Source organism: Salvia hispanica, chromosome 5, assembly GCF_029641045.1.
Source record: "Salvia hispanica isolate PSC_SH4W2 chromosome 5, Shi_PSC_v1, whole genome shotgun sequence".
Taxonomy (NCBI): Eukaryota; Viridiplantae; Streptophyta; class Magnoliopsida; order Lamiales; family Lamiaceae; genus Salvia; species Salvia hispanica.
Genome location: NC_142696.1, coordinates 8,091,909 through 8,163,997, shown reverse-complemented (window position 1 = coordinate 8,163,997; position 72,089 = coordinate 8,091,909). Strand labels below are relative to the sequence as shown.

At 34.8% G+C, this 72,089-nt stretch overlaps 6 protein-coding genes across 8 annotated transcripts; 5 read left to right on the top strand and 1 right to left on the bottom strand.

Annotated features, from left to right (window-relative positions):
• Positions 1-15,213: 15,213 nt before the first annotated feature.
• LOC125188888 (uncharacterized) lies at positions 15,214-19,443 on the top strand. 2 transcript variants are annotated; one of them, XM_048085974.2, is made up of 12 exons: positions 15,214-15,389; positions 15,608-15,771; positions 16,490-16,662; positions 16,733-16,853; positions 16,926-17,000; positions 17,100-17,194; positions 17,954-18,029; positions 18,152-18,259; positions 18,392-18,523; positions 18,644-18,712; positions 18,934-18,993; positions 19,115-19,443. In XM_048085974.2, the coding sequence occupies exons 1-12, from the start codon at positions 15,227-15,229 to the stop codon at positions 19,130-19,132; spliced, it is 1,254 nt and encodes a 417-aa protein (XP_047941931.1). In that variant the 5' UTR covers positions 15,214-15,226; the 3' UTR covers positions 19,133-19,443. The 2 variants fall into 2 exon arrangements, with proteins under 2 accessions (XP_047941931.1, XP_047941932.1); XM_048085975.2 differs by lacking the exon at positions 18,644-18,712.
• A 6,763-nt stretch (positions 19,444-26,206) lies between these two features.
• On the top strand, positions 26,207-33,685 carry LOC125188887 (ARM REPEAT PROTEIN INTERACTING WITH ABF2-like). Of its 2 annotated transcripts, none has more exons than XM_048085973.2 (19): positions 26,207-26,501; positions 26,778-26,941; positions 27,663-27,835; positions 27,910-28,030; positions 28,111-28,185; positions 28,286-28,380; positions 29,434-29,509; positions 29,632-29,739; positions 29,896-30,024; positions 30,146-30,214; positions 30,329-30,388; positions 30,621-30,744; positions 30,878-31,017; positions 31,309-31,372; positions 31,464-31,543; positions 32,881-32,945; positions 33,046-33,163; positions 33,244-33,368; positions 33,454-33,685. In XM_048085973.2, exons 1-19 carry the CDS (start codon positions 26,240-26,242, stop codon positions 33,548-33,550), a joined length of 2,145 nt encoding a protein of 714 aa, XP_047941930.1. In that variant the 5' UTR covers positions 26,207-26,239; the 3' UTR covers positions 33,551-33,685. The 2 variants fall into 2 exon arrangements, with proteins under 2 accessions (XP_047941930.1, XP_047941929.1); XM_048085972.2 differs by having other exon boundaries at positions 28,286-28,388; positions 29,434-29,504.
• Positions 33,686-36,411: 2,726 nt separating this feature from the next.
• Positions 36,412-36,765, top strand: LOC125189914 (antifungal protein ginkbilobin-2-like). Its single transcript, XM_048087133.1, has one exon. It carries the CDS (start codon positions 36,412-36,414, stop codon positions 36,763-36,765), a length of 354 nt encoding a protein of 117 aa, XP_047943090.1.
• A 576-nt stretch (positions 36,766-37,341) lies between these two features.
• On the top strand, positions 37,342-38,229 carry LOC148924307 (uncharacterized). Its single transcript, XM_089059048.1, has one exon. It carries the CDS (start codon positions 37,405-37,407, stop codon positions 38,227-38,229), a length of 825 nt encoding a protein of 274 aa, XP_088915174.1. The 5' UTR covers positions 37,342-37,404.
• Positions 38,230-47,918: 9,689 nt separating this feature from the next.
• LOC125189915 (antifungal protein ginkbilobin-like protein) lies at positions 47,919-48,257 on the top strand. Its single transcript, XM_048087134.1, has one exon. It carries the CDS (start codon positions 47,919-47,921, stop codon positions 48,255-48,257), a length of 339 nt encoding a protein of 112 aa, XP_047943091.1.
• Positions 48,258-50,928: 2,671 nt separating this feature from the next.
• Positions 50,929-52,438, bottom strand: LOC125190710 (putative aspartic proteinase GIP2). The gene has a single exon (XM_048088080.2). The coding sequence runs from the start codon at positions 52,404-52,406 to the stop codon at positions 51,096-51,098; it is 1,311 nt and encodes a 436-aa protein (XP_047944037.1). The 5' UTR covers positions 52,407-52,438; the 3' UTR covers positions 50,929-51,095.
• Between the last annotated feature and the right edge of the window lie 19,651 nt (positions 52,439-72,089).

Here is a 72,089-nt window from a genome sequence, read left to right as displayed (position 1 = left end):
ACTACTAGTATTTTGTGAATGCCTACAAAACAGAGCCGTTACATTATTTATTGGATGTATAAAATTGTAATAAAATCTTAGAATATAAAAGAAAACTTATACTCCCTCCGTCCCAGATAATTCGTCCCAGTTCATTTTTCACACTCGTTTTGCAAAAATATTAATAAATAGGTAAAGTTGAGAGAAAGTAAAATAAGAGAAACAATAATGTAGATAAGACTATTCTCTACATTATTCTCTCTTTTACTTTACTTTTTCTCCACTTTAACTATTTATTATTATTTTTGCAAAATGAGTGTAAAAAAGGAATTGGGACGAATTATCTGGGACGGAGGGAGTAATTGAGACGCTTCTTTTGGATTAAAGTATAAGAAAAAATAAATAATGAAAGAAGGAGTAAAATAAATTTGACAATAAATTAAACTTTGTGGTATAAAAAAAATAGCCGCTAAAACCACTAACTTAGGACTCTTTTTGTATACATTAGATCATGTCATGAACTTTTCAAATTTCCATTGTCATGACTTGAATCTGACGTGTTTCTTTTATCATGTGTCTATTGAGATCAACTTCTTCATTAGGTAGAGTTTCTTTTGGTTGGGAATTCTTAATTGGAAATTATTAATGTATCTCTCATATGGGGAAATGTGTGGGAAACCAATCGAATGTCTAGCGGTGCTAGGATTGCTATTATGTAGAAACGCACGCGAGGTAAGTCTCGTTTGATAATATCCTTAAGAGGAGCGTGAAACAAGATTTTATTATTCGGAACCTAGCTAGTTGGAGTTTGATTACTTTATGAATAATAAATAAGTGTTTCGTGCTAAGTCCCTTGGAATTAATAAGAAGTTAATTAATTTCTTCCATAGTAGACAATAATTAATTAATGGACATTTCTATCTTAATTTAAAATGGAAACCCGGATCGCTCATAATTTCGGATTTGGATGGGCGGATCCAGAACTTTTGATTTGAGGGTGCGATAATTTTTTACATGAAATAATACCGTTACTCAGAAATCATTTGTTACATTATGTTAGGAAAGTTTCGGTGAAAACGTAAACAATATTGGTCATCATATAGATTACCTTAACATTCCATTTTATTTTTCTAAACTTTACTAATATTTATTAAAAAAATTCTCATTTTCATATAATAATTATTAAATATAATAAAAAAAATTAACAATTGTTACTGTAGAAGTATAAAATTATAAAATATTATTGAAAATATTTCCAATAGTTACATTTATACACACCAATTTGTTTTAACAAAAGAGTGAATTACATAAATGGTACCCGATCTCTCACTTTCGCACGTAAATGGTACCGGATATTTATTTTATATCGTTTTTGGTACTTATAAATCACATTTTTGGTACCTGATGCAATTTTTTTCCCAAAATGCCCTTTAAACAAATATATTTTCTCATTTATGTCATAGAAGGTATTTTGGGCAAACATAAAATTAGTACCAAAAGTGATATTATAATATCTTCTCTCATTCTCCTAATTCTTTATACTATTATAATTAATCAATATTAATATTAATTTTCATTTTTAATATCATTCAAATATACTTAAATATAACTATAGTTATAATTATATTTAATTATTATTGTTATAATACTAAAAATTGATAGTAATTAATAAGTAATTGTAGTATAATTATATAAATTATGAATCACATAATATTATGTAATACTACCTCCATCCCCCAAAATTTGCTACACTTTGACCCGACACGGGTTTTAAGAAATGTAATGGAAAGTGAGTTGAAAAGGTTGGTGGAATGTGGGTCCTACTTTTAAAGTATTAGTTTTATAATAAAATGTGAGTATGAATGAGTTAGTGGAATATGGGGTCCACTACCAAAAATGGTAAAAGTGAAGTGTATCAAATTTTCAGGGACGGATCAAAATAGTAATATGTATCAAATTTTCAGGGACAGAGGTAGTAATTATTATTATTATTATTTTACATTAAATTAGTAACTAATCAATATAGATTATTATTGTTATAATACTAAAAACTGATAGTAATTAATAAATAACTGTAGTATATATATATAAATTATGAATCACATAATATTATGTAATAATAATTATTATTATTTTACATTAAATTAGTAACTAATCAATATAGATTATTATTGTTATAATACTAAAAACTGATAGTGATTAATAAATAATTGTAGTATAATTATATAAATTATGAATCACATAATATTATGTAATAATAATTATTATTATTTTACATTAAATTAGTAACTAATCAATATAGCCTTAATAAAAATATAACATTGTGAATTGTATTTTTAGTTAGGCGTTTCAACCTTAAAATGAGTATAAAATAATTTAATAAAAAATATTCAATTGATTTAATTACTTTAAATAATTAATTTAATTAGGTATTTTGTTTTTTGTTTATATTATGAATGCAATTAGATGTATTTATAAACCACTAAAAAGAAAGAAGAAAAAAGAAGGAAGAAGAAACATTTTACTAAGGAGAAAAAAAATAAAAGAAAGGAAGATAAAATACTAAAAAGAAAGAAGAAAATGAAGAAAAAAGAAAGAATGAGAAACTAATGAAGAAAAAGAGAAATAAGAAAGGAAGAAAAAATAATCACATATTTGGTACTATTTAATGGAAATTTCCAAAAATATCCTCCATGAAAAAAAATCACATATATGGTACCTAGGGTTATTTTTGTCATTGGGTACCAAAAACGATATAAAATAAAAATCAGGTGCCATTTATGTGCGAAAGTGAAAGATCAGGTACCATTTATGTAATTCACTCTTAACAAAATAAGAAAATTAAATTGGTGTCCAAATAGAATCAAACACATGATCTAAGCAATGAGAAAGGAGTGCAATACCATTGGACCATTGTGACAACTTTGATATTGGTTACTCTCAAATACTAAATATACAGAATTTTGGAGGTACCACCACCATACCCCCTTGTCCTTAATTGGCTCCGCCCGTGGTTGTAGTTCCGGCCAGTGGAGATCTACAACAACTTGGGTGTACGCGACAAAGAGCGGGGGACTGAAGTTTTTCTCGAAATAGACAAATATAAGGGACACCGGTGGTGGACCTAGGATTTTGACTTTGAGAGTGCCAAATTACTATTAACAGTTGTATGGTATTTTTTATATTTGCTTCGTCAGAAATAGTTGTTGCATGGGTTATATAGGAAGATGCGAGATATATAGATGGATAATGATCGACAAATAATAAAAGAGTTGTAACAATAACTAGAGATACATATCATTATCGTCTAAAGTAGCGTCGACTTTGAAAAAGTCGACAACTATGCAACTATTTGTTTTTCAAAATAATAAAAATTTAAAAATTATTTATCATAAATAATGACTAATACCGAAAACAAGTTAATTTATTGTTTGTGTAAAATATTACTTAGAATTTAATAAATAATAACTTTAAAAAGAGTTGTTTTATTGTAAAGTATATAGAAACAAAAAATAAAATGCGTTTAAATTAAAATTAAAAGCTTGTGTATTTGAAAAAAATGAGATGTGTTGAATAAAAATAAATTGACAAACTAAAACTTTTGTGGAAAAGTTATGGATAATAGAAATTAAGCATGAAAAATGACTGGAGTGGCCTGGTCTTGGTCCTTGATGGTTTCGCATGTGAAATTGGAGTGTATCCAACTGATCAGGAAGAGATTCTCGACCCAGCTGAGTCGTTGATACGACGACCGAGACCTGACTTCAAACAAATTTCCTCAACCCACTTCTACTGATTAGTATAGCGGAGGTAAGGGTCGAATCCCACGAGGATGGACACGTTTAGATAACTGTGGTGACTTTCCTGGGTGTTTGGTTAGCTACCACGCTTGGGTTGAGATTTTACCTAGACAGGAAATAAGGTAGTACTCTACTGACTAGTAGGCGGGAAAAGAACAGACATGTGGGAGTGTTCGTGAAAATAGGGGACAAGTCGTATCAGAGACATATGAAAAGTAGACAGTTACTAAAAAAGGAAAATTAGGTAACAAGGTGTATCTGATGGCTGGGGCTTTCTGACAGATTTGGGCAGTACATCTGAAAAGTAGGGAACAAAAGTAAAAAGTAACTTAAAAGTAAAAGTGGCTCAAACTAAAGTTGATTTTGACGTTTTCTTCTTCACCAAGCATTAACAGAATTCAAATAAACACAAACACCATGACTGAACTTCAGATTCACAAATTCGAACTTAAGATCCATCGATTAAAATGCTTAAACTTAAATTAAACGGTAACTGCAACTTTTGCTTCTACTGACTGACATGCAAGGTGGTAATCACTACGCAGAAAATAAACTCATGCACGAGAACTTCACAAAACATAGCTACACTTCGAATCAACAACTTCCGATGAGAAAACACTTAGAAATTGAAAGCAATAACTAAATCTAACTTCCCTAGGCAGAATGAAGCAAACTCAAACCAAAGTGACACGCGAAATAGAAACTTCATAACGTAAAAGCTGGAATTTAACAAAGTACTTCAAAGGAGCACCAACGATGAGTGTTTGCAGAATAACTAGCGATGAAAACAAGTAAACTTTAACTAAGAAAGCGATTAAGATTGTTTGTGCCACTCCGGGCGATGATACTACTATACTACTGCGATAACTGGCTGGAAAGGCGAACTGATGACTTCTCCGGCAGACTCTTGGACGTCAAGTGACCATGGCTGTGGCGAGGAACGAGAGGTAAGATAATGCTGAAGGATGGATCTTCTAGAGAAAATTCTACTAAGTGTGATTGTCAAACTCCGAACCGAACTCCTTCTCTCTCTCCAAATGGCTCCTTTTATAGGGAGGCTTGCCCTTGCTTTTAGGGTAGACTTCTCCCGCATTTTGACCTTTTTGCCCTTGTAAAATAATCATCCCAGCTATCCTCCTTCTCCATCTCGAGCCTTTTCTCTGGCGTGCATTCTGGTCAGTGTCGCACCCTTCTAGTGCCCTTTTCACTTGCGTCACACGAATCGTCACCTACTGACTTGGATCCTTCAATCCTGCACACTTAAGCAACTGTTTTGCAGATAATACATGTATTTCACGACATACTGACCAGTAACCAAGGCTTAGAATACGACTTATCAATGACCCAGGGGAATTCAATCTCTACTGAATTTAAATATTGTGGGAAAGTAATAGAGATATATATTAAAAGTATTGATGGAGGTTCTATGAGACTCCGGGCCCAGTGTAGGTCCGCCACTTGGGAACACATTCTGCGTTTGAGTGACTATATTACTTCCAACAAAGAAATTCGACCTCTAACCAATACACTAAACACATCTTATCACACGGCCAACACTATGTTGGAGCATTTTCCGAAGTGGATATCATAAAACCAAGTGGGTATATTTTGCGTTGTAAACTTGTATTAGTGCAAAAACGGCAACTTTTATGTTCAAGAAGTAAAATATTGTACACATACCACTAATTAAAAACACACTGCACCAACGTCGTTCCACACCCATTTTGGTTAGAGTGATGCGGAAACTTAGCTCATCTAACCCATCATCAACATTTGTGGGCACATTTTGCACTTCATCTTCGGGTGTGGTGGAAGCTCCATCGGCGCCCTAGCCACACTACATGTTAAATTTTGTCACGTCCGACAGAGTAGTACTCCATTGCATTTTTGTCGATAACTATACACAATACGACTTCTTAGAATATGAATTTGATAAAAAAAAAATTATTTTGTCTTTAGTAAGCACGTTAACATATCACCTTGAAAGTCACAAAGACGAATGAATGAGCAGTAGAGACAGGGGAATGAACAAACTCAAATGAGTACATAGGCACTGGGATGTACGAGCACACTCCTAAAATTTAACATTTCAAAGCAATGCAACTAATAACTACAATGATGTCAAGTTATGGTAATCCGTAGGGGGGTGAGATCCCCTACTGTGTTTAGAAACACAGCACCAAATGTTGTGCTGTAAAACGCACAAGTTTAGGAACAAAACGACAGCTTTTCTCCACTTTCTCAATCTTTCAATATTTTATTCTCATTTTCATATTTTTAAATAATAAAGACAATGCATGAGTTGAAATTATATCACCAAGTACTGCTTACTATCTTAATTTTTTCTTTCGTTCAATTATTGAAATATTTATAAAATCTGAAAATATTAATTGAAGGTATCCTTTTTGAAATTAAATATTTTAAAATAATAACTACAACTAATAATTTTAAAATTGAATGTCCCAATTAATTTTTAATCAAATTATCAAATACTATAAAATAATTAACCGCGAAAGGAAATATGAAAGATAGAAAATGATATGCTACGTACCTTACGTGAACAATTTATGTGAGTACCACCTCTGTTCGACGCATTTTTGTAGGCCTTCTCATTCTTTCCATCACCCTCGTTCGACGCATTTTTAGTGTTGTTCAATTTGATTTATAAAATTCATTAAAATTAAAGTTCGATTCGTAGTTTTATTCGGTTATTTGAAGTTACAGAGAAAACGAAAAACTCGAACTTTGAATTTTATAAGATAAAAAATGCAGATAACATTTTTACAAATGTATTAGAATCAAACTATAAAACAAAACAAACGCTAAAAATGCGTCGAACGGAGGTGGTGCTCACATAAGTTGTTCACGTAAGGTATATAGCATATCATTTTCTATCTTTCATATTTCCTTTCGCGGTTAATTATTTTATAGTATTTGATCATTTGATTAACAATTAATTAGGACATTCAATTTTAAAAATTATTAATTGTAGTTATTATATTTAAATATTTTATTTCAAAAAGGATACCTTCAATTAATATTTTTAGATTTTATAAATATTTCAGTAATTGAACAAATAAAAAAATTAAGATAGTAAGCACTAAGAAGTACTTAACATTTTTTGGCTAAATTATATTCCCGCATGGTGATATAATTTCAACTCATGCATTGTCTTCATTATTTAAAAATATAAAAATGAGAATAAAATATTGAAAGATTGAGAAAGTGGAGAGAAGTTGTCGTTTTATTCCTAAACTTGTGTGTTTTACAGCAGAACATTTGGTGTTGTGTTTCTAAACACAGTAGGGGATCTCACCCCAATGTGTAGACTACATGATGATTCGATTGTGTCAGATATAGTCAAGCATTGAAGAAATGTGCTACTAATGGCTACAAACAATTGATTATTAAGAGATATTGGTCCATAAAATCATAAACTTTACCAATTTTTAGCTGTCACACTCCAACCCTTATGACTTATGCACTTACTATAAATAAATTCAAATTTTCAAAATCACACATATATTATATAATTTCAAAAATCAACATTTATCAAGTACATATATCACAACATTCTAAATGGTAGTGACCCTCTCACCACTCTGTATACTATACATTTATCTACATGCAAAAATGATGAGGAGGAGAAGGTTGTCAAAACGCGTCCCTGATAACATTGCAATTCCTACGACCCATGTCAATGAAAAACTTCACTGATATCTTATTCCTGAAAAATATTAGGGGTTTATATGAGCCACAACTCAGTGTATATAAATCTTACCTTTAATTCCACAGCCCAACAATCAATTATATTATTTAACCAATATATATAACAATTATCAACAAATATTAAAATAATTCCATATAAATATGCATATGTCACTCTATTCAGTTTATTATTCTGTGACAGTTCAAGCCTGACATCCGCCCGGGATTCCATTGTATCTGACCTGAAGGTCTCATTGCCATTGTATATATATATGACCCGAAGGTCCATTGCCATTGTATATATGACTCGTAGGTCTCATTGTCATTGTATACATATATATGACCCGAACGTCCATTGCCATTGTATATATGACCCGTAGGTCCATTGTCATTGTACATATGACCCGTAGGTCCATTGCCATTGCCATTGATATCAGACCCAGGGCATGACTGTCACATATTCTCTTTAATCCAATGATTCAAATAATTCCACACCATGTGCAAACGTATCAATTGCATCAATTACATATTTCTATCATATTTCATCCAATAATACCGTTATAATATATAACATATATACATTGCACAAATTATATATTCATATCATCTTTCACAGTCAATATCAAATAACACGTAACTATATCATGTTCATATCATGTAGTCCAAATATTCACTCTAAGTCAACACATAGCAATTAACAACATAATGCATGTAAAATTAAAAGTGTGATTTATATACACCTGATTACGATAGATAATCAAGTCAAACTCCTGATTTCTTAAATTACCTCAGATCCATGAATTTATGTCTTTTCGGATTCCATATTTTCTTCTCTCCGTCAACTTTCTTTTTCTTTGATAAACACTCGTATTTTCTCAATTATAATATCTTATGTATGGAGCTACTGTCCGCTTAGCTTAGTCATGGTTCCAAATTTAGTCCACCTAATCAAAACACATGTATGCATTGCTTCTTTTGATCCCACGTGTGTTATCACATTACAAATATGAGTACTTATCAAAATACTATGGCGGCTAAAGTTTGGTCAATTTAAAAAGTCTAATAAAGGACATCCACTATATGTAATAAAACAATTCCACATATAAAAAGTTAACTAACACCATTACACATAAATACACGTAAATCCAAACTTATACAAATATATACGCGTACTTATATATTTCTCATAATTAATTATAGTGTCATTTTGGTAACTGCTAATTTATTATTTATAATCCCAATGATATCATAATATGCAATGACAAATAATATTTGTTTCGAATTAGGGATGTCACATTAGCATTTCTCTATAAATTTTAAAATAGATCTAAAATATCACAACCTTTATATCTACTAGTATCAATCCACGTGCGTTGTACGACTTGAATTTTCTTTACACAAAAGTAAAAATGTCAATTATGTAAACAATGACAAAAGATAAATATAAAATTTATAAATACAAATAAAATTATACTCCCTTCGTCCCCAAAGAATATGCACTTTGGGGTGAGCACGAGTTTTAATGTAAAATTGGTAAAGTAAAAGAGAGGTACAGAGAAAAAGTAATTAAAGTATTTTTAGTGGAGAATGAGTCTCACCTTATTAGAGAGAAAAGACTCTGCAAAATTAGAAAGTGCATATTCTTGTGGGACCGAAGGAGTATAGAGTTTATCGATCACAATGTAAACCAATTACATTAGTTAAGAAACAATCTTAATAATGTTATTAATAACTAGTATCACACCTGTGCGATGCATAGATTATAATATTTTAATAACATTGATTTAGATTGTAAATTAATTAATAAAATTAGAAACAATATCATTATATAAAAATTGTAAATAAAATAACTATGAATTATACAACTAAAACATACCATAAACTTGAAATAAATAATAATAAATTATAAAAATTTGGAGAGCTCTAATTTACAATATATGAATGGAGATATTTGAAACATCATTTGATTAAGCTCTGAGAAGAAAAAAATAAATCCACTTACATCTCCTATAACAAAAGATCCTAGTTATAATAGTTACAACATTAATTTAATGCTCAAATAAATATAACATAATAATAAAAAATATATATATTAGAATCAGTCGAAACAATAACATCTCACGAACTACTTTTTATATAAAAATTGTATAATGTAAATAAATAGGTTTTAAATCAATATTAGACCACTTTAACTTATGACTATTTTGTTATATACAACACACTTAATAACAACAAATTTAAAAAATAGGCATGCAATATATAGTAATAAAATATAATTAAACGATTTAGATAATACTCCGATGGAGATCATCATATAGAAAACTAACTTCATATTAAAACAATATCGATGTAGATCCAAGAGAATACCTAAAATCGGATTAAATCTGTGCAAAAAAATCAACAAAGAATGTAATGAGTAAAAATAGAGAAATGTGTGGATTATAAGCTATCAAATACCATATATTTATAGTAGAAAAATAGAAGTTCCTTTCACTTCCTCCACTTATAATTAAAAGAAACGGAATTAACTTCCTACAATCAAAACCTATAAATATGAAAAAAAATGTTTAAAAAACTGAATAATTAATTTCATTGATTGGTGGAATCAAGACGTTATAGGGGACACAAATTATTTCTTATAATAAGATATAACTTAATATTTGTACTTTCTTTTCTTCTTGGAAATATTAATTTTTGTTTAATTATAAGCTAGCTGCAATAGTGATGCACATTAAAAAATAGTATATTTGCTTCTATGATCGATATGTTTATTTTTTAAAGTACGAATTGTATAGTTCCATGTCATAATCAATACAGAGAAGAGAATGAAAGGTTAAATTGAGGAATGAATTTGAATATATATATATATATATATATATATATATATATATATATATATATATATATATATATATAGGATTGTGATCAATTGAGATTTTTTATGTTAATTGAGAAATGAGATGCAATATCAACCACTCATTTTTATTAAATGAGTGGTCCAGATTTTCCACATGGAAAATATCTTTAGATTAATTAATTATGAAAGGGCAGAATGGAAATATCATAGTAAATTTTATTCAATAAATATTTTTTTAAAATTTTTAATTTAAATTTTTTATTAATTTTTTTTTAAAAAATTTAAATTATTTTTTATTTTTTTAAAATTTTTTTAATTTTTTTTTTCATTTTTTTTTATTTTTTTATCTTTTAAAATTTTTATTTTTCAACTACATATACAATTCATGTCAACTACACACATATAATGTCAACTATGTGTACAATCCATGTCAACCACAGACACAATTCATGTCAACTACACACATATAATGTCAATTATGTGTACAATCCATGTCAACTACATATACAATTCATGTTAACTACACAATAATGTCAACTACATGTACAATTCATGTCAAATAGTATTTATTGAATAAAGTTGTTGACATTTGATGTGTAGTTGACATGAATTGTAAATATAGTTGAAAAAAAAATTTAAAAAAAATAATAAAAAAAAAATTTAAAAAAAATTTAAAAAAAATATAAAAAATTAAAAAAAAATAAAAAATTTAAAAAATTTAAAAAAATTACAATTATGCCCCTCTGTTGACATAAACTGTTGACATTTCACAAATATTCTGGATGAGTGGCCTATATTGCATCTCATTTCTCAATTTAGCTAAATAATCTCAATCTAACAAGACCCTATATATATATATATAAACTTTTAGATAAGGATTACTAATCTTTTACAAAATTATGACATTATTGAAATCGATATACTATATATAATAATGGGCATTTGTTATATATTGTTTGCGGATTGAATGCCTAGTTAATTAAAAAAAAAGTAACGGTCAAATTAAAATGAGTTTTTAACGCTCATCACTCTTACATTGTAACTGAAATCACGTAGCTATATTCATATTTTGCATCTATTATATTGGCCGCAGTATAATTTCATTCATTTCTACATTGATTATAAAATATTCTATATATATTGAAATTCATCTCATAGCTTATAAACATTCCAAAATAAGGCTAAAACTTGCCTTTTATGTCATTTATTTAGATTTTTGAGGGGACATTTTTTTAGTTTGTGAACTTTCCCAAATATCATTTTTGGTCCTTAACACTTGGAAATATTTTTTTGAGGTGGAATTTTGGACGTTTTTGAAAAATAATGCACAAATTGTTCTCTTTGGTGTGGTGACAATATAATGTAAATACATATATACAATATGGTGATAACTATATGTTTCTGCATGTAATAGCCATTGGAAGGAATTAGTTATTCCATGAATATTCACATTGATCCCATAACTTATTAATATTTCCAAATGAGGATAAAACTTATAAATATTTCAAAAGAAGGCCAAAACTCGCCTTTTATACATGTATAGATTTTTGGTAATGTTGAAAAATCAAAACAGCTTCCTATATTGTCTTATATATTACTTTTAATAACATTGAAAATTAAATATAATAATTATGTTTGAATTAATTACACAATCCATTAATCTCTTTAATTGGTAATCAATTAATATTGAATAATTCCATTAATTCAGAATCGATGAACAATAGCAATAAAGAAATTTTAAAAAATACAGTAATAGATTAGAATGCAATTATGAAATTAAAAATTCAATAAGAAATGGAATCCAGAATCGCATATCCTCATGTAGCCTTGCCTCACCGTCTACCGGCCTCCATCTCCACCTCCATCTATCTCCAATAACACTCATCTTATCTGCTCATCGTCCTGCCATCTTTTCCATCAGACCAGTGTGCCCCCAGTTGTAGGTAAGAACTTCAAACAAAAATCAACTACAGATCTTATATTGCAATTTCGAGATATATTTGCATTCGTGAACAGTGCAAACACAACTTTGCGTTTACACTGTTAAAAATTGTAATCCGCAAGAGTTCATGACTATAAAATTTCACAAAATACTCACCAGTTCCAAAACCAAAATTGGTAAAGGGAATGCTTCCATAGTTTCAATAGTTGACTAATGGTTGTAAGATCACTAAGGAGGTGAATTTCATTTCATATGGTTTCAATTTTCTTCCTCTGGTAAGAACACAAACAACAATATTAGTAATATAATAATCACACAAAAAGAGTGCGTAAAGTAGATGAATATAAAAGGATATAGCAAGAATCATACTAAATTAAAATTTTCTTATTGCAAAAGTTCAGTGATAGCAATGGAAGAAGTTAGTGAGTGAGTGAATTAGAAGTTAGCAATTGATATATATTTATAGCCATAGATTTGAATCGTATCCATTAATTCACCATTTGTAATGGCGCTAATGTTAAGTGCTGTAACGAACAAATCCATTATTAAGAGAATAAAAATAATTAATCATTAAATAATATTATAAAATCTTAGAAGTTTTGAAACATCATATTTATAGCAATGATTTTACATTACTCTTTATCATCATATTTTTGTGTTCGTTAAACCTCATAAACTATGTTACATGTTTTAATATTCTATTCTATGCTTGCAATCATTCAAAATTAATGGTAAAAATTGTTAATTGATTGGTCCAAAGTGGCCATGGAATAGGCGGTTCCATGATTTCTCAATAGTCATGAAAAAATTTATAATGTAAAACGCCTAAACTTTATTTGCTTAAGTAAAAACTTTAATAAAATCAATGACAACTTCTCCTAATTTTCAGCTCTATTCTTGATTAAATCAAGAGTGAATTTCAAAAATGATCCCTGGATTATGGGTTTATCTTGAAAATGGTCCCTGGATTTTAAAAATATCACCAGTAGTACCTGGACTAAGGGTTAATATAAAAAACGGTCATTTTGCACTGTTTCGATACGAAAATGCCCTTTTGAGGGGTTTTTGGAGGTTTGGGCAATTTGGTCTTTTTATACTTTTAACATTTTAAATCTGATATTATTTAAGTTATGTACTAAATCTGATATTATTACAAAATTATCATTCTTCTTCCCTTTTGTCATCCTTCACTTTGTTTCTTTATTTCAATATTAGATTTAATTTTACAAAATTAAATTTTAAATTTCAGTTTTTAAATATCAATAAATTTTTAAATAACAAAAATTAATAGTCATAATCAATATTTGATAGTGTTTAATATTTAATCAATAAGATATTTTAACGCCTTAGTTTTAATCAATATTTAATAGCTTTAATCATAAATAGATCATATAACACGATTTATTCTGAAATAAATATGCATCTAATGTAAGACTAATTTAATTTTCGTTTATTAATTTGAAAACAATCAAAATGACTAGAAAATTTCAACAAAATTACTCCTATATAAAATTTTTAGTCAACTTCATAATATTCAATCACAAGCAATTATAACAACCGAACGAAGGCTAAATAAAATAGCTCTTATTTTTCCATCATGATTAATATTATTTTTCTGTACTTCTTCAATTCAGCTGAATATTATATTAAATAATAAAAATTAATTCTTTTAATCAATATTTATAGTGTCCATGAATTAATAGTTTTAATTGAAAAAATTTATTGATATTTAAAAACTGAAATTTAAACTTTAATTTTATAAAATTAAATCTAATATTGAAATAAAGAAACAAAGTGAAGGATGACAAAAGGGAAGAAGAATGATAATTTTGAAATAATATCAGATTTAGTACATAACTGAAATAATATCAGATTTAAAATGTTAAAAGTATAAAAAGACCAAATTGGCCAAACTCCCAAAAACTCCTTAAAAGGGCATTTTCGTCTCAAAACAGTGCAAAATGATCGTTTTTTTATATTAGCCTTTAGTCCAGGGACAACTGGTGATATTTATAAAGTCTAGAGACTATTTTCGAGATAAACTCATAGTCTAAGAATCATTTTTTAAGTTCACTCTTAAATCAATGACCGTTTCCCTCCTGTATTCTTGGATTTCTTTCATTGGCTAACTTCAATTTACACGTTTTTAGGAATACAAATATTCATGACTGAATTATAAAGTCCTATTAAATATGTATGGCAGTTACTTTACATTTATGCATAGTTATTATTAGTGATCATTGTATACATACTCATGTAACCGAAGACAATTGTAGGAACAATTTATAGTATACTAATATTTCTAAACCAAAAACGTATGGTGCAAAGTTTTTTGAAACGTAACGCCGAAATTTATAAATTTTCTAGAATAAGACTAATACTTTAATATACTAATATTTCTAAACCAAAAACGTATGGTGCAAAGTTTTTGAAAAGTAACGCCGAAATTTATAAATTTTCTAGAATAAGACTAATACTTTAAAAGTATGACCTATATCCCACCAACTTTTTCAATTCACTTTCTATTATATTTTTTAAAATTCGTGTCGAATCAAAGTGTGTGAATATTTGGGAGACGAAGGTAGTAAATATTTTTAAAAAAAGCCAAAACTCACCTTTTATGTATAGACCTATAGATTTCGTTTGTTATTTTTCAAATAAAATATTTTCACCAAAACTTATTCGTATATTGTTATTGTTGGTAGAAAGTAAAAACACCTTTGATCCTATATTATACTCTATCTGTCCTATTTAAAATGAAATATTTAGGAATCGGCACGAGATTTTATGTGGTGTTATTTTGTGAGTTAATGAAGAGAGAATAAAATAAGAGAGATGAATAAAAAAAAATGTTTCATTTTTAATGGGACAGATGGAGTATATATATATTGAGTTTATAAGAAAACCCCCTTATTCCCATGCACCGAACGAACCCTTAACATGGAGAGGACACTCGACGAGGAGCGCGGATGCGTCGGCGGCGAATCGCCCGTACAAGATCTCATGCGCGATGTACAGGCGCAAGTTGAGATCCTCGATTCCGAGCATGATCGCGCATCTGCTGTAAACGCCATCCACGTACTGTCAGAGCTCGCGAAGAACGGTACTGGAACGATGAAATCAATCATAAAAAACCTCTAATTTTGTCTAATTGAGAGTGCCCTAGGGTTTCGATAATTCAATTGTAGATGATAGAAATCAGTGGGGGTTATATATGAATATGTGTTCCATTTAATGTTTTAATCCGTTCGACCAAGTTTTCATGTGCTGGATTGAGTTTAATTCTATGATCTCTGATGAAATTATGTGTTATGGTTGCAGAGGATATGGTGAATTTAATAGTTGATTGTAAGGCGGTTCCTGTACTGGTAAAGCATCTTCAGACTCCCCCTCTGCTGTTGAGGGACGGGGAAGGTGGTTCTAGGTCATATGAGTATGAAGTGGAGAAAAGAAGTGCTTTCACTCTGGGACTCCTAGCCATTAAAGTAAAGAGTTCTGATTCTATGTGTTTTTGTTTTCCCCTCTGAATCAAGCAAAATTAATTGGTTTCTAAATTGTAATTTGCTAGATATTAAGATTTTGGGCTGAAATTGGCACATTTTTTATTAGGTAGTATGCCTAATTAGTTCAATTTCTTTGATGCCAAACTATCATGTCCTTATTTTTTGCATTAAAAGGATAAATGACAAACGATCATGGAACTATCCCTGAAAATGGCCTGCAAATAGATGAAAAATAGAGGAATGCTTGACTCTTTATATGGGAAATACAATAGTCTTTTGTCATTTCTGTTTTTGGCTTATTTCCGTGCACAACCATGGCAAGTATTTGTTGTTATTTGACTGAATGGTGTGATGTTACTGCCATGCTTTATATATCTTAACTTTACAACACTATGCTTTCATTTGCATAGAAAGGTGTATGGAATGACTTGAGAAAGATATATCTTAAACATGATAAATTTTCATTTTTATAAAAAAGACAGCTTATTGATAACTCAGAGTAAGCCGTGTGTATAGATATATGCTTACAAAATGGCGTCGGAAACTAATTTTGGGATTAACAGAAGATTTGCAGGAAAGTATTTGTTAAATGTGTTTCATGAAAGGATGACAGAATCAGAAAGATCTTATGACATTTATTTTTTGTTAGTTAAACCCAATCTTCTTTTGATATATATCATCTGTCCCTTCTGTTTGGTAGCCAGAGCATCAACAACTAATTGTTGATGCGGGAGCCCTACCCCATCTCGTGGATCTCTTGAAGAGGCATAGTGATGCTCCAAACTCTGGGGTGGTAAATGGTGTCATCCGGAGAGCGGCTGATGCAATCACTAACCTTGCTCACGAGAATAGCAGCATTAAAATCCGTGTTAGGTTGGTACTCAATACTTTATGGTGTGAAGCTTAAAAACTTTCCACCTAAAATCTGAAATCATGATTTCAGGATTGAAGGTGGCATCCCTCCTATTGTCGAATTGCTTAAGTTTGCTGACTCAAAGGTGCAGAGAGCAGCCGCAGGAGCCCTTCGTACTCTTGCCTTTAAGAATGACGAGAACAAGAATCAGGTACTGTTCTTCTTCTTTCTCTCTCTCAACTCATATGTTATCAAGCTTTTTCTAATCGTTTGATTATTTCAGATTTTGGAATGCAATGCTCTACCTACACTTATTCTAATGCTGCGGTCTGATGACACTGCTATACATTACGAAGCGGTTCGCTACTATTATATGTTCAGTTTTATGGTTTATTCTCAGTATACTTAAAAGTAATTTTCATGTTTACTGATGCTTGTAGTCACTGGAAATTGTCAGGTTGGCGTAATTGGTAACCTGGTCCACTCTTCCCCAAATATTAAGAAGGAAGTTCTGGTTGCTGGAGCCTTGCAGCCTGTCATTGGTTTACTTCGGTATGACCGTAGGTCCAAAGGAATATTAGCAATTCTATAATAAACTCATAACTTAATTGCAGAAGCCTTTCGTTTTCTCTATTCACTCTACTTTCAGAGAAGCAATGGAGTCACGTAGAATTAGTGTTATTTTCTTAGTGGAAAAATAAATCACGACTGGGAACTGCATTATCAAGTGCGGGCTAATGATGTTCATCCCTGATAAAACACTCTCACAATGCCCCTCATGTGTGAAGAATGCTTGGCTTGTACTATAGAATGAGTCTAATATTACCAAGTATTGTTATTTTGGTAGGTACTTGACTTTTAATAGCTCATACTCGAGTGAAGCAGTATGGAGGCTAAATAGATTTGAGCCATAGATCGATATACAAGTTGCTATTGGTTGACTTGACTTATAATATCTCATGATATGGTTTCTCATAGAAGGACTCTGCTTACTTTTCTGAAATTTAATGTTGCTAATTGACACATTGTCTTATTTATTACTACTATTACTTTCATTCTTATATGATATGATTTTGCAATATATGTGGTGTCATCACTCCATTTAGCTGATTCCTTGGGCAAAACATGCTGGTGTAGCTTTGTGTTTTCTTCTGTAATTCCAGTTTTTGCTAGATGCCTGTGGTCCTACTGTTCTCTGCATAATTATGCTAATTATATTGTCAAGTTATGATCTATATATGTATAAGTCCACTTAGTGGATTTTTTGAATTTATTTAAATTTCTGATTTAGTTGACATCCATGAATAACAGCTCCTGCTGTTCAGAGAGTCAAAGAGAAGCTGCTCTCCTTCTTGGGCAATTTGCGGCAACAGATTCAGACTGTAAGGTTGACAGATGCTAATCTTTCCATTTCACATGAAACTTTATCCTAATGAATTTTCTAAGAAGCTGTCTCTTTAGTCACTAATTTATGCATTACTCAAAAACTCTTGTTTGATACCTCTGCAGGTCCACATTGTTCAGAGAGGTGCTGTCCCTCCACTCATAGAAATGCTCCAGTCCCCAGATGCTGAGTTGATGGAAATGTCAGCATTTGCCCTAGGGAGGTTAGCTCAGGTAACATATTTTCGTTTTTATTTTCATTAGTCTCACACCATTAATACTAGCATAAAATTTATCTTCTTCAGTATTTTTGTAATATATATTATTTGAATCTTTGGCACTAAACTTTATTTGTTCTCCATGCAGGCTGGTCCTCATAATCAAGCTGTTATTGCCCAAAGTGGTGGAATAACACCATTACTGAAGCTTCTTGAGTCAAAAAATGGCTCTTTGCAACATAATGCTGCTTTTGCTCTTTTTGGCCTTGCAGATAATGAGGTACAGTATATGGCAAAATAGAGGAGTAATTTATCGTTTGTGCTCATAAAGCGTTGGTATTTTTATCAGGTCGTTTATTACTTGGTCACACTGTTTCGATCGCCATTCTCTTTGTTGTAGGATAATGTTGCAGATTTTATTAGTGTGGGGGGTGTTCAGAAACTTCAAGATGGTGAATTTATTTTTCAAGTACAATCCAAACCCTCGTTGAAAATTTCTGTTATAAATATATTTGTAATTAGGTTAGAAAAATGCTTACAATCCAAACCCTCAAGATGGTGAATTTATTTTTCAAGTACAATCCAAACCCTCGTTGAAAATTTCTGTTATAAATATATTTGTAATTAGGTTAGAAAAATGCTTACTTCTTTGAATCATATATATATCTCCGCTTTGTCAATTTTCTGCAGGTTACTAGAGATTGTGTAGCCAAGACACTGAAAAGACTTGGAACGAAGATTCATGGGCAGGTAAGCAACCTTTTAGTTGTTTGTAGTATGTTGAGCAAATTGCTTTCTTCAATTCTTTGTTCCACAGACTAGATTTCATAAGTAGGACGTACAATTTTAAGGTAATAATTTTCCAATGCAGGTTTTGAGTCATACTTGATGCGTGCGGGAGAAGAAGATGATCAGAGACGCGTGGCTCTTGCTCTTGCTCATCTTTGTCCTCCGCATAACAATGCTGCAAGGTTTGCAAATCTATATGATGATAGTGACGTGACATGATGCAGTTGGGCCGACGATGAGACAAGACGACAAGCTAGTATGCAGGGGGAATTTAAGGGTGGTTAGCTTCACAATCACAAACTAGTATATTGCCACATTAGAACATACTATTTCATTAGGAAATGTTATGCTAACCTATAATCAAATTTTGAACTACGTACATTCACTTAAATGAAAAGTTAGTTTATTCCACATATATTCCCTGTCTACATTACCGCAATAAGAATTAATTTCAACTCTAGTGCCTTGAATTTACCCATGACAATGTACCGACTCTAGTGCTTTTGTAGAAGCTATACCGACTCTATGATAAGTACTTGTACGATATATCCATGATAATGTACCGACTCATGCTTTTGTGAATGGGCATATACATTAAAATAAATTAATGTTACATTAATAACACATTAATGTATACATTAAGTTAATGTACTAATCCATATAAATGATGTAACAGTAATATATCCAGATTGCCCTTTAATGTACGAAAATGGTATAATAATGTACGACGATGCTTTTAATCATAGCCATTAGATTAATAGATCCAAGGGAGCATATTAGTCCTATGTTTTATACTAGGGGTGATAAGGAGGGTAATGCTAATATACTTCATATATTTTTTTCAGTTTTTTTTTTTAAATTTTGGTTTTTTCAGTTTTGTTCAGTTTTCAAAGTTCGATTTTAGATTTTTCGGTTTCGGTTTTTCGGGTTCGGTTTGGTTTTGGTTTTGAACTAAATTCGATTTTTCGGGTTTGGTTCGGTGTTGGCAAAAAACTGAACTGAAATCCGAATGCTCACCCCTAGATATTGGTGATCCTTACTTTATGTGTTCAAGTTGTATGTTATTGTATATAGAGTTACAAGTCGTGAATGATTAAAGATTTTAGTTTGTGATGATGAAGTTGATAATAGTGGTGATTGATTCCACTATTAATGTTGTTTACAAAGAAGTGTTTCAAAACTTATGAATTAATTGTCTGTGGTTTGCTTTTAGATTTTGTTTATGCTAATTGTAGTGTTGTTTTGGTCTCCGTTACTTATGAATTATTATTTATTGCAAATCTTTGTTCCTTTTATTCGGTTGTTACTTTTTTGCCTTTATTTGCACATGTTTTATTTTTTTTTCTCTTTCTATTATGTATTTATTTACACATAATTTAAAAATTTTACGGCTCGTGCATAGCACGGGTGTTGGCACTAGTATCATGAGAATTGGCAAATAACAACAAATTATATTACAGAATTTCATGCCAACAACATAGAGATATTATTCTGAAGGCCGAAGGGGTTAGACCATTGAAGAAATTCTCTGCGTCCAAGATCGTCTAGGATTATTGCAATGAACTAAAGCATAAATTCCTACAAACTGGATTTCTCAAATTATTTAGCATGCAATTTTCCAAAATTAAATTTATAAACATGCATACTAAGGAATTACCACTTGAGTTGATATAACAAAGGTCAATGAGGCTAAGGTGTTGTGACTTTTGAGTGACTGAGAGAATAAATAGAAAATATTGTTAAAAAGATAGGGATAACGCTCTAATTATTACTATTATTATTATAATTTCAGTATATTTATTATTTTAATTCTCTTATAAAATTTTACTAATATTTACAATATTCTACTATCTTCGTCCACAAAAAATAAAATAATTTTACCATTATTTTTGTCCACCAAAATTAGATAAATTCTAAATATGGAAACTTTTAAACAAATACTAACCCTACAATCATTTTAAATATGGACCCCACAATCCATTAACACTATTTCCACCATATTTTATCTCTCTTTTACTTTGTGATACACTTTTTATTGGCGCTAAATAAACCTACTAAGCCCCTTTCACTATTTGAAAAACCGAGAAAATTTGGAATATTTTAAAATAAAACAATTAAAAGCAAGTAAACAATTAATTGCAAGTAAATCACAGAGATAAAATATGAGAGATAAAGGAATTCTAGGGATGTGCGTTCACAGTTATGGTTATACAAATTCCTACTACAATACTCAGTACAGTTTCTACTTCGATAGAACGAGTCACATAAGTTTTGCCCATGCAACACAAGCGTAGATTACTAACACTAGGGTTGTCAATCCTAGATCCGTAACTCCCAAAAGCTCCGAAGACCCTTGAAAAGTCTTCACTCTCAATTAACAGTGCCGTTTTAAGGAAAGCTAATTGTAGTGTCTACTAAGTGGACCTAACTCGCCAACCTCCTCTCACGATTATGTAGCAAGTTATATTAAATCATCACAGAATGTGTCACTCAAACGTGAAACATTATCCAACAACTTAAGGAAGAAACAAAGTAAAAACAAAAAAAAATGGATATTAAATAGAAAAATGGAACTGTATAACCAAAGTAGTTACTAACACATCCTTAGAATCCTATGAGTTTAGTTACACATGATAGAATAAGCTAAAAACATAGATTGTAGGGAAAGCAAAGTGAACATAAGTGTTAAAACAAATAAAACCCAAAGGTTTAATCCTTGTAGCCTTGATCTTCTCTTGGTTCCTTCTTCAACCCCTTGCACTATGAAGAACTCTCGAATTTATGCTCTGAAATTAATTGGCAAAAATAAGATCCTTAATGAAGAGGTTTGAGGGGGTATATATAGTGGTAATTTCGAGCAGCATCAATTAAGGGAAAAAGTGGCTAAGTTAGGCATATTTTGGAGTAAAAGTAGGTCAATTCGTGTGCCGTGTTTTCCCAGCGGGACGCTGCACCTTGGCTAGCTATCGCTGTGGGTTGATCCATAGCCTCTGCCTCTCGAACAACGGTTGCTACACTTTATTTCAGCGGTCGCTGGAAATCGTCCCGTAGCTTCTGGATCTTTTGGAGCGGTAGTTGCGCACACCCCAGCTGACGCTGGGCGCAGTGGCGGAGCCAGACTTTTAACGATGGGGGGCCCGAACAACTACTCTCTCCATTCACAAAAAAAATCTCATTTATAAACGACACGAGTTTTAATGAGAAATTGGTAAAATAAAAGAGAGAATGTATAAAAATGTGGGTAAAGTAAAAGAAATGATAGAAACGGGAGAAATGAGAGAAAATGAAGGAGGTATAGGAAATTTTTCCAATTTTATAAATGAAACTATGTTTTGTGGACATTCCAAAATGAGATTTTTTTCGTGAATGGAAGGAGAATTAAAATTTATTGAGTATGTTCAATGTTCGGAAACAACTCGATCATAAGCTAAAGAAAAAGTCGTGCGTGAGAAATAGATATTAAGAAAAATATGAACATATTTTTTAGGCAATAGCATTGATATTAATTTTACTTAAGCATTTACATGTCTATAGAATTATTTTTATTCTTAAATCATAAATATATCATTCTTTATAAATACAAATTAATTTTGTCTATGTAAAATTAGTAGAGAGAAAATCAATAATCTCTAAATAAACATGATAAAGCTCGAACCTAGCATCTCGCAAATGAGTGGCATGTCCCAATGCCAGCTGCGCTAGCTACCCATATTTGTAATGTCGCATATATGTATAATATATACTAATAATTCAAACGGCTGGGGGCCCAAGGGCCCCCCTGACCCCACCGTGGCTCCACCACTGGCTGGGCGTGTTCTTTGTTCAACTTTCTCCGGAGCGGACCGCTACTGGCTCAGCGGTTGTTGGGCCCCAGCGGCCGCTGTATGAGTTGCAACGGACCGCTGGGCGTCTCGAATGCTCCAGATTTCCAACTTCAACTTTTAGCTATCTTTTTAGGCTCAAATATGCACATTTCTCACAAAACACATCAAAATACCAAAATAGATTAAACATGCAAAATATGGACATGAATTGTGATTTTGACATTAAAAATGGACCAACTAAAGGCCTTAAAATAGTGCAAAATCCGAATGTATCACCTAGCACAGTTCATACTTCACTAGAACGAGTCACATAAATATTGTCCATGCGGCACAAAGTAGATCGCAGACACTAGGGGCGTCAATCCTAGATTTGTAACTCCTAAAAGATCTTAAGACTCTTAATGTCTCGCTTCTCAATTAATAGTACCGTTTTAAGAGGAATTAATTGTAACGTCAACTAAGGTCTTCTAACATGCAAACTGTGACATCCCTAACCCAAATTCTATCATTTGCATAATTATATATTTTAATTATCATTCGTATTATATATAAACATATTAATTGAAAATTTTAAAATTAATATTACTTAATTAATCACGAGGTGTTAACTAGATGTGCTTAAACGGTTCTCCGGTTCTAGGTTAACCGGAATCGGAATCGGAACCGGTCGGTTAATTGAGGAACCGGAACCGAAACCGAAAAAATCGGTTCTGGTTCCTGTACCGATTCCAACTTTTTAAATAAAAACGGTTCCGGTTAAAACCGGAACTAACCGGTTCCTAACCGGGAACTGGATTATATTTCAATTTTAATTTTTTTATAATTTAATATACTGATAAATCTAATTTAATTGAATTAATTTTTAATTAAAGTAAAATAATTTGAAACATTGAGTGATTTTTAGATTGAAACAGTATTAGATTTGCGAGATCTTTTTTCAGAAGTATTTAAAATATTAAATCCGTGATACTTTGAATCTACAATTATTTCTCCAATCCATTTTTTATGAGCTAACTACAATGAGCAGAGCATCATAAGTTTATTTTTTAATTTCCAACAAAACTTATACAAATACAATATCATTTCATATGATAGAAATTTAACTTTATAACAAATTTACGATTTTAACCTGTTTGTGAATAATTTATCAACTTCCGTTATAAACCAAAAAGTAACAACAAGATCAATTAATATTGGAAATTCCATTGAATATTAGTTTAGCCAAAAAATTGAAAAATGGAATTCAATTTCAAATCTTATTTTTTAAAAAAATTGCTAAAGTTTAGAACTCCTATTTTTTTATAAAAAAATTCCTAACATAAACTAGTCCAACCTATTACACTTGACATCACTCTTATCCATATATGAATATTATTATATTGTTGGTTTGTATTTTTTGTGTATTTATTTGAATTTGTAGGTATTATTTGTTATATTTCTAGATGTTGGATTATTATTTTTTTTAGTATTGAACTATTTAAAGTATAAATAAATTCGGATTAAAATTACACATTGGTTCCAGTTTGGAACCGGAATCGACCGGTTCTTAACCGGTTTGGAACCGATCGGTTCCGGTTCCGGTTCCGGTTCCGATTCTAGAATTTATGAAAATTTATAACCAGTTAAACGGTCAACCGGTCCGGTTAGAACCGGAACCGGCCGAATAAACATGCCTAGTGTTAACATAATTTAGATATGTGAAAATAGTTATCCAATTCATTTCTAACCGGACCGGCCGAATAAACAGGCCTAGTGTTAACATAATTTAGATATGTGAAAATAGTTATCCAATTCATTAGTTATAATCATGTAACATGTCTGAAAAAGTTATGGAATGGATATGAGTGGTTAGTTAATAGATTTGTGCATGGATATTTTTGCATGGAATGATAACATGTCTGAAAAAGTCAAAATCAAATTTTCTATTTTTTGTTTTTGGAAGTGTTAAACTAAATACTTTTGCCTATCATTTTCGGCTATTTTAGCATAATAAAACAATAAAAATTCTAAATAGTTGTTGCAACATTAAAAAAGGTTATCAATTATATAAACTTAAAATTTTCCTCAAAACTTAACATAAATTCTCCAATTAAAATAAAAACTAAGGTGGAATCATATGTTAATTAACATAAATGTTTATATTATCATCTACAGTAATTTTAATCAAAATGACAAAGTCGATTCCAAAAGCAAATCTTCGTGCAAAATATATTAAATAGAACAAATCCCTGTCATTTAACAACTACTCCATAGTTATTTAAAATACATCAAGATTTTAGAATGCAGAGTAATGTGATATATATGCAGAGACGCGGGAGATTGTGTTTAAATTAATTGTTGAATAAGTCAGGTTTGCTCTATAATCTTTACAGGAGTTGGTGTGGTAACGAAGGATACAACTCAAACAAAATGTTTTATCTTTCTTTTATAATATTATAAATATTTAAAGTGTACATAAGCTGATATTACTATCAGTGCTATACATGGGTCATGTTTCACTGAATATAAATCCTAAATAATTCAATAAAAATAAGAACTAATATAATTATGTACACTTAAAAAAAATACTCTCTTCATTCCCATTCTAAGTAAATCTAATCAACACTCGATTTTATGCATATTTATTTTGTGAGCTAAATGGAGAAAGAATACAGTAGAAATAATGACGTTTCCATTTCAGTAAATACTTCATTCGTCTCATAAAAATATGAGTATATAATATGGCACGAGAATTAAGAGCAAATTGATAAAGTAAGAGAGAGAGGGAGAATGATAGTTAAAGTAGTGTTAGAGGATAGTGCGACCCATATTATTTTTAGTATTTAAATGATACTAATATAAGTTGTAAATAACTTGATGTATATGGGTAATAAATTGAGATAAGTTTACATAAATGAGAATGCTTATATTTTTGAAAGTGCACATATATTTATGGCACATACGGAATATGTTAATTAGAGTAGGACATTTGAAAAAGCAAATTGTATAGCTTAGAGTTGGAAAAATAGGAGTATATAGAAACACATTATTCGATACCCCCTCCGTCCTACTTTAGGAGTCTCATTTGAGTCTGTAGGATTTTAAAATGTAGATGACGTTAATTCCTTGTCCACGTGGATTACAAAATGTTTCATATTTGTTTTGATGTTAATATAAAAAATTTAATTGATACAAAAATTATTTATGTTTTGTACGCCACTTACGTAGAGGGTTAACGACTATCAAAAATATACTTATAACGGAATGCATTAATTTTTGTGATTGCAGATTTCAAAAATCTTGTAAGAATCAAATAATTACCATGAAGTTAGTAGTAAAAAAGAGTGCAATACCAACATTCATTTTAATCTCTCAGTAACTTCAATTTTTTGTTTGTTTTCCTCATGGAGAAACAGAGGCACAACTCCGGGAAATACCACCGCGAGCAATCGTCCTCGCGCCGGAGCTTGAAGAGAAAACTCAACGAGGAGCGCTGCGAAGATCGTGGATGTGTCGGCGGCGAATCACCCGTAGCTTCGCAACAAGATCTCATGCGCGATATACAGGCGCAAGTTGAGATCCTCGATTCCGTTTTCTCAGCCTCCGAGCGTGATCGCGCGTCTGCCAAACACGCCATCCACGTCTTGTCAGAGCTCGCGAAGAACGGTACTGGAACGATGATATCATGAAAAGAGAAAATTCAAAAATAAAAACAAAGAGATTATTTTTGTTTTGTCTAATTTTGTCTAATTATCCGTTTCGTGCGGTGTGGCGGTTTAATTGAGAGTGAGCTTAGGGTTTTGATCCGTGTGGTGGTTGTAGATTATAGAAATCAGTGTATATGTGTTCCATTTAATGGTTGTAGATTATAGAAATCAGTGCATGTGCTGGATTGAGTTTAATTCTATGATCTGTGATGAAAAATCGTGTTTCTGATTGCAGAGGATATGGTGAATTTAATAGTTGACTATGCGGCGGTTCCTGTACTGGTAAAGCATCTTCAGGCTCCACCTCCGCTGTTGATGGACGGGGAAGGTGGTTCTAGGTCATATGAGTATGAAGTGGAGAAAGGAAGTGCTTTCACTCTGGGACTTCTAGCCATTAAAGTAAACTTGACTACAGTTCTGATTCTATATGCTTTTGTTTTATGTGTGTGTGTGAATCAAGCAAAATTAATTTGTTTCTAAATTGTTATTTGCTAATTGCTTATGAATTTACTCATAGATATTAAGATTTTAGGCCAAAATTGGCACATTTCTTATTAGGTAATATTCCAAAGGTATTGATTACTTCGATTCAATGAGTCGATAGTTTTACTTTTCTCTATAAAATGAATTAGTGACTGTTTATGGGAAATACACTGGTCTTTGGTCTTTTCTGTTTTTAGCTTATTTCCGCGCATGACCATGACAAATATTTGTTGCTTGTTCGACTACTTGTGTGATGTTACTGCCATGCTTTATAGTATATCTTATCTTTACAAACAACACTATACTTTCATTTGCATAGAAAGACAGGTTTTGTTGTATAACTATAAACTATTGGAAACAATGAGTATAAAAAGGTGTATGGAATGACTTGAGAAAATATTTCTTAAAAGACAGCTTATTGATAGCTCAGAGCAAGCAGTGTGCACTGATATGCTTATAAAATGGTGTCGGAAACTAATTTAGGATTAAAAGAAGATTTGTTCTCCTGTTCCAGGAAAGTATTTGTTAAATGTGTTCATGGAAGGATGAAAGAATCAGAAAAATCTCATGACATTTACTTATTGTTAGTTATATCCAATCTTCTTGATATATATCATCTGTCCCTTCTGTTTGGTAGCCAGAGCATCAACAACTAATTGTTGATGCGGGAGCCCTACCCCATCTCGTGGATCTCTTGAAGAGGCATAGTGATGTTCCAAACTCTCGGGTGGTAAGTGGTGTCATCCGGAGAGCGGCTGATGCAATCACTAACCTTGCTCACGAGAATAGCAGCATTAAAATCCGTGTTAGGTTGGTACTCTTGTGTACTTTATGGTGGAGCATAAAAACTTTCCACCTTCTAAAATCTGAAATCACAATTTCAGGGTTGAGGGTGGCATCCCTCCTATTGTCGAATTGCTTAAGTTTGCTGACTCAAAGGTGCAGAAAGCAGCCGCAGGAGCCCTTCGTACTCTTGCCTTTAAGAATGATGAGAACAAGAATCAGGTATTTGTCTTGTTCTTTGTTTCTCTCCCTCTCTCAACTCATGTGTTATGAAGCCTTTTCTAATCGTTTGCTTATTTCAGATTGTGGAATGCAATGCTCTACCTACACTTATTCTAATGCTGCGGTCTGAGGACACTGCTACACACTACGAAGCGGTTCGCAACTATTATATGTTTCAATTATATGGTTTATTCTCAGTATACTTAAAAGTAATTATCATGTGTACTGATGCTTGTAGTCACTGGATATTGTCAGGTTGGCGTAATTGGCAACCTGGTCCACTCTTCCCCAAATATTAAGAAGGAAGTTTTGGTTGCTGGAGCCTTGCAGCCTGTCATTGGTTTACTTCGGTATGAATGTAGGTCCTTAGGATTGTTAGAAATTCTGTTATAAACTCAGAACTTAATTGCAGAAGCCTTTCATTTTCTCTATTCACTTTACATTTAGAGATGCAATAGAGTCGACATAGAATTAGTGTTATTTCCTTAATGGAGTAAAAATCATGACTTGGAACTGCATCATCAAGTGCAGGCTAATAGATGTTCATCCCTGATAAAACACTCTCACAATTCCCCTCATGTCATGTGTGAAGAATGCTTGGCTTGTACTATAGAGTGAGTCTAATATTCCCAAGTATTGTTATTTGGTTGGTGCTTGACTTATAATAGCTCATACTTGAGTGAAGCAGTGAGGAGGCTAAATTGATTTGAGCCATATATCGATATATAAGTTGCTATTGGTTAGCTTGACTTATAATAGCTCATGATATGGTTTCTCATAGAAGGACTCTGGCTTACTTTTCTGAAATTTCATGTTGCTAATTGACGCATTGTCTTATTTATTACTCCCTCCGTTCCTTCATAGTTGAGGCGGAACTTTTTGGCACGAAGTTGAAGAAAGGGATGTTTAGTGTGTTAAGTGGATAGATAAAAACATAAGAGAGAGAAGAAAAACAGAGAGAATAGAGTAGAAATGAATAAAGTAGAGAGGATAAAGTAAGAGAGAGTAATGTAAGAGTGAGAAAAAGTGATAATTATTACAACTACATATGGAAATGAATCAACTATGAGGGAACTTCCCAAAATGGAAAAACGACTCAACTAAGAGGGAACGGGGGGAGGTACTATTATTACTTTCATTATTATATGAGGGAGGAAATATGATTTTTCAATAGAGGTGGTGTCATCAATCCATTTAGCTGATTCCTTGGGCAAAACATGCCTGCGTAGCTTCGTGTTTTCTTCTATCAAGTACAATTTTGGCTAGATGTCTGTGGTCCTACTGTTCTCTGCATTATTATGCTAATTATATGTCAAGTTATGATCTATATATGTATAAGTCCACTTAGTGGATTTTTTGAATTTATTTAAATTTCTGATTTAGTTGACATCCATGAATAACAGCTCCTGCTGTTCAGAGAGTCAAAGAGAAGCTGCTCTCCTTCTTGGGCAATTTGCGGCAACAGATTCAGACTGTAAGGTTGACAGATGCTAATCTTTCCATTTCACATGAAACTTTATCCTAATGAATTTTCTAAGAAGCTGTCTCTTTAGTCACTAATTTATGCATTACTCAAAAACTCTTGTTTGATACCTCTGCAGGTCCACATTGTTCAGAGAGGTTCTGTCCCTCCACTCATAGAAATGCTCCACTCCCCAGATACTCAATTGATGGAAATGTCAGCATTTGCCATAGGGAGGTTAGCTCAGGTAACGTTTCTCATTTCTCATTTCTCATTTTTATTTTCATTAGTCTCAAACCATCAACAATAGCGTAATGATTACCTTCTTTGATATTTTAGAATGTAATATTAATTATTTGAATCTTTTACAGTTTGCACTTAACTTTATTTGTTACCCATGCAGGATCCTCATAATCAAGCTGGTATTGCCCACAGTGGTGGAATAACACCATTACTGAAGCTTCTTGAGTCAAAAAATGGCTCTTTGCAACATAATGCTGCTTTTGCTCTTTATGGCCTTGCAGAAAATGAGGTATATAGCAAAATAGAGGATTTATTTAGTGGTTGTGCTCATAAAGCTTTTGGATTTGTATCTATTTATTGCTTGGTCACACTGTTTCTTACTGTTTCGATCACCATACTCTTTGTTGTAGGATAATGTTGCAGATCTTATTAGGGTGGGGGGTGTTCAGAAACTTCAAGATGGTGAATTCATTTTCCAAGTACAATCCTAATCTAATTGAATATTCCTGTTATAAATATATTTGTAATTGGGTTAGACAAATGTTAACTTCTTTGAATCAGATGTATATCTCTGCCTTGTCAATTTTGTGCAGCCTACTAGAGATTGTGTAGCCAAGACACTGAAAAGAGTCGAAGAGAAGATTAATGGCCGGGTAAGCTACCTTAGTTGTTTGTAGATTGTGGGAAAATTTCTTCCTTTTATGATTCACTCCACAGACTAGATTCTATAAGAAGTAGATTGTGGTAGGACATAGCACAATATTTAAGCATGAATAATTTGAAAATGTATGTGCTTTACATAAGGCAAATTGAAGCTGCACATTTGAGTCTATCGGTATGAATTTAATATGGACACGTAACTGGGTTAATAAATTTCCATTGCAGGTATTAAGTCATTTATCATACTTGATGCGTATGGGAGAAAGAAATGTTCAGAGACGTGTGGCTCTTGCTCTTGCTCATCTTTGTTCTCCAGATGACCAACAAACCATTTTCATTGATAACAACGGTACAAGACTTGCAAAACTACTCCATAAAGTCAGTATCACCTATATACCTAATCAAGATTTCTGCTGTGAGCCTGGCAGATGATCTTGACTACAACTTTCTCTTCCCGCCTCACTCTCCTCGTATATCCACAGGACTTGCATTGCTTCTTGAGCTACTGGAATCAACTGACGCAAAGCATCAAAGAGATAGTTCCATGGCATTATGCAGGTTGGCTAATAAAGCAAGCTCACTTTCTTCAATCGATGCAGCTCCTCCTTCCCCAATACCTCAGGTGACTATGCTATTTTGTGTTATTGTTGTTATATCAGCCAATCAACTGATACAATGAATCACTATTGTCATCAAACAATTATTTTGAACTAAACAAGAAATGGGATTCATAATGATTCAGTAGTGGTTTCTGGGGTTTGAAATGCGTGGACATTTTCTGCATTATCTTTTTGCCAAAGAGTGAGAAATTAAGTGGATACACAGAATTCAATTTCTTTTCTTTTGAAATCATATGTGCACTGAATGTGATAGTATTGTCATGCCTACTAACATTTATGGAATATTACTGCAGGTATATCTGGGGGAGCAGTATGTAAATAATCCTACGTTGTCTGATGTAACATTTCTGGTTGAAGGTAGAGAATTTTGTCATAACTTGAAAATTTCAAGATGCATATCATTGCTGCATTCTCATCTAGATATTTTTTGTTTCTGTTCCATTGCCAGGAAGACGGTTCTATGCACACAGAATTTGTTTGCTTGCTTCTTCCGATGCATTTCGAGCAATGTTCGATGGTGGCTATCGGGTGAGCATGCTGTTGAATTCCTGCTATTACATTTTTCTGTGTGATTGGTTTCTTCCTTCTTTCATGACTGCTACCTGGCCTCCTTAGGAGTGCATATTTTTTACTGTAGAGGAGTATGAATCCATTTTGTGGACCATTAGTATAACATTGCACTAGTAATTTGAGTTGTCCTATCTCTGGTTCATTGTTCGAACTCTAAATATCATTGATGGGTTTGGGTGAAACTTTTTGTCTCATGAGAAGTACATTGACATTTTTATCAATGGGGGAACTGAAATTTTATAGAATCAAATACTCTAAACAAAATTACTGCCTCTATTATCCATCAATCAGGAAACCGAGAAAATATTCAGGAGTCCTTCCACGCCAAAGTGGCACCATGAGGTGGTGTGTCCAACCAATTATTTTATGACAAATAGAAATATAAAATGACTACATCATCCAACTAGGCATACAATTATTTAGGAAACCTTCAATATACCACTTATATAGAAAATTGTATCTAAATATGGAAATTACTACTATATGTTATATTGCATATTATATACTATTACACATAATATAACAATAATAATCACTTATATGTACCGTTGATAAAAAAAATGAAATGTCACTAACACTTTACGGGTATTCTTTTATGGGTATAATTATCTTTTTTCTCATTGATTATGTGTATAAATAAATATATTATATAAATATAAAGCATGACAATAATTTAATTTTATTTGTATATTAACTTATTTGAGTGAATATAATAGTTTATATGCACTAAAAAAAGATAGAAATATTACATTATGCTGATACTTTTTTTTAAATTTATGTAGTAGAATTTTCATTTACATGCATACTTATATTTATTTATGTAAATAAATAATAGAAAGAAAATCATACACATAAAATATACTACTACCAAAATGTTGTAGGATTATACTTTTATTGCGGTACATATATGTTTCCTAAATAATTGCATGTCTAATTGGATGTGTTCCCTTCTATATTTCTACTTGTCAAAAAGCAATTGGTTAGACACACCACCTCATGGTGCCATTGTGGTGTGGAAGGAGTATTGAATATTTCTCAAGGAAACTCCCGTGCAATTAAAATTTCCACTTCAATTAATTCTCCAATCTCCACACATTCAATTCATTTTTGTACCCTTTCTCTCTTGAATTCTGTTTGCTTGTAGCTTGCCCTTAAGCATCTCTTTGAAACAAACTTCAAATTTAAAGGTGCACTCGGTGTGAATATTTTTTGGATGTGAGACTTAAGAGCAAGCAAGTCCTTGTCTGTTTGGTTTGTTAATGTTAAAAAAATTACTCCATGATGTAATGTTGCAGGAGAGGGATGCCAAAGACATAGAGATCCCTAATATCAGATGGGATGTCTTTGAGCTGATGATGAGGTAAATACTTTGAATTACCTCGAAAAATTCCTGTCGCAGGTTATGAATCAATAATCATTTCTACAGATAGATCCTGAAACTGATCTATTATTGGATTTAGATACATATACACTGGATCTGTAGACGTCAACTTGGAAATAGCACAGGATCTTCTAAGAGCTGCTGATCAGTATTTATTGGAGGGTCTGAAGCGTCTGTGCGAATACGCCATGGTACAGGTAAGTTCACATAAGAAATTCAAGACTGATTTGACCGAATTTCTTCAGTTTGCGATAATATCTCCATTTGCTCTGTATAGGATATTTCAGTTGAAAATGTATCCCTCATGTTTGAGTTATCGGAGGCATTCAACGCCTCAAATTTAAGAGATGCTTGCATCCTTTACATTTTGGATAAGTACAAGAAATTGTGTGTGATGCCCTGGTATGTTTGGATCTCAACCTCTGCTGCCTTGCATTACTATTTTCTATCTGCGACTTAATGGTGTAACTGGGATGTGCAAATGCAGGTACTCGCAGATGGTCCATCGTATTCTACCGGAGACAAGAAGTTACTTTGTGAGAGTGCTTTACCACAGACCTAACCATGCTGAATTAAGAAGATGAGAGCAATTTTGGAGACTAATCATTGACCCATTAACGACGGTGAGAATGTACAGAAAAATTGATTAGTTACACTCATTTTGAGTAGCTGTTGGTGTGAAAGCACCCTTAATGGAAATGTCATATAATTATGGTTTACTTTGGTTAGTTGGATAGGATAACGTCAAATATTATGAGAGATAAGCTACAATGGGATTAAATTAGTCATAGGGGTGAATGTGAGATGGTTAGGCATGAGATGCAATCTAAGCCAAGATACATTATCACGGGTCGAGCTTTTGAGAAAAATGCTACTGGACAAGTAATTATGACATCGAACGGCTCCATTTGTGTTCATCTTGCACAATTTTAATCTTAAAACATACTGGACCAAGTATACAACATTTTAAGGTCAGAGTTTAATCTCACACAAATTTACGTCATGCGTTCCATTCTACTATTCCTTATAATAACGAACATGCATCAAGCTCTCAGGAATCATCATGTTTTCGTCAGTTTAAACTCTAAAAACAAAAAAAGCGAAAGAGCAAAATGAATCAGAGATGGAGATCTCCTCATAAAGCAAAAAACAAAAATAAAACAATCAAACAAAAAAACAGAAATACACTTTTCCACGAAGGGAAGAAGTATGCTTAACACATAAAGTGTAATCTCTCGTTAGGCAAGGTGATCTAATATTTACAAGATATGTTCAATTATATTTGATATTCAATTAGCACAAAAAATAAGATTGATTAAGCCACAAAAATTAAATCCAGAAAGATTGAATGGAAAGATTACTAGAGGATTAAGAAGAGTATAGGATGACAAATTAAACATGGAACCTCATGACCTCGCCCAAAATAATGGAAGCAATCATAGGCAACTTTCAACAAGCTAAAAATTCCATAATCACTCCACTATCTTATGGATACGCAAAGGATTGGTGCCTACCTCCACTAAACCCTAAATCTAGAGGAAGAAATCAAGCAACATAATCAAATTAGGAATGAATAAAAAGCTCACAAAGGGGAGATGCTCTCAAGAAGTCTTTTACATTCAATATTAATCCCTTTGTGAGATTTTTAGGTATAAAATAGAATTTTTTTGGTATATCTGTATACCGTAAAAGTGCGGTATACCGCAATAATCGTAAGACAACAGTATCAAAAATTCGGTATGGTATCGATATGATATTTTGCCATAGTGCAGTTTTCGGTACAGTATGTGGTATGATGTTCTCGGTATGGTATACCCTTAGTTTATGCTTATTTTCAACTCCCTAAATCGTTTTTTAGAGTGAACTAAAAATTTAAGACTTATATTTTCATTGATACACATTTGCGGTACCTACACTTGTTAGTGCACGTTGCAAAGTCCTATTGACTTTTTTTTTTTTTTTTGACTAAGTCACCCTCAAATGGGTAGAGGGCAAATTTGTACATTCAATCATTTAGACCTTTAGATAATATTTGATGCAAGTTGAATTTTTTCCTCGGTTAATTCTAATTTGGGTGCCTAAATTGGTAAAGTATGAGAAATGAGAAAAGGTTAGATAAAGTAGGAGAGAAAAAAATAAGAGAGAGAAGAGAATAAAGTATGGAAAGAAGTTTTCCCATTTCCGAAATATGACTACTTTTTATGGACACTCCAAAATAGCAAAATAAGATTATTTTTCGTGGACTCAGTGACGGAACTACGTAGGGCCAAGCCCCCGCGCCAGCGGGGGCTTGGCCGGCACCAGACCCCGACCCAACCTTATACAGCCATCCTCCAAGTAGTCTCCGCCCCAGAGCAGCCCAACACTCCAACCGTACACCAGCCGCAGCGCCGCTTTCTGAAATTGAATTCTGAATTAGGATTTAGGAAGAAGAAGATAATTTGGGCCTATTAGGTTTGGGCCAAATAGTTTGTAGTTGGGCTGTTTTTATCACAGTAAGAATTGATGGGTATCACCGTAATTCGTATCATCTAATTGACTATTTGATATAATTATAGAAGTAATTTTATCAAATAAATAATCTTATTTGCAGCAATACTTCAGTGCATTACGTCTCACAAGTTTTATATAGTATATTTTGTTTGCCTCAATGTTTAATTTTAATGGTATTTGGATTTGAACCACTTGGTAGTTTTAAATTTAAATTAGAATTAATATAAAAGTATTTATACTATTCAAATAGTAGTTAGTAAATTTATTTGTCTTGAATTAATATATAGCTAACACTAAGAAATTTTTTTGTTATTGATTTATAGTTATATATCGGTATTTTATTGTAGGAATGATACGATTGCAACTTCTTTAATAAAACTTATTAAGATACATTTGCGAATAGAACGAGAGACATAATGGATGAATGATTCTTACTTCTTAGTAGTAATAGAATTTTTTTTTAAAATTTCCAAATAAGACTATTCTTCGATTATTTCAAGGCATGGCGACTCAGTGGAAAATAGTTATGTTGTAAATGTTGAACAGATTAAAAATTTTAATATTATTAAATTTTTTTAAAAAAATCAGCTCCGGCTTAGTTAATTCTCTGGTTCCGTCACTGCGTGGACTGATATGATGGGTTTGCTTAGAAAATCTCACAAACCCCAACTTGGAAGTCTTGAAAGTGGAAGTTAATAATTAATTTAGTCATCGTGAATACCGAAATGAAATTGCAGGACTAAGATTCTGCCGTCATTATAAAAAACACATACACAAATTAAGTTGTTGACACAATATATGGAATAAACTCGTGACTTCCTAGCTATATATAGTAATACCAAACCAACCACTTCTTCACCAATCAAATACTGACTTCATCAATAATATCATATAGAGAATGGGGTTATCATCAGTAGTTAAGATTATAATTGGGGTAACAATAATAATAATGATGGGAATATTGATGGTTGCAGAAAGCAGCGCAGACACGACTATAACGCAATGGCGTTGCAATGCGGATGAGTATTCGGCAAACGATGCTTACGCTGCTAATGTGGAATACATTTTTTCAAGTTTGGTGAGTGTGACGCCCAACGTAGGCTACTATTACAACACGCAGTCGCCCGGTGACACCGACATCTGCTATGGCCTGGCCACGTGCAGCGCCGCCCTCACCAACAACGATTGCTCCGACTGCCTCTCTGCCGCCACCGCCTCCGCTAAGGAGATATGCCCCTTCAAAGTTGGCGCCATGGTGCATATGGTCGACTGCGCCGTCAGATATGAGAACTACTTTTTCTACTAGTACTCAAAATATGGGTTCCACTTGTCAAAATATACAAGGGAAGAAATCATGTCAAGAAATCAAGGGAGGAAATCAGGGAATATCACCTAATTGATATGGTGATTGATATGATAATATGTAATTTAGAATAGATTGATTTATTCCTCACTTAGCCGTATTCTTCCTTTATAAAAGAAGAATACTTACACAAATTTATATACTGAAATAAGAGAAAAATAGCAATCTTCTTCTCTGCATACAATGTTTAGCCCTTCTTGCTCTACCTCTCTCGATTACCATCGTTAAGATGGTATCAGAGCAGGTGTGGGACTCAGAAAAAAATTCATCACCGTCCCGGGCATACCTTTCCCGACCTTTGTTAACCTACAAAAACCAACAAATATGTTAGATTCCGACGAGCCCAAAAATGAATCCACAGAAACCACCCAAATATCAAACACAGCTTTTCCTGCAGAGATTGCTGCACAACTTATAGAACTCTTAAGGCTAGGCTTCAGCCAACCACCAAACACACCATCAATACCAACTCCACAACCAACCCAAACATCAACCCAATCCACTGCCCAGCCGGAATCATTTGGGGAAATTCACCTCTCGGCCAAATTGGATGGAGTTAATTACTCCTTCTGGGCAAATTTAATGGAAAGGGCGATTGGAGGGAAGGGCCTAACTTCTCACATCTCTGGAGTTTCAAGCCCTCCCTCAACCGATGACCCAAATTATCCAAGATGGCAGCAAAGGGATCACTGCTGCTTCAACTGGATCATCAACAACATCGGAGCCAACTTGATGAGCGAGGTATCTCAGTATGCGACAGCCCGAGACCTATGGGAGGGACTAGCTATCACATACGGGAGTGGCGCCGATCCCTTCCAAGTCAGTGACCTACACAGACAGGCATATGGAATGAAGCAAGGAAATATGTCATTAGAGGCTCTCTGGACCAAATTCCAGGACCTCTGGATCTCAATTGATGCAAAGGATCCAAATCCTATGGATACTCCTAGTACAATTGAGAAATACAATAGAAACACACAAAGGCATAGACTATACCAATTTTTATGGGCATTGGATGAAAAATATGATACAGTGAAGAGAGAACTATTGAATAAAGATCCCTTACCAACTGTAAGGGAGGCTTACGGGATTATCAGAAGAGAATCGGCGAACGAGAAGGTCATGAAGACCAGTGAGCCGAAGGAGTCCGGAGTCGGAATTGGTCTCGGGGCTTTTGACCGTAATCGTCCAGCAACCAACCCACCGCATCGCCTTCCGGCCAACCGAAAAGGAGACGACGACAAGAGCAAACTTTCTTGTAGTCACTGTGGCGGAAAGAAGCATACCCGAGAGACATGCTTCTTGATTCACGGATATCCGGAGTGGTGGGAGGAGATGAAGAAGGCACGCCAGCAACAGAGTCGCGGCGGAGGACGGGCGGCGATAGCCATTGTAGTCGGAGACTGAGCTACCCACGTCGATTTCACGACGGGCAACAATGGTGCTCCAAACCCAAATATCGTCCGAAATGAGGACAAGGCAGTGGCAACAGTGGCTAGGGTGTGGAGCTCCGGAACGGAGGCGACAGGAGGCGAGGCGGCTAGGGCTGAGAGCTCGGAGAAGGCGGCGGCCCAAAATGAAATGACTAGAGTTTGGGCGAAAGGTAAAGGGGGATTCAATTTGAATCCCTCTAATATTCTGGATTCCAATTTTTTACCCCATTTTATTAATAATTCCAATCCATCACCCAAACATGATTATTTATTGCCTTTTGGTCCCTCGAGTTCTGTTATATGCTTAGAAGAACCTCACATTCTCAACTCATCCATACCCTGTCACAATTCCTTCAAGGCCTTAGCTAATTCATCAACCTCCGAGATTGGGGAACGAGATCATGATTGGATTTTTGACTGTGGGGCGACAGATACTATGTCTTTCGACCGATCTGATTTTTTAAATATCACAGAATCCCGAAAATCCTTTGTTCAAACAGCCAATGGGGAATTAGCGCCGGTCCAAGGGTCCGGCACTGTTAATATCTCTTCTACACTTCGCTTGTCCAATTGCCTCTATGTCCCGTCATTATCTCATAAATTGCTATCAGTGAGCCACGCAACTCGGGAACTCAATTGTAAATTACTGATGCAACCTCACTTTTGTTTATTACAGGATACCCGGACGGGGATGACAGTTGGGCGTGGCACTGAGCGGCGCGGGCTGTATTATGTAGATGAGGTGACTCAACAAAGTACTGCATTGTTATCTCATGGGCTGACTGAAAGACAGGCCTGGCTTTGGCATCGCCGGTTAGGGCACCCATCTATAGGATATATGCGTATGATTTTTCCTAAGATTAATTCATCTTTTGCTATGAACTGTGAGACTTGTTTTTTGGCCAAGAGCCACAGACATCCATTTCCTTCAAATAATACTCGAGTGGACACTCCTTTTTCTTTATTTCATTCTGATGTTTGGGGTCCTGCACCCTTACCGGGGGTTTGGGTATTCGTTATTTCTTGTTGTTTGTAGATGATTATTCACGTATGACTTGGGCTTATTTTTTAAAAACAAAATCAGAGGTTTAAAAACTAAACTCAATATAAAAAAACCATCCAAATCCTTAGATATGATAATGGGGGGGAGTTTGTTAACTCTGCAATGCAGAACTTCTTTCGGGAAAAAGGGTTAGTCCATCAGACCACTTGTCCACATACACCTGAACAGAATGGGGTAGCTGAGAGGAAAAATAGATATATCCTAGAAATAACACGAGCTTTTCTCATCGAATCAAAAATCCCTAAATCCTTCTGGCCCAAAGCCATTGCCACCTCTGTCTACCTCATTAATCGTCTTCCAACCAAAATCCTCAACTTCAAAACTCCTCTCGAAATCCTAGCTACACAAACATCAATACCATCATCTCTTACCTTGGAACCCAAAGTGTTTGGATGCACAGCTTTTGTTCATATTCCAAAATAAGAACGATCCAAGTTTTCACCATGCACCATTAAGTGCGTCTTCTTGGGATATGGGAAAAGTCAGAAAGGGTATAGGTGCTATGACCCAAAAACCAGAACCTTATACACTACCATGAATTGTGATTTCGTTGAAGGAGAATATTTTTACAACCAATCCGAGAGTCAGGGGGAGATCCAATTAGACAAACCAACAGATGACTCGCTTGATTGGTTGCCTTCCTATACACCAAACCACACTTCGAGCCTAAGGGAAATCAACTCAGGGGGAGAAGCCTGTCGGGACTCTTGTGAGGAAAATCAACTGCCTAGTCCAAGCCCAAGCCCGACCACTGAAGTCGATACTCCTGAACAGAATGATGATACCAACGAGACACCAATTCCTACTATACAAAACGAGGCGCTCAGTGACATTCAACATCTGCCAGACCCGCTCTTGGATCCTGAGGTAACAGGTTCTGATAGTATTCCTCAAGATAGTATGATTATTGTAACTAATATGAGGCAGGAAGAGGAGATTATCCGAAACAGTAAAGAAAGAGGAAATGACGGAGATACCGGACAGTACTTACTGCCCTCAAGGAGTTCACGAGGGATTCCTCCAAAAAGATACTCCCCAGATTGGAAGGGAAGAAAAACCAGATACTCAGTTGTTAACATGGCCCAAGAGCAACTGTCAGAGATGGCTCGAGCATTCGAGACTGCACTCTATGAAGAGGAGGACATACCTCAATCAGTCTAGGAGGCAATGCGTCACAAACATTGGATAGCAGCCATGAAGAAGGAGATGGATGCACTCATGAAGAATCAAACATGGGAGAAATGTTTGTTACCAAAAGGGAAGAAACCCGTGGGGTGTCGTTGGGTATTCACTATCAAAAGGCGAGCAGATGGTTCAATCGAGAGATATAAGGCAAGATTGGTGGCTAAAGGATACACTCAAGTGTATGGGGTTGATTATGCAGAGACCTTCTCTCCAGTAGCAAAATTGAACACAGTCAGAACTCTACTATCGGTAGCAGCGAGTAAAGATTGGCCGCTCTACCAATTCGATGTTACGAACGCATTTCTTCATGGAGAGCTTGAAAAGAATAAGGAAGTATATATGGAGGTTCCACCAGGATATGCGGGAGAATTTGGAAATGGAGTAGTATGTCGACTCAGAAAGACCTTGTATGGACTAAAACAATCTCCAAGAGTATGGTTTGGAAGGTTCTGCCAGGCGATGGTTAAATATGGCTTTAAGCAAAGTCATTCTGACCACACACTATTCCTGAAAAGAAGAGAAGTCAAGATGACGTGTCTGATTATCTACGTTGATGATATGATCATTACAGGAGATGATGTGGAAGAGATTGAAGAGCTAAAGCTGAATCGTTTTAAAGAATTCGAAATGAAGGATCTAGGAGCGCTGAAGTATTTTTTGGGAATCGAAGTGCTGAGATCAGACCGAGGAATTTTCCTAAGGCAAAAGAAATATGTGCTAGACTTGTTAGCAGAAACAGGCCTACTAGATTGCAAGCCCGCGGAAACCCCGATGGTAGTCAATCATGGACTAAGGTAGTAGAAGGAGCAAGAGCATCAGACAGAGAGCAATATCAGAGGTTAGTAGGCAAGCTAATCTACCTTTCTCATACAAGGCATGATATTACATATGCTGTTGGGGTAGTTAGCCAATTTATGCACCAACCTCAAGAAATCATTTGGAAGCCGCTTTGAGAATTGTGAGGTATTTGAAAGGAACCACAGGCCATGGAGTATTTCTAGAAAGGAAAGAAGACCTTGAGGTCGATGGGTTTACTGATTCTGATTGGGCAAGTAACCCAGTCGACAGACGATCTACTGGAGGGTACTTCACCTTTGTAGGAGGTAACTTAGTCACCTGGAGGAGTAAGAAACAAAAGGTGGTTGCCTTATCAAGTGCAGAAGCTGAGTTTCGTGGGATGAAAAGTGGGTTAATGGAAATCATGTGGCTAAGGAGACTTCTAACCGAAATAGGCTTTCCTCCCACGCGGAAGAGTCGACTATTTTGCGATAACGAAGCAGCGATTAGCATCTCTGAAAATCCAGTCCAACACGACAGGACCAAACATGTGGAAGTGGATCGACACTTCATCAAAGAGAAGCTTGAAGCAGGAGTGATTGAATTTCCATTTGTCAGATCAGAAGAACAACTTGCAGACATACTCACTAAGGCGGTGAATCCCAAGATGTTCAAGGAAGTGCTTGGCAAGTTAAACATCGGACATACCGTCGTTCAACTTGAGGGGGAGTGTCAAAATATACAAGGGAAGAAATCATGTCAAGAAATCAAGGGAGGAAATCAGGGAATATCACCTAATTGATATGGTGATTGATATGATAATATGTAATTTAGAATAGATTGATTTATTCCTCACTTAGCCGTATTCTTCCTCTATAAAAGAAGAATACTTGTACACAAATTTATATACTGAAATAAGAGAAAAATAGCAATCTTCTTCTCTGCATACAATGTTTAGCCCTTCTTGCTCTACCTCTCTCGATTACCATCGTTAAGAACTTTCCACTGGCACATCGTTCAACTTTCCACTTTCCTTTCACTTTACTTCTTGTTTCGTTTTTTTTTTCTCAAGAATGTGATGCTTTCAATTTGTTGTTAAGATGTTGGATTGGAGTGTAATTTGACAAACATTTTTAACTATTTCTGTATACTAGTTTATTTTCTACTTATTACTTTATGTTCTTTTCACTCATAGAGTTAATGCATATAATCTTGTGCAGTAAAAAAAGTATTTTACATTGTTTTGGGACGGACGAAATAATCAGTAATGTTGAGCCAGACATTTTAAGAACATTTCTAACTATTTACACTAAACTTAAACTCATTTTAGGATAAATGTCACACCATATATGATTTTATACTTCAACCATTTATGCTAAACTCAAACTTAAAAAAATATTCTTTATATTATATTTTTTTTACTACTCCCTCCGTCCCACAAAAGATGTCACACTTTCCTTTTTAGTTTGTCCCACAAAAAATGTCACATTTTTTTTTTTGGAAAAAGTTCTCTCTCACATTAATATAACTATTTTCTCTTTCCACCTAATACACAAAACAAAACCTCCTAAAATCTCGTGCCATCCCACAAGTGTGACATCTTTTATGGGACGGAGGGAGTACTAAATTTGAAAAGGTGTCTGGTTTTAGTTTAGTGTAAACCTAAAAATATGTATTTTTTTCACTCAAAAATAAAAAATGAGACTGATTTTAGAATACCATCGAAGCTAATTAACCTATCTCAGTAGGTGTATCATTGGAGATTTCATAGGAGATTTAAATAATGTACAGATCACAAATTTGTTTGCTAACAGTCGCCAATGTGGAAGCCCAAGCACCGTAAGAATGTAGGGCATGCAGTCCCAAATGTGGCTAAAAATCATGAGAAGAAGAATGGTTTGGTTTGATTTTGAAGCTTCAGGATAGGGATGATTTGATGTGGAAGATATTTCCGAAACTGAGGCGAAGCAAAATATTTTTATGTTTACAAGAACGAACTTCAAATTTGGTCTTTTAGAATATGTTGTTTTCTGTGTTCAGTGGAAATAAAAAATAATATATTTATATTAATGTGAGAGAGAATTTTTTCTAAATTAGAAAATGCGACATCTAATGTGAGACAAATTAAAAGGAAAATGTGACATCTTTTATAGGATGAAGGGAGTACTATTTATATGATAATTAAATTTTTATAATTTAAAAATATAAAAATTGTTAATTTGCTCCTGGAGAAGTAATATGTTTATAAATTCAATACTTCAGCGTTGTGCAAGTGTGATACTCCCTTCGTCCCATTACAAGTGAACCGTATTTCTTTTTGGGCTGTCCCATTATAAGTGACACATTTCTTTTTGTGACAAAAAATCAACATTATATCTACTTTATCATATTTCCTATTTTTTCTCTCTACTTCTTTCAATTCTACTTTATTCTCTCTTTATTCTAAACACCACTATTTAAAAATCTATGCCAAAAAGAAATGTGTTGCATGTAATGTAATGGGACATAAGAAATACTATTGTATATGTATAATTTTATATAATATCATTTGATAAACCAAAATGATATTGATTTTTTTGAAAAATATGACATAACCTTGAGTTGAACAATATAATTTAATTCAATCCAAAGTAATATTGTGAAAATTTAATTGTCTTTTAAATAGCACTCCCCCCTCCCCCACATAAAAATATGGACTTTGGGAACATCATGAGTTTTACATAGATTGATAAAGCAGGAGGGATAGAAAAGAAAAAAAAAACGAGTGAAGTATTGTCTGTCACACTTCACAAGAGAAAAAATGGAATAGAACTACTTTTATGAGATAGATCAGAATGAAAATAGAAGACTGTTTTTATGTCCACGAGGAGAATCAAATGAAAAAAATTAGAGAGGAGAGAGAGGAGAGATTTTGCATGTAATAAAATAGAGAAGAAATAAAAGAGAAAAGAGAAGTAGCGTAAGAAATAAAATAGAGAATAAATGAGAGAAAAAAGACAAAAGAAAGCTTTTTTATTCACTTTTTATGGTTCAAGGGAAAAAAACGGAAATTAAGGATCTTAAATAATATTTTTTCTAATTAGACCTGTCGCGATATTATTTTTCTAATGAAGAACCCAAAATGTGCAAAATGCATTTTCCATTTACTAAATTTGATGTTCACTCTTTTCCATATCACTTTTTCCATATCACTTTTAATCTGTCTCCAAACTTGTATTTATAGGCAAATTATAAATCAAAAAAATGTATTTTTAATTGATTTTTTTAACATCTATAATCACTCTGTTTCATGTTACTTGAGACATTTTTTTTATACGAAATTTAAGAAGTTGATTTTGATGAGTTAAATGCAGATAAAATAATATATCGGAGAGAATAAAGTAGGGGAGATAAGTTAGAATAAAGTAAAAACAAAGAATACAAATAAGTAAGGTTTGAATATTTTATTTTTAATCATAAATGAAAATGATTCAAGTACTTTAGAAATAGAAGGAGAATAATTTTTATTTCATTGTGAAGTTGTATAATTAAAGATGTGTAGAAAATTTACCAACAAAGAATATTACTCCGGATATTGTCAACTCTTTCAATATCGATGCTGCTTTCCATAGTTACTATCTCTCATTACCAGCGGCGGAGGCAGGTGGAGTCGAGTGGGGTCGGCCGACCCCACAGCTGTACCGGAAGAACCGCCGGAATACTCCTGCCACCGCCCCCGACCCCACGGCATCCGATATTCTGCCCTATGATTCATCCTCAAGACTGCAAGCAGCGTAGCTTTGCCGACAAAACGTCATTGTTATTCTTAACTATACTATGTATTGGATTAATTTGATTGTAATCGGTGGATGATGCGCGGGAGGGCGAAGGAAGAAGCTGCGATGATAGAGAAAAGATGAAGTTCCTTTTTGCAATTGGGCTTAGGAATGGGCTTTTAGTTTATTACGGTAGTAAAAAGGAATCGGTGCTAATTTCACAAATGCTTTATTTATCATCTTTTAAAATATCATAATTTATTTATCATCTTTTAATCATGTTTTATAATTTTTCTTTTATTTTTATTTTTATTTTTATTTAATAGTAAAAATAAAATTTTACCCTAATTTTAGTAGATGTTACAATTATCTTTACTTCTGATTATTGATTTTAATTACCTTCCGTTTTAGATTAATGAATGATTTTCTCTCGAAAAGATCTCCAAATTTTTGTTAGTTCTTGTATGTTTAGTTGAACAAGAATCACAACTATTAGAAGATCGTCGGATAGTATATAACAATTCAAACAAGCTTGAAATAGTTGAAAGAGTGTTTACCGCCAATGAAATTTGTCCAAGCCTAAGCTGCAGAATAAGATTATGACTGATTGAACGACATCTTGATGGTATATCGTGAAAGGTGTATGTTCGCTAACATAAGATAGAGATATTTCATTTGTAATATATTTTTATTTTTAAAAATATATTTAAGTATATATGGTCACGACGCACGTTTGTTCGACCCCACGATTTTTTATTTCTGGATCCGCCATTGCTCATTATACGTGTCTTTCTCACATATTAGTCTGTCAATACTATGTCTATTTTTAACGATAAAAAATTACCCACTTGTGTTAATATTGGCTTGGGCTTAAGGGTCAAAATCCTAGCTCCACTACTGCGATTATGTGTATGTTTAATAATAGTTTAAAATATGGAGTAATATGTAACAAGGAAATTGCATTAGGAAGTCTCAAACCCAAATGGACATTCATGCTTGCACATTACCGGAAGCCTTCATTGTAAATTCTGATGTTTGAGACATGTTTCTGCCGTCGTTAGACTGCGCGCATCCCAAAACAAAAGATTAGAGTTTAATTAGTTGGAAGAGACACAAACTTAGAATAGCTCCAACTAAAAAAGGTGATTCATTCATACATAAGTAACATAACTCGAGACAAAAAAAACATTAAACAAAATGTCAGGAATGGAGCAAACACCAATGAACTCCATTCCATATATACACCATAAATCCTTTACATGATATTTTTTCTACTATCGTAAACTTGTGACAATATTTTTCCTAATTCAAGAATCTAACATGTGTAAAATGCATTTTCCAGGGACTTAATTTGAAGTTCGAGATAAATACAAGAAAACTTCGAAAGTTTTGTTGAAAGATAATAATTAATTTACCACATCAATTTTGATTTCTCCCCCATTTTATTTTAGGGGAAAAATCAAATAAATTGAAATCAGATGTGTTTGGATTGAAAAAAAAGTTCGAGGAAAATACAAGAACTTCAAAAATTTATGTATTTATTGCAAATAACATAAAAAAATCTATCTATTAGTGATTTCTTTAATATTTACTCTCTCTGTCCCATGTTACCAGGGACATTATTTTGGCATCGAATTTAAAAAAGTTGTGTATAGTGAGTTAAATGAAGTTAAATAAAGTATGAGATAAAAGAGATGGTAAAGTAGGAGAAATGGTAAAATAAGTGAGATTTCATCTTTTTGTTTTTAGTTATATAAAAGGAAATGACTCAAGTAACTTGAAACAACCCAAAATAAAGTATTACTCAAATAATTTGGAACAACTCAAAATGGAATACAACTCATATAACTCTTGGATAGATGGAATATAATTTAATTTCATTGTGAAGTGATATAATTAAAGATGAAAATTGTATGATTAATACTAGCATGCTTAGTTATCAAGGAATGTTAATAATAATAGCATAGTGCCATAGTCGCTTTCCCGACATTGTTGACTTTTTACACATCGATGTTGCTTCTCACGAGTCACGACAATTATCGTGTATGTGTATAGTTATTATTTCCTCTGTCCGCCACTAGAAGTCTCATTTCTTGGTGACACGAGTTTTAAGAAATATAAAAAAAGTGGATGAGAGAAAATAAGTGGAATATGGATCGCAATTGTATATATTATTTTTAAATGGAATGTGAGTTGAATGGGTTAGTGGGATTCGAGACATTTTTACCATTTATAATAAAAATGAACCATGACTCTTATTCACGGATGGGCTAAAATGGAAAAACGTGACTTCTATCTGCAGAAGGAAGCTCTCGCATATTAGTCCGTCAATATTACATTTACTATTTTGTTTTGGTAAAAGAAAGCGGCTAAAGCAAAGTACAAAGCAACTGAAGTATGTAAATAAACACCTAATCTCACGGATGAACCAATTACTGTTGGTTTAAATATGGAGTAATAGTATGTAACAAGGATCTCAAACCCAAATTAGCATACATGCTTGCACATTGCCGGAAGCCTTCATCGTAAATTCCGATTGAGACAAGTTTCTGCCGTCGTTAGACTGCATCCCAAAACAAGAGATTTGATTTTAATTAGTTGGAAGAGACACAAACTTGTCGACACAAAATTAGAATAACTCCAACTAAAAACGGTGATTAATTCATACATAACTAACATAACTCAAGACAAAAAATACTAAACAAAATGTGGAATAAATATAGAAATGGAGCAATCACCAATGAACTCCATTCCTATATATATGCACCATTATATTCACTTCTCCACCAATCACAACAAAATCACAAGTTAAGTTCGTGTTCGAGTTCGAGAATGAAGTCATTTGCCGCTATAATCGGGTTTACATTATTAGTAGGTGTATTGATGGTTGCAGAAAGCAGCCCAAACACCTCTATAAACTCATGGCGTTGCAATGTGAATTCCTACTCTTCCAATGACGCTTACGCGGACAACGTCGAATACGTGCTTGCGGATTTGATGAACGTCACTCCCAACGCCGGCTACGATTACTACACTCGGTCGCCTTCCAAGTCGGCCGTCTGCTACGGCCACGCCACATGCTCGTCGGCTCTCTCCTACAACGACTGCGCCGACTGCCTCACTGCAGCCAGGTCCTCTGTCAAGGACATATGCGCCGCCAAAATCGGCGGCGAGGTGGACCTGGTCGACTGCACCATTAGATATGAGAATTACTCTTTCTAATTATCACTTCTTAATTACTTTTTACGTGTCTTGCATTTTTGTTTTCGTTTTATTCCTTTTGTCGAAGAATTTGAATTATTTGTGTTTAATTTGTTGTTGAGATGTTGGAATGAAATTCGTGATCACTCTGTTGCACTACGTTTTCCTACTCGGTTTGCCGTGGAGATAACAAAATCGCCAAATTTTTATCACCAGTGGGGGTTTTAACTTTTAAGCTATGTCATTGCTGAAATTTAACGGTTGCATGATGAGAATAAATCAAAATAAGTTTGGTAATTTACAACACCCCACGCTAATAAGCAGCAATTGAAATGGGACTCGGATGAAATAAGCTCATGAAGAATCCTAACACATACTCCCTCCGTTCCATAGTAATGGAGGCGTTTTTTTTCGTCACAGAGATTAAGAAAAATTGTATTAGGTGGGTTAAGCAAAGGGAGAATAAAGTGAAAAATAAAAATGTAGAGAGACGAAAATGTGTTGACTTTTATTAAAAGGGAAAATGACTCTATTACTATGGAACGTACCAAAATAACAAAATCACTCTATTACTAAGGAACGAAGAGAGTAGTAATTACTATGAACGGAAAACGGAAATACAAAGTAAAATGCAAATAACAATACTCAAGATTACTCTGATCCTAACTTTTTTCACCGATTTTTATTTACAAAGTTAAAAATTTTCTTAAAACCTACACCGATGAATTTATTTCTACTAGTGGCGGATGGGGGGAGGGGCGGTCGCCCCTTCCCGGCGGCCAAGAGCGTCGAATTTTCGTAAAGGATTGACCGGAAAAAGCCATAATCGCCCCCTCCGCAAAAAATAATTGAGGAAGAAGAAATCCTGTGATGAAGTGAGTGGCGTGGAGAACCTTCTAAGATGAGAAGGTGACTTGAGATGAGAAGGTGATTTGAATAGACGACGCCGGCGGAAATGGATATTGGGGTTCGTTCATTGAATTGGGGAAGGAAGCGTTGAGAAGAAGATGACCATATTGGGCTTATTGGGAAAAGAGAGATTGTGGTTTTTAATAAATTGATCATTTGTTGGGCTAATAAATCTATAGAAGGCCCCAAATATTACTTATTAAATAAAGTAGAAGTAATTTATAAATTGGAGACACTTTTCTTACTTATATTACGTTAATATAGAATATGGAATGCACTTTTTTTTTTCTTTCTAATTATACTTTATTTGGATAATTGATATACTATATTTTAGAAAAGTATACTCAATTATACTACCGATTTTATAACTCAAATTATACCTTCAATCCAATTGTACTAAACATATTAGTTACTTATATCTTTTACTAATATCTTTACTAGTATATATTTTTGATTAATTTTTCAAATATAATTTGGCCTTTGATATTCATAGTAATATAATTTTGTGACATCAAGAAAAGTTTATTCTTCAATTATTTATAATAAAAGAATTTTAAAATATTTTTAAGATATGGGTACTTGTAGAAATTAATTTCGTGGAGTGATACTTGAATATTAATATATCCTCTCCACCCAATAAATATGAAATATTTGAATTTCGTGATTTTGTGTAGTGTTTTTTTGCATTTTAGAAAACGTTTCATTTTTAATAAGAAGGTTTATTATTAAAATATATAATAAAATATTATTTTTAATTTTTATATACTACTACTAAATTCTGCCCCCTTCGATTCGAAGCGCTAGATCCGCACTGATTTCTACTAAGTATATCCTTTTTTGTGAAGGTAATATTAGGATATAAATAGCATATTCTCATCCCCCGACATCTTTTTAAAGTAGTCTTCAGTACCCCAATTATGGTTGATTAATTAATGGTATGCTTATTATGGTAAAGCATCAAGCGTGTAATTAAAAATGGACAATTATTGAAAGAAAAATGAAGTGCGGATGACTTTAGTTTAGATCTGATATGCATGGTTTGTGGAGACGACCAAAACTCTTTATTTCGTCAAGCTAATTAAGATGTGTTTAGGGATTCGTCGAGATGACCAAAACTCTTTTGTTTACAGTTTTCTCTTTCATCGTAAATATACCTATAACACCATTTAGCATATATTACTTCATCCTCCCACTATCTGAATCGTATTTCTTATGTCCTTTTAAAATAAGAGTGAAATAGATATAAAGAAAAATGACGAATTATTATTTGTATAGAATAAATCTTATCTCATTAGAGAAAAAAATTATTTTCTAAAATAAATTAATATATAATTTTAAGAAATAGACTAAATGAAAATAGTTCCTAAATATATGTACTGAATATGTATTAGGGATATTGATATACTGTATGTTGAGGAATGAGGACACTATGGTAATATTTATTATAAAATAATCGATCAAATTAACGAGCACACTCTTATTGTAGCAATATTTATTACGATAAAAATAATCTCTCTGACTCTACTGAGCACTATTTCACATCGGAAATTCGACCGAGTTCGTCGGCGTTAATTACCTAGTGTTGATTAGTACTCGCTAATTTTCTTGCCATTTACTTGGTAAAAAAACTCAGAAATAACTTAAGAAGTCGATTACCGAATAAAATGATTGTTCGAATATGTACACTCATAAAATGTTCAATTTCTAGCAATTTTCCTTGATAAATTGCCGGGTAAATAATATTGTTATAAGTAGTTGTTTATTAAAGCGCATCGACATCATATCAAAGTTCAAACGAGTACAATAATTGTTTTGAAAATGATACTTATATAACACAACACGATGATAAAAAAAAAAAACAAAGAGCAATAGATACATCATCCATTATTCATTCATCTTACAGAGGCAAAGTCATAACATTTATTATAGGAGTACTCCACAAAATAGAGCCTACGCAATGGACGTGAAGTTGAAGTTGGCACACGTAGTTTGTCGCCCCAAGAGCGTGTTACTAAATCCCAACCTCGACGCCGCCAGATCGAACTGCAGCAGATTATCCTCAATCTGATGCCCTCCTATCACCACCGCCGTCCTCGGACTCACTCCCCCGTCCACCACCGCCAGACACAAAACGTCGTCGTTCACATACACCATCGAGTTCGACCCCGTCCACGTCCACACCGCGTTCTCCCCTTGCAGCACCAGATCAATATTCGGCACCCCTGGCCCCACCCTCGTGCTCCCCACGCTCCCGCTCTCGAAGCACACCTGGAACGGCGCCACAGCCGGGGCCCTCCTGATCCCAGCCGTGGCTCTGGAGAAAGCATCCACCACTGCTCTGTAGATCGAGGTCTCGAGCAGTGTGTACTGGTTGACTGTGCTTATTTTGGTCCCTCCATTGCCCTCGGCATCGATGTCGAGGAGCATCGCGTTGACCGCCACGGGGCTGTTGTTGACCCGGATGGATCTGATCTTAATAAAGTACTCGGTCGAGGCCTCCCCCTGCGAGTACGCCCCTGCCGTGCTCACTGGGTTCACGAACAGGGGCGTGTACGCCAGGGATGCCCCCGCGTCCAGTGGCGCGGGGACGCGGATGAAGTTGTACGGACGGTCCCCGAATAAAATCACCCCGTCCGAGCTCGTGGACCCCGAGAGGCAGATTGCGAATTTGCGGTGGAAACTGAAAGCCGCGGAGAATAGCGACGGCATCCCCACACGGGCCCGGCCCAGGCCCGCCAGGCCCGTCGCTGATCCCGCCAGGCCCTGGACTAGCAGCGTCGGCGCGCAGACGAATAAGAATCTAGGGACGGTGACGGCGTGGCCCGGGTTTGACCCGTCGGTTGACCGGACCGAGACGGCATCCTCGGCCAGCTCCCCGCCTGTGGCAGTGCGGATGAAGGGGTTGTCCGGGGTGAGGCCGCAGGTGTTGTTGTTGCAACCGGGCCGAGGCCCGTTGAAACAGTCCCCGCACCCTGTGGCTCCGGCCAGTGAACACTGGGCGGAGTGACAGCGTGCGGGCCTGTAGGTGGATGAAGAGTAGTTGTTATCGCAATCGACCCATAAGTACTGGCCGCCCAGGTGGACGACCAGGTTTACGCGGACTAGCGGGGTCCGTTGGTCGATTGCGGTAACGTATTGTTGAGTGGAGGCATCTTTTCTAACTGGAAGCACAAGACCACGAGGTCGGAAGGATGTTTGGGCCAAGCTAACTGAGATTATTACTAATAAACAACTCACAAGCAATGGAACTGAATATGCCATCTCAAGATAATATATTTAGCTTGGTACTATCAGTTAATGGTTTGTACCTTCTATTTATAGCTCACTTAATCCTATTTGTGGTGTGAGGATAAGATTTATTACAGTCAATTTATGACACCTCAGCAAATCTAGAAAACTTAGAGAGTTTACTATTTACGCCGACACAACTCAGGGTTCAAACTTTTAAGAAAAATAATAATAAAAATTGTACTCTTTGGTGAGTATTTTGGTTATGGAGGAATTGACAATACTATAAAATTCCAGAATATGGCATTTAATTGAAAATGAAATCAATTTCTAGATAATATTTAGTTATCAATAACATCAGTACGTGTTGATAATGACTGGGCATTAGATACAGATAAATCATCGGTAAGTTAGTTATATTTTGTTATTTTTCTTATATTCGTTGTTACGTAATCAAGGTATATAATTAATCATGTGATCGAATTACTCTTTTTTTTTTATTATTTATCAAATAAGAAGGTGAATTTGTTCTTTCTTTTTTAAGTTGGGGAATGTGATTCCTACGCTTATCACTTATTTTACAAAGTGGATAAATAATAGTAGTATTTGATTAATTAAGTTGGGGGGAATGTGATTCCTTCCCTTATTGTTTTACAAAGTAGGTTAATAATATTTTATTAAATTACTAGTCTTGTTAAAACATTGAAATATTTTAGTGATATACTCCCTCCGTCCCGGCTAAGATGACACATTGTTTAGCCGGCACGGGATTTTAGGAGTTATTGGTTAAAATGTTTAATTGGAGAGAGAGAAGGTGGGTATAAGTATTAAAGTAGAGAGATGAAGATAGATGAATATTTTAATAGGAATGAGAAAAAGTGGTTGAATGTATTAATTGGAGAGAGAAAGTTACCAAAAAAGGAAATGTGTCATCTTAATTGGGACAAACTAAAAAGAAAAACGTGTCATCTTAAACGGGACGGAGGGAGTACTTAATTTTGTAATTCATACCTTTCTTGGTCCACTATCAATATTATTGATCATGGAGTGCCAAATTTTAATGCTATAAAATTAATAAAATAAAATCAAGTAAAAAGAGGTGGTTAGAATATTATTAGTGGCGAATGAGATTTATCTTATTATAGAAAAAAAATTATTATAAATAGAAATGAGTTAAAATTTTGTAGATAATAAAAAATTAAAATATACTATGTATAGTTATTGATTGTATCTTTATAGGAGAGATATAGACTTGCAATTTATAAACCAATACTCGTTACTTATTCGAGTCGTAGAAGTTTATCATGATTGTTCGTTGTTTGACGTGGACAATTCCATATGAGTCTATTTTTTGCTTCATTAAATTATAAAATTGACTTTTCAAAATACAATGAAAAGAAAGTGGATTGAGTAATCCATAGTATTTAAACCCATAGTATTTAAATCAAATGTTTGGGTACATAAGTGCATACGTAATCCATAGTATTTAAATCACAAGTTCGATCGCGTATCTTCTACGTAGATGAATACACTTATTCCATTTTTAGCTTTTAAATTTTTGTATAATCAATTTGGCTATAATGTGTACTAGAATATAATTTTATTTTTTTTATTTTTATGATTAAAGAGCATGAAAATATAAATAATTTATTTTGGACAGAAGACAGCTTTGGTCTGGATTATTAGTATTGCTGGTCAAATTAAACCGAAACACGGTTATAGGTCAAATAATTCAATTAAATTGAATTATATAACGGACCTACACATATAATAGAATAAGGAGCTCATAGATATTGATACAAGTAATTGATGATCTACAGCTGGAGTTGAAGATTCGTTGCCTTTTCTTATTACAGTATATAGCATATTATAAATTTTTTTCAAATCATTATTATGAAAGACATCTTTTACATTTAAGTGACTCATAAACAAGTTTTTGAAAAACGACACTAGGGATGCATTTTACCAAAAGTTAAAACTAAAGTGAGTAGTTTTTTAGTTAAAACTTTTTAAAGAATTTATATAAAAAATATAATTCAAGATAACTAGTGTTTACTCCCTCCGTAACTTTAATTTAGTGTTGGATGTTGGAATCGTTTCTCCGGTCAAAGGACTTTGACTAAGAATAATTTCAATGATAAAATTTAATTTTATAAAATTAAATGATATAGCGTCGATCTACGTTCGGAGTAGATGACTATGGTATATTCATTTTCTCAAATCCGATCCTTGGTGAGTGAGAAATAATGGATTAAAGTTGAGCAAAATTGCGAGCTAAATGAGCTATGAGAGAAGCCATGAGATTAACTAATAGAGTTAATTATCCCACATTTAAAGTAACAACCATATTAAACTAATATTTAATAAGAAGGATTATTACATGTAATAATTATAGTCGACTAAGATGAGCTGCAGAACCCACACGCGCGCCGCCACCGCGAGACTCGAGCCGAGCACATGCCCATGCCCGTGTCCTTGGATCTTGACAATTGGTCTTTGGGTGGTCTTCGGAGTGTTCTTTGGGCCTAGTCGTTGGGCTCGGTGCTTGGGATGACACCTCGTCGGTATGACGTGGTAAAGTCAACGTGGCTGACACGTGATGAAGTTCACATTGTGAGCTAACCTAGATGCGCAGCGTGTCCCGATTTACAGCCTCGCAATGATGACAACCATCAAGGCTGGTTGACTCCTGCAGTGGACTGAGCCTATAAATAGGCTAGTCATTCCATGCATTTGAACACACCAATTCATAAGCAACCTGCATCATAAGCTCTCTCTCTCCCTTTTGAATTGTTCTTATGTCGAAACTCTGCCCTCTCCTCCATCCAGTTTGCCGAAGCTCAGCTCATAGTGGTGCTGCTTCATCAGAGACATAGCCGTTTTATCTTTAGGGACGACACGCCAATCTGAGAGCACTATCGGGCGTATCTCGTCTTGCGGAAAGAGGACTCCTCGACTCGGCTAACTACTGTTTTACGGTTAATTGTTTCGTTTTTACTTATAATTCAGTTTCAGTCATTTCTTCTATATTCCTTCTTTCGGGTTGTATTGCGTCCGGTTTTATCTCTTGTAATCAAGAAACCAACAATCGCAAGCGAAATATCACTTGCCTTTGAAGGAATTTGGAAATAACTGAATCTAAATACTCTCGAAACCTTAACACCTTTGCTAGAGATGTCGACTGAATTCAACATCATCGCTGCCACCACCGATGCCGAAACTCCATCCACCATGTCGACCACTACACCGGTCAACGCATCGTCGAACCCGACGATGATGCCAACCCCCGGGTTCACTACCTCTTCATCAACAACCCCTTAAGAGTTTATTAACCCCTTTGGGCCCACAGGTGGATCCACCCCGAGTGGATGGGTTGGTTCCACTTTTAGTGGTTCCATTGGATCCTTTATTGAATCGAGTATTGGGGCCTTCTGGTCTAACACGGGTGATGGTTCCTTCAGGGCCGGTGCGAACATGGCAAGCACTATGCCCAACATGCATGGTGGGGGCTCTGTCCGTTTCCAAGTCTATTCTACATATTTTTCACAAAACACGTTAAACTACCAAAATATAGAAATATATATGATAATGAACATATTTTGCACGAAAGATAATCAAAACTAGCCAATTCTATGCCTACAAATCATTTAAAATCTGTGTTTATGGCTGATATAAATGCATCATCCCATAAGATGTTGAGTAACCCAGCTTGTGCAAGTAAGACTAGACCCATTTGAACCAATATTTCCTCTCTATTAGCCATTTTTTGTGGGGAGTTTAAAGACATAAGAGTTCATGGTGAATACAATAATCATGAAAAAAAAACAAAACTTGGTTAGGCTTTTATGTTCGCCCCTGATAAGACTCGTTTCATGCATTGGTTTTGGGTGAAAATTCTGTGTTTTTGGGGCGCTAATCTATGTTTCTGAGTTCAGGTGCGTAATAAATCTGCCGGATCTGGGAGTCCTTGTCACCTGACCTGGCAGATGCAGAACAGATGAATTTGAAGTGAAATTATATGCCATCGTCCAGACCTGGGAGGATCAGAAGTTGGCAACAGGAGCAAAAAGGAGCAAAGAGCAGATTTTAGAGCATCTTGTTCAAGGGCATAAACGTCAACTCACCAAAAGGATGCCCTAGGGATCGGAGCCTCACCTATATAAAGGGCTCAACATTGAAGAAAAAGGGAGATCTACACATTATATCCCTAGACAACTCTCTTAGCTCACTCTTGAAGTTCCTTGTTCTATTCACTTAGTTCTTCACTTCAAATACTCATTTCACTTGCTGTGCACTTGGATATGGGGTGATTTCTGGCCGTCGTGGTGGTTCTCATCGTTTTGTTGTCGTGTAACACTGCCTTGTGGAGGCGAAGATTTACCTTGCTTTGTTTAGTTTGCTTTTCGTTTTAAGTACTCGTCGGTTTCTAGTTTCGTAACTTTGGTTTCTAACTTTGATCTACTGGATTCGAACCTATTTCTACTTATTATGGAAGTTTATGTTGGTTTTTGTTGGATCTTGTTGAGTTGATGTTGTTTTGTTGCTTTAGCTTTCGTTATTGTTGATTGTTGGATGTTTGGAGCTGAGATCTGTTGGTTTGTTGTTGGAGGCTGTGGATTTACGTATGGAGATGTTTGGATCTGTTGAATCGTGGTGGATTTGAGTTGGAGTTTCGTAGATCTGGTGTTTGCTGTTTACATTCTGCATGATTATGGCTATTTACTTTCTATTTCTTAATCTCCTAGGTCCAGTAGCGTAGATCTGTTAAGTTTCGGCTCTAATTTCTCGTTTTAAGTTTAGATCTGAAGTTTGCTCTGTTTTCATGGTGTTTAATGCTCTGTTTTATCTGCTATTCTCATTTGCTTCCCGAAGAAGATGAAGTTTGTTGGTAGTTAGAATCAGATATGCTTTTGTCAGTACTTTCTGCATGTCCTTTTGCTTTTCTGCAGTTTTTTCAGACCCTGGTCGCTTAAGGAAATTGGTCCCCACTATTTGCTTTGCTTTTGTTTGTCTAAATTAGGAAAGTCTGTCTAGTCCGTTAACTCCAGTTATTTTAAAATTTTCAAATATTCCGTTTCTCAAGTCATGCATGTTCCGTATGTTCTCATTTCTTAGACTCAATAGGTAGAGTAAAGTAATTTTAAATCTCTCAGACCCAGTAGTTTAAGTTCTCAATCCAAAAATTACGTGGCAGCAGCCAACCCCCTTTCCCAAAACATTCCAAATGCAGTTTCGTAACATGTCTGTCTTCGTGGGATCGATCCTTTACTTCCCTGTGCTAGTTGTAGTATAGTGGGTTGAGATTTTTGAAGAAGTAGAGTGCATCCAATGACCCCTGTCTGATAGTTTCATGATCCCCTAGACCCTGGGATCTAGTCGAATCCTCTGGACCTGTTGGATTGAGATTTATCAAAAAGCACACTGCAGTTTCTAAATTCTTTAGCCCCCCCCCCCCCAAGCACCTTGAACTATCTCTATTTTGCAACTGGGTTGATTTTTTACATGGGCTTAGGAGGGTTTAAAGACACCGGCCTGATAAATATAAAAACATTTGGTGTCCGGCACATGATTTTATACAGTGTTGTTTTGTAGTTAATGAAGAGGAGGAAAAAGTAGAGATGAGGTTATTTCCATTTTGAGAAACGTTTTACTTTTAACGGGACAATCTAAAAAGAAAAAACATGTCATTTTTAATGGTACAACGAGAGTATTCAACTTCACTTTTGTTATTTAGAAGATAGATCTAAGAGTATCTTGTGAACTGGTTTACAAAAGTAATGTAATAGGAGAAATCATTCCTTAATCTAATGAGTGTGGGGAGGGAGGGGGACATAGATCAGTGACTATGACTGGAAGAGGGGTCATGTTGATGCACTTTTTTTTAGCACTAAAAATACCTGCAAGTATACAGGGTAGATCTAGTATAGCTAAAGGTCAGTTCCGGGATATCGAACACGGGGAATATAATTGCAACTGGCTATTATGTATGAAGCGTCAAATACTATCTAGAGAAACAAGAGAATTTTGGATTTTTGAAAATAAAAACAATTAAAAGCAAGTAAACAACTAATTGCAATTAAATCATAAAGATAAAGTATGAGAGATAAGAGAATTCTAGGGATGTGCGTTCACAATTATGGTTATACAAATTCCAACTACAATACCCTAGCACAGTTTATAGAGTCACATAATTTATGCCCATGCGGTACAAGCGTAGATTACTAACACTAGGGTTGTCAATCCTAGATCCGTAACTCTTAAAAGCTCCTAAGACCCTTGAAAATTCCTCACTCTCAATTAACAGTGTCGTTTTAAGGGAAGCTAACTGTAGTGTCTACTAAGTGGATCTAACTCGCCAACCTTCTCTCACGATTATGTAGCAAGTTATATTAAATCTTCATCGAATGCGTCACTCAAGCATGAAGTATTACGGAACAACTTAGGGAAGAAAAGAAGTAAAAACAAAACGGATATTAAATAGAAAACGGAATATAAAAATTACTAACACATCCCTAAAATCCTATGAATTTATTTACACATGAAAGAATAAGCTAAAAACATAGATTGTAGAGAAGTCATGAAGAAAATAAGAACTAAAGCAAATAAAACTCAAAGGCTGAATCCTTGTAGTCTTGATCTTCTCTTGATTCCTTCTTCAACCCCTTGCACAATGAATAACTCACAAATTTATGCTATGGAATTAATTGACAAAAAGATGAAGGATGAAAGATTAGGGTTGGAGGAGTAGCTATGATATCTCCCCTGTTTGGGGGCTATGGAAGGGTGAATTCTATGAATTAGGTTATTGGGTATATATAGGCTTGAGAAGGATTTAAATTTGGTAAAAAGTCTCCTCCAAGCAATAGGAAAGATGGAATTTTCGTTCCTCATAGTAGAAGGAAAAGATTTGGCTTCACAAGGTAATATCTTCTTTCCTTCTTTACAGCTTTGCGCGACTTTGGTAGAACAACCATAACTTTCTTCACATAACTCCGATTGAGGTGATCTTGGTATCAACGCGAAGCTCTTTCGAAGACGAAGAGAATGAAATGTAGAAAGCTCTTCAAGATCCACAGCAAAATTGAGTTTGAACACAACTGTCATGCACCGCATTTTTCCAGCCGGCCGCTGGACGGCTCCAGAACGCTCTGGAATTGTTGCAGCGACCGCTGCATTGGGTGCAGCGGGCCGCTGGGTTGTCCTTCAGCTCCTGCTTCCGAATGTTCACCTTTGTATGCTCCTTTTCAGCGCTATTTTGCACATTTCTCATAAAATACGTCAAAATACCAAAATGGATAAAATATGCATGTAATGGACATGTAATGCAACTTTGACACTCAAAACGGATCAAATAATGTCCTTAAAACCGTGCCAAATCCGAGTGTATCACATGTACGTGGTGACAAATGTAGGATAAGGAAGCTTATGGTTTTTAGCTACATAACAAGGTTGACACAAAACACTTGATTTAATTAAATGATATGAGATATTACCACTTTTATTATCATTTTATACTCCCTCCGTCCCATGTTACTTGAGGCAATTATTTTTGGCACGGGATTTAAGAAAGTTATTTTTAGTGAGTTAAAATAAAAGTAGATGAGAGAAATAAAGTAAGAGAAAAAAGAGAGAGTAAAGTTATAGAAAGAATATAGTATGTGAGATTAAATGTTTTTTAGCCAAAAAAGGAAATGACTCAAATAACTTGGAATAATCCAAAATGAAATACGACTCAAGGAACTTCGAACGAAGGGAATATTACTTATCTTACTACATAGTAACTGCTAAGATATTACAACTCTAAGAGCATGTTCAACCAGATTGAAGGAACCATGGCCAAATCATTATGTGCCAAATTATCTGTTGAAGTTTTAACCACAGCTTAATCGATAATAGGAGACAGAGCAAGCGGCAAGGACACTGGAGTTGTTAAGATCCTTAACAAGCCGAAAATCAGAGTGAAACTTAAAATATATCATTAGAAGTAACAGTAACCATAATTTGATCAAACTCAGGCCCCAGACCCACAAGGTAGAGGATATGGTCAATGTTAGAGAAGCAACTTCTAGTAGGAGATATGGTCAATATTGTAATTTTCAGTGCATGACTTTAGCCTTAGATTGACTGACATAGTTCATTAGGATAGCATGTCAAATATCTCAGTTGGAGTTGAGACCAACGACATTATAATGATGGTTTTAGAGAGAGATCCATGAATCCAGGTGGAAAGCAATTGGTCTTGGCGATGCCAAGCCAAATAAGTTGGATGGAGAAAAGATTTGGTGTGTAAAGAAGAACAATTTGAAGGAACTCATTGAGTTTGATGGAGATAGGATGGGTGAGAGTAAAGGTGATTGCAGGATCAATAATGTTGGAGTCACCACCGGAAGCCATGGAAAGAGTGAGGAAATAGGTAGAATGTGGAATGAAATTGGGAGCGAAAAGTGGATCAGAACCCAGGCGATTGATACCATAATACTTCATCCGTCCCACAAGAATATACACTTTTTTCTTTTTAGTTCGTCCCACAATAACATACACTTTCTAATTTTTGGAAACTTTTTTTCACTCTAATGAGGTGGGGTCCATTTTCCACTAACAATACATTAATTACTTTTTCTTTCTACATCTCTCATACTTTACCAATTGTGCATTAAAACTTGTGTCAAACTAAAAATGCATATTCATATGGGTCGGAGAGAGTAAGAAACAATAAAATGATATTTGAACAGAGATTTTGTTATCTTTCAGTTTTCTTGTTGATCAGTCACATACTCAAAAATGGTTATGTAAAGGATCCATCAGAAGGATCTCAATAAATCAATTAAACTAAGAAGTGTAAAAGACAAAAGATAATACTCCCTCCGTATGCAAAAAATAGTTTCGTGATGACGCAAGTTTAGTGAGAAATTTGTAAAGTGAGAGAGGGAATGATGGGTAAAGTAATAGAGTGGAAGAAAAAGTGAGTAAAGTATGAGAGAGAAACTTTCCATTTTTAATTTTTTTTTTGACATCTCACATCCCAAATTTGCAAAATAAGACTATTTTTCGTGACGGACGGAGTAAATTGAAACCGAAAGAATGCTTGAAACTAGGCCTATCAAAATGGATATTGGGTATTGGATACCCGATATCCGAACTCGAAAAAATCGGATAATTGGATACCCAAAATCCGATTTTTCGAGTATTGGATCGGGATCGGATAGTAAGAATTTTGGGTTATCGGGTATCGGGTTACCCATCGGATATCGGGTATACACGAATTATCTGATTTTTTAAAAAAATTAAAAAATTATGTTTTTATTATAAATAAATATAATTAATTTCTTAACTACATTTTAATTAATACTTAATAGATTAATTAATACTTAATAGTTAGCGTATAAGATATGTAATTTAATTTTTTAATTACATTTTAATTTCATTGACATATAATATTTTGAATTTTGAATCTTTGATGATGTTATTTTTATATCTAGATTCTTATGAATTATTGAATTGTGATGTTTATAAGGGATGAATGTTTAAACTTATGAATTTTGATGGTTATTGACTTATTGTGGATGGATGAAAGATGTTAATATGTAGTACGTATAACTTATGAATTTTGTATTGCCTCAAAGTTTGTAGTTATTTTCTTTTAAATTAGAACTACTACAAGAATTTGTATTTCTAAAAATTTATAGTTATTTTCTCTTGAATACTACTTCAATATTGTATTAAATTCGAATTAAATAATATTAAATAAATTCTAAAAGTTTGTAGTTAATTTCCAAAAATAAAAAATAAAAAAAATTAAAATCACAATCGGGACTGGATACCCGAGTCGGGTATCCGGGTACCCGAAATCAAATTCGGGTCGGGTATCGGGTATTGAATTTCGGGAATTTCGGGATCGGGTACCCAAAAATTTCGGATCGAGTATCCGCGGGTACCCAATTTGACAGGCCTACTTGAAACGCAAATAAACCAATTGGCTTGTTTTAAGTAAGCATACATTTCGTGTGTTGCTACTCTCCAGCGTCACACTAACATCTATCAAAGAAAGTTTGGAGGATGTTGATGGAGATGATGGTGGTTTATCAACGTCTTTTGGGAGACAGAGATATGAAATGCAGAAAGAAAGACAGTGATAATGATGTGGCACATGACGAGGGGTCTATTTTTACTTTTATTTTTATTTATATTTCTATTTCTATTTTTAATTTTATTTTTAGATGTGGCATGTCAAATTTTATTTGGGCAAAATTTAATTATGTTTATTTTCAGCTGAAAACAAATCAATAATTTTACTCCCCTTATCTATCATAAAAATTTATTTGATTTCATGAAGAAAAAAAACAGAAATAAGTTAGTGGAATATAGACTCACTTTTAAATTGATTTTATGATTGAATGCGAATGTAATGAGGTAAGTAAATGGTGAGGTCCATTTGCTTAGAATAAGAAAAGGTAAATTAGACTGTGAATCGCGGATATCTTTAAATGACAAAATGAGACATTATTTCATGAACAAATGAGGGAATAAGTAATGTTGGTTTATATATTTTTCCGGTAGTTATCTCTGTTGGAACATATATACTAAAAAGCATTTTTCGAGTTTATTTTGAATTTGATAAATTGCTTGTATATTGTAAACACTCTTCATTTGATGAGAATAATAAATGTTTTCTTCATACTGTGTATTTTACTTTAATGGGTATTGACCGTATTTAATTATATATTAAATTATATAATTAAAGCGCCGGAAAGTAAAATCAGTCTAAGTCTTCTACATTGAAGGTTGGGTCGTGGAACAGGTCATCACAGTAGGTGGCCCAACCGGTACCTTGTAGAAGTAAAACTTTTTCACAACCTAGATAGGCTTTGGCTACCTATCGTGAAAGGTTGCAGTGTCCATCCAAAAGTCGTCTTTACCTTGAGAATGACTAGTGACACTGGTGTGGTATAGCATTGAATGGATCTAAAGTATAGACACATCTTTGTTGCTATCTACTGTAAGACAATGTCTTGGAGATTTAATATTTCATAATCTTTGTAATAATATAGGACACACGTTATTTAATCATACGCTGCTTTGACTTATCAATAGGTGCGGGTTTTTCGTAACCCAATATTCCTGATATCTTGGGTAGTAGTAATTAATAACTAGTATGGTGTCAGTTTTATTATTACATTGAATCGTGTGCCTGCGTGGTTTGACTATATCCCCAAGAGGTGTTCGAGAGAAGTTCTATTATTCGGAAACCCGGCCGGTTTGGATTTAATCCAAGAATAAATAGAAAAGGAAAAGTATATCTTGATATACATCTCGTACTAGACAAACTCTTGGAAATAAAAAGATATTAATTAATTTAAAGTCTATAGCAGACTACAAATTAATTAATGGATATAGAAAGTCTTAGACACGGGAAATAATATATTAAAGAGGTTAACCCGGATTGCTTGTAATCACGGATTGGATAGGCGGTCAATATTTCTTCGATAGTGGCACAAGAAATATTCCATTGGCCTTATATTGAATTATGGGTTTTAATTTAATTAGTAAAGAAGGTCCAATTGGGGAGGCCCAATCCAAGCCACATAGATCCCTAACCTAGCCCATCATAAACTCTATAAATAAGGATGTAAGGAGAGGAGACATCATACATTACACAAAACCTAAACCTAGCCTCCAAGCTTGCAATTTTCGAGCTCCTCACTAATAGGAGATTTCGAAATTTGCATAGTGTGTGCAATTGGTTTTTCTTGGCTTCTCCTTCAAGATTCTTATAATTTCTAAGAGATTCCTCCCACAAGGAATTTAGATCTATAGAGTTAAGGGTCATAGGTTAGAAGATCTTTGGTCTTGCATTCACAATCAAGCTTCAAGATCTACACGTGGAGAAGTGGCAAGCCACTTCGATTCTTTAGAGAATCATTGCTGTAAGTATTCAACAACATAATTTAATTTAAATTATGTGATTAATTGCGCAATTATATGTTTCTACATGTTCAAGCATGAAATTGAATCGACCCACATAATCACCTAAATAGATTCTTTTGTGGATTTATTTAATTTGCAATTTCCGCTGTGCGATTATCCCCAACAATCTCATCTCCTTAGCAAAATCATGAAATGTTTTCGATTAATTAGATCTAAAAGTGATTGTCACATGTCAGATAAATTTAAATTCTTTAGATAAATTCAAATTCCTGCTAAACTTTGCACAAATCAACTGGTATTTTAGAAGTAATATCACAATTTTTTTTTTTAAATATTTTTTTTAACAAACTTCTGAACTTTATAAATAATATGGCAAATTTGTATGTAAAGTTATGAACTTTCAAAATAATTTGATTTTTCCCGTGAACTTTAAATGTTGCATGAAAAGTCATGAACTTTATTGGAATGTGTAAATTTTCCATCCGACCCAACCAGATAGATTTCTGACACAAACTTATCCTACGTGGTGCGCTGGAGGTGTTTTCATCCAAAAAAAGGCTAAAAGTGAAAAGAACCTATGAACAAGTATAGGGACCGCTGAAGCTTCATTTCTTCTTTCATGTTTAGAGACTGCATGCACAGAAAGGAATAACAAGCCTCCTAGATCCAGCGAATCCACTGGATCACAGGGTCTAGGAACTCACGGATCGTTGGAAGATCTCGGTCGTCGGACACACAGAATATCGCTTCAAAACCCTCAACCGCGTATCCTAAAATTAGCACAGTGAAGTAGGGATCGATCCCACAGAGATGAATGCGCAATTAAACATGCTCAAGGATTCGGGACTATTTTTGGGTTGGCTGCTGCCACGCATTTTTGGGTTGAGGAAATTAAACTAAACTTGGAGTTGAAATCTGCTACGCTAACAGCTAGATCTAGGCAGAACAGAAATCATGCATGAAAACTAGAAAACGAGACAATCACTAGATCTAGGAAACTATTTTCTAAATTACCCAGACCTGGGAAATGAATTGACGGTGGGGACCATTTGCTGAAAAGGTAAAGTACGGATGAAAAGCTGGAAAACAACTAACTAAAGTACTAACTAACAGCGACATCATCTTCTCCAACAATTTGCATAAAATTTCAGTAGAAACAGAGATGGAAAGTGGATCGAAAACGAAGCAGACTGAATTTAAAAACAATTAAACGAAGAACAATTAAGACTAAACAGATCTGCGACTACTAGATGAAGTAAAATGAAAAGAGAGCAAAAGTGTTCGAAATCCATGCACAACTTGATTCCCCTGTTCAGATCCAACCTCGGATGCTAAATCCACTCCGGATCCAAGCATCTGAAACAAACTCCGACCAAAAGTATACCCATAGGTACAGATTCGCCAAACAACCACCGATCAACAACAACAGCACAGATCCACAACCTCTTTCCCAGATCAAGCACAGAATTATCCAAAACAGAGAATAACAATCAACTTCCGAAATTAAACCTCAAAACACAGAATCAACGTAAATCAATACAAGATAAACTCCATCATGACATAAACTAAATGCATAGTTAATCGATAAGTAGCAAACAACCAAATCGACTTCCAAAACATTGAAGTTCGACGGAATAAAAGTGCGAAAAGCTGAATGTAAACAGATTGTATCTTCGACCTCCGTGAGGACGGTGTTACCACTGACTTTTGTCGAAGATGAACCCCTAGAAACCCTTAACTATCCCAGAATTCCCATTTTTTCCCAAGTGTGTGTGTGAGTGTGTGAGCTGAGAGCAAAATCATATATATGGCGTGTGCTGCATATTTATAGGCGTAGAAGTGGGTCCAGCGAGGTATGAATAGTCTTTGTTGCCCTCAGCTATTGACTCCCTTCGTCCAGCCATTTTTTTTCTCTTCAACTCTGCTCACTTTCCTCCGTTTCCTTCGCTAGTCCATTGCCTCCAACTCTTCCTGGATCTAGCGATTCCTTCACATATCTGTCTTAAAAAGTAAAATAAAGTGTTTTTCACTACATAACCGATGCATGAAATTAGCCTTATCAAACTGTTCACACTTAAACTATACTTGTTCTCAAGTATAAAGACAAGAAAAAGAATAAGACGAATTTCAAAGCACGGTTATCCCCTGACCGACTCCTTAGACTCTAAACAAACTCTTAGACCTAGACACAACTAATGCACAGATAACAAACTCTTAAAGAAAAAACACATAGACACATATGCATGAACTAGCTTCAACTTTAGGCAACCGTCCCCACAAGGTCAAGGTCAATCCAACAGGCTGCACTTCTCCAAATTGGCCTCATCCCTTCTTCTACCTAATCAATCTGTCAGTTCGTCAAGATAGCCTTTTACTTTCCCAATTGTTGGATTCACTCGATCACTCATTCCTCACCAGGGATGTTAGGACCGATTCTCTCATAAGTTATTGACATACCACTGAAGCGTCGGGTTATGAGAGTTTTCTCCTTTTTATACTTCGTTCTTCCCCTTTTTTTACTGGGTCAGGTTACTATTGCTTCCTGCCCTTAGAAATATTTCCCCTGGACTTCGTCTAGCTTATACCTCCTTTTTTTATTCATTTTTTCCTTTGGACTTCGTCCAGCTTATTCCTCCATTTTCTTCTTTTTCTCACCTTTTTCCCTCTGGACTTCGTTCAGCTTATAACTCCTTTACCTGGACTTCGTCCAGCTTATACCTTCATAACCCAATTCCCCTATTTTTTCTCCGTCATGACTCTTCTCCCTAAGCATTCAGTGGTGGCCCCTTTACATGTGTTAGCTCAAAGTTATTTAAGGCTTATAACTCACTCTTATAGTAGAGCTTCACAACTAAGTAAGCTAAGACATCCTCTATCGTTCTTACTTCGTCCAGATTGACTTGGCTTATTAAAGGAAAAGGCTTCTAAGTTGAAATACATCCTATCTACAATTACTTTCACTAAGGAGATCATGCCGTATTATATTCACCAACTCATGCGACGCAAACAAAACCTAGACTTAACGACTCATAACATGCTGACAACTACACGCATTGACTCCCCTCTCCCTCCCACTTCACTCAAGCTTGTCCCAAAGCCATCGTCGTGAAGGGGGAAAACAGGGTAGTCAATTCAACACACAATAAACAAATAATAATCCTATAAAACTTCTCACACTTAGACCGAGCATCAGGCTAAGTGGGAGAAGACACAATAAACAGAAAACATAAACTTCTCACACTTAGACCAAGCATTGGGCTAAGTGGGAGAAGGTTAACACATAATAACAACAAACATAAAAAAAACAGATATAACGGAAAACAGAAAATAAAAGTTACTTGGTCATGGGGGTGATTTACTTCTGGGTCTGGCTCCCTCGAGAGCCAGATTGGGGTGGGATCCCGGGTTGGGTCATTGAAGAGTTGATTTCTTGCTTGCTGTATCCTATCAATTTCTAATTACACACTTCCTAGATCCAGTAAATCAACTAGATCACAAGGTCTAGAGACTCACAAGACTGGAAGTCTGGTCGTTGGTACGCAAGCAAACCTTCAAAACCCTCAACCACAGATACTAAACTAGCACAGGGAAGTAGGGATCGATCCCACAGAGATGGACTCGTATAGTACATGCATAGAGATTTGGAAACTATTTTTGGGTTGGCTGCTGCCACGCATATTTTGGGTTGAGGAATTTAACTAAGTGAATTTGGAAATAAAGTATGCTATGCTAACTGCTAGATCTAGGCAAAAAATGAATTATGTATAAGAACTAAATCAAATCAACTACTAGATCTGGGACTTCTACGAACATCTCTAGACCAAGGAGATTAAAACAAGTGGGGACCAAACTCTGAAAAAGGTAAGTACGGACAGAATCGAATCTGCAGCCTAACTAACTAAAGCATCAACTGAAAATGACTTCATCTTCTTCAACGAACACAAATAAATGCAGAGATCAAGAAAAACAAACTCAGATGTAGATTGGAAACATAATTTTAACGGTAAACGAAACAACGACGGAAATCACACTACTAGACGAAGCAAACCAAGCAGAACAAAATCCCCATAATCTCATGCACAAATTTCACCTCCCCTGTTCAGATCCACACTTCGGATGCTAAATCCACTCCGGATCCAAGCATCAGAACAAAAATCCAACCGAACACAACTTCAATACCACGATTCTCGAATCTCCTAAAATATTCAGCAACAAATTCAAGAGAACATCTCAAATAAACAAACCAAAATAGCAAGCATCATAATAATCAACACGAAATCTAACTTCATCAAAGCAAATCAAATGTAAATAGAACGGATAAACTGATTCAGCAACAAAACAACAAGCTCGACTTCCAAACGTGAAGTTCGAGACTGAACTGAGTACCAAACAGAAATTTTAAAAGAACAATTGTTTCTTCGCCCTCAAGGGACGGTGATGCACTGATACGAGACTCCTGAAAACGAAAACCACCCCAAATTTCCCATATCCCTAGTGTGTGTGCTAAGAGCGTGACTGTGTGTGGAGTGTAACCGATCTGCCATTCTTGTTGCGCACTCCTTTATTTATAAGCTTCGAGGTGGGGCCCAGCGAGGTATTGATTGACTTGATTGCCCTCAGCTTTTGGCTTCCTTCCTCTAGCTTTTCCTCGTGATTCCGTTCCTGCTCCTCGCTAGATATCCTCCTCCAGCATCTCCTGGATCTAGCGCTACACACACACCTGGCTTAACAAAACTTGTTAGATCCAGCAGAAATGTGATGTTTTTCACTACATAACCAATGCATGAAATTAGCCTTATCAAACTGCTCACACTTAAACCATACTTGTCCTCAAGTATAAAGACAAGAAGAAAAGAAGAATAAGGCGAATTTCAAGCATGGTTATCCCCTTGACCGACTCTACAGACTCTAGACAAAACTCCTACACCTAGACACAACTGAGGCAAAGCTAGACACTAAAACAAAGAGTACATAATCACATAGGATGAAAACATATAAACACATATGCATGAACTGGTTTCAACTTTTAGGCAACCGTCCCCACAAGATTAAGATCAATCCAACAGGCTGCACTCCTCCAAATAGGCCCTTTTCTCCCCTCTACCTAGCCAATCTGTCAGCTCGTCAAGATAGCCTTTTACTTCCCCAATTGTTAGATTCACTCGATCGCTCATTCCTTACCAGGGATGTTAGGACCGATTCTCTCTTAAGTTATTGCCAAACCACTGAAACCTCGGGTTATGAGAATTCCTCCTTCTATCCTCCGTCACTATCCCCCTTTTTTTCTTTTTTTTTTTTTTTCTTTCTGGACTTCGTCCAGCTTATACCTCCTTGATTTCCTGGACTTCGTCCAGCTTATACCTCCTTGATTTCCTGGACTTCGTCCAGCTTATACCTCCAGATTTTATGATTATATATTTTCTCCTTTCCCCCTTTTTTATTTATATTTTTTTTTTTTTCTTCTCTTTTCCTTCAGCATTCAGTGGCAGACTTTTGACATATGTTAGCTCTAAGTGTTATCACAGGCTTATAACTCACCTCTAGAGTAGGGCTTCACAACTGAGCAAGTAAAGGCATTTACTATCGTTCTCGCTTCATTCAGATTGGTTCGGCTTACTAAAGAATCAGGCTTCTAAGTTGGAATACCTCCTATTTTCAATTGCTCTCCCTAAGGGAATCTGCCGTATTATATCCACTAGTTCATGCGACACACCCCTAGACCTACGACTCCTCAAAGCATAATAACACTGCATTGACTCCTCTCCCCCTCCCGCTTCACTCAAGCTTGGCCTCAAGCCATCGTCGTGAAGGGGGGAAAAAGAGAATTCAATGCAGAAATAAACAACAATTCTAAAAAAAACAACTTCTCACACTTAGACCGAGCAACGGGCTAAGTGGGAGAAGAACAAACCAACAGAAAACACAGAACTTCTCACACTTAGACCAAGGATTGGGCTAAGTGGGAGAAGGTAGCATAAAACACAGCAAAAACATGAAAATAAGACACAGAAAAGAAAAAAAAACACAAAAACTAAAATTTACTTGGTCTGGGGAAATTGTTCATTTCTGGGGCTGGCTCCCGCGAGAGCCAGACGGTGGTGGAACACTGGGGCGGTTTGTTTTCACTTTCTTCTTCGCTGGTTGCTCCAGCTCTTCCTTTCCTTCTGCAGCTTGATCGAGTCCTGGTTTCCTCATTAGCATTTTCGTCCTCGGTGGATTTGGAACTTTCTCGGGAATAGTCGGGGTGGTCAACTGCTGGAATGGCTTGGTCGAGGGACTGCTGTGGATGATCTTCTGTGCCTCGCCACTTGACCCAGGAGTCGACTTCGACTGGGTCAAGGGAAGCGTCTGATGCAGCCATTTCAACATCCGCGTAGATATCTCCACAGCTTCCGCCACTCTTTCACTTTGTTTGGCACATTTCGTGGCCAAATCTGCTACGTTGCTGCTCAGAACTTTTACTTCTTCCCGACTCCCATTGAGTTCCTTCCGTATTCCCCCGAGTTCCTTCATCATCTCCTTTTTCATCAGTTGCATTTCCTTTTTCATGTCCTGCACCTCCTTCCTAAGCTCTTCCACCTCTTCACTTGGCATGGCCTCCTCAGCTTCCTCTAATTGATTCCCTTGACCGCGACCTAAAAAAAATATGAAGACCCCAGACTCCTGGGTCAAGGTTAAAGTACGAGACATAAATCCCCTTTGAGTTTGGGTCTTCGAAAATATTTTTGGAAATTTTTGAATTTTTATTTTGTTTGGATTTTCTTTGTCTTCTAAAGCAATTAAACTATGTACAATTACCTTTGAATATTCTCGAATCCCCTGGATCAGTGTGTAAAAACATAACATTTCCCTTGACCCAGGAGTTCATCGAGAATATTCCTTTGTCTGGCTAAGTGATAACTGAGAGCGCACGTAGTGGTATTTCCTCCACTACGCATAGCTCAGAATTATCCCTATAGACTTTCAATCTATGGCCATTAACAAGAAAAGGGACCGAGTTAGGAGCACTTCCCTGGATTTCCACTGCTCCGTGTGCGCGGAGGCCAACGATGGTATATGGACCTACCCACTTTGACTTCAACTTCCCTGGCATTAGCTTGAGTCTGGACTGAAATAGAAGTACTTTCTGCCCCACCTGAAGTTCCTTGACCCGGAGGTTCTTGTCGTGCCAGAGCTTCGTTCTTTCCTTGTACCACATTGCTGAATCGAATGCCTCTAGCCGTAGTTCCTCCAGCTCCTGTAATTGCAGCTTCCTTTCTTCTTCACATGCCACAGACTTCATATTCATTTCCTTAATGGCCCAGTATGCCTTGTGCTCCACTTCCACGGGTAAGTGACACATTTTCCCAAACACCAACCTATAAGGTGACATCCCGATTGGTGTCTTGTAAGCAGTTCTATACGCCCACAAAGCATCGTCAAGGCGTTTACTCCAATCCTTCCTTGTGGTGTTAACTGATTTTTCCAAAATACTCTTTATCTCCCTATTAGAGACTTCAGCTTGCCCATTCGATTGGGGGTGATATGGTGTAGACAATCTATGATGCACGCCGTATTTCCTCATGAGCGCTTCTATAGTGCGGTTGCAGAAGTGTGTTCCTTGATCTGAGATAATCGCTCTAGGAACTCCATATCTGCTGAAAATGTTTGACTTCAGAAACTTGGCCACCTCTTTAGACTCACAAGTGGGCGTAGCCTTCGCCTCTATCCATTTGGAAACGTAGTCTACAGCGACCAATATGTAAGCATTTCCGTACGACGACGGAAATGGGCCCATAAAATCCATCCCCC

Excerpts from the sequence above, each read along its gene's own strand:
- LOC125188888 (XM_048085974.2), top strand. The coding sequence starts at position 15,227 with ATGGAGAGGACACTCGACGAGGAGCGCGGATGCGTCGGCGGCGAATCG. Across the intron at positions 15,772-16,489 it reads TGGGACTCCTAGCCATTAAA|CCAGAGCATCAACAACTAAT; the intron begins GTAAAGAGTTCT and ends TCTGTTTGGTAG. Across the intron at positions 17,195-17,953 it reads CCTGTCATTGGTTTACTTCG|CTCCTGCTGTTCAGAGAGTC; the intron begins GTATGACCGTAG and ends CATGAATAACAG.
- LOC125188887 (XM_048085972.2), top strand. The coding sequence starts at position 26,240 with ATGGAGAAACAGAGGCACAACTCCGGGAAATACCACCGCGAGCAATCG. Across the intron at positions 30,215-30,328 it reads ATGGTGAATTCATTTTCCAA|CCTACTAGAGATTGTGTAGC; the intron begins GTACAATCCTAA and ends AATTTTGTGCAG. Across the intron at positions 33,369-33,453 it reads AAATTGTGTGTGATGCCCTG|GTACTCGCAGATGGTCCATC; the intron begins GTATGTTTGGAT and ends GTGCAAATGCAG.
- LOC125189914 (XM_048087133.1), top strand. The coding sequence starts at position 36,412 with ATGGGAATATTGATGGTTGCAGAAAGCAGCGCAGACACGACTATAACG.
- LOC148924307 (XM_089059048.1), top strand. The coding sequence starts at position 37,405 with ATGGAAAGGGCGATTGGAGGGAAGGGCCTAACTTCTCACATCTCTGGA.
- LOC125189915 (XM_048087134.1), top strand. The coding sequence starts at position 47,919 with ATGGTTGCAGAAAGCAGCCCAAACACCTCTATAAACTCATGGCGTTGC.
- LOC125190710 (XM_048088080.2), bottom strand. The coding sequence starts at position 52,406 with ATGGCATATTCAGTTCCATTGCTTGTGAGTTGTTTATTAGTAATAATC.